The 56,138-nt window shown below is 42.2% G+C and overlaps 2 protein-coding genes across 4 annotated transcripts; one reads left to right on the top strand and one right to left on the bottom strand.

Moving 5' to 3' along the window:
• Positions 1–22,202: 22,202 nt before the first annotated feature.
• On the bottom strand, positions 22,203–34,024 carry EAF2 (ELL associated factor 2). Its single transcript, XM_083491379.1, has 6 exons — positions 33,890–34,024; positions 31,472–31,566; positions 29,702–29,838; positions 28,900–29,048; positions 24,807–25,064; positions 22,203–22,946 (listed from the first exon to the last, which is right to left on the bottom strand). The coding sequence occupies exons 1-6, from the start codon at positions 33,990–33,992 to the stop codon at positions 22,900–22,902; spliced, it is 789 nt and encodes a 262-aa protein (XP_083347505.1). The 5' UTR covers positions 33,993–34,024; the 3' UTR covers positions 22,203–22,899.
• Positions 34,025–34,235: 211 nt separating this feature from the next.
• On the top strand, positions 34,236–54,585 carry IQCB1 (IQ motif containing B1). Of its 3 annotated transcripts, XM_083490174.1 has the most exons (15): positions 35,107–35,363; positions 36,855–38,218; positions 38,701–39,912; positions 41,322–41,484; positions 41,632–41,761; positions 42,476–42,569; positions 42,744–42,843; positions 45,627–45,799; positions 47,593–47,702; positions 49,174–49,283; positions 50,035–50,177; positions 50,955–51,103; positions 51,894–52,022; positions 53,431–53,587; positions 54,206–54,585. In XM_083490174.1, the coding sequence occupies exons 3-15, from the start codon at positions 39,813–39,815 to the stop codon at positions 54,427–54,429; spliced, it is 1,782 nt and encodes a 593-aa protein (XP_083346300.1). In that variant the 5' UTR covers positions 35,107–35,363; positions 36,855–38,218; positions 38,701–39,812; the 3' UTR covers positions 54,430–54,585. The 3 variants fall into 3 exon arrangements, with proteins under 3 accessions (XP_083346299.1, XP_083346298.1, XP_083346300.1); XM_083490173.1 differs by lacking the exons at positions 35,107–35,363; positions 36,855–38,218 and adding an exon at positions 34,236–34,537 and having other exon boundaries at positions 39,799–39,912; XM_083490172.1 differs by lacking the exons at positions 35,107–35,363; positions 36,855–38,218 and adding an exon at positions 34,558–34,749 and having other exon boundaries at positions 39,799–39,912.
• The last annotated feature ends 1,553 nt before the right edge of the window (positions 54,586–56,138 follow it).

Raw genomic sequence — 56,138 nt, 5'->3', positions numbered from 1 at the left:
GAAGGGGCCCCGAGGGTTATCTACTCCAACCCTCTACCATGCAGGAATCCCACTCACAGCCAACCCTGGATGGACTCAAACCACCAACCTTCTGGTTAACAGCCAGGTACCCATTGCGCCACAGGAGGGCCTTGTGCCCCCAACAGAGCTGTAGTCTGAGTACCACAGGGAAAATGCAACGTCCCAGCAAGAGAAGCACCATCTTGACAAAAGAGGTCTGGATCCAAGAAAACAAATGAGTGATGACTGCACATTTATTCATTTGAACAAACACACAAACAAATAATATGGAAAGCACACCCCCCCATATTGACTTTAAATTTTGATAAAGTACCAGCTCATGATTCTCAATAAATAGAAACTGAAGCCGTTTCCCACATTTTTATTCCACTGCTCAGTATCTAAAGGGTGGGAAAGCTGTGATATTGTTGGACTGCAACTCCTAGCATCCCTGATCACTGGCCATGCTGGTGGGAGCTTATGGGAGTTGGAATCTGACAACATCTGGAGGGCTGCAGGTTCCCCATCTCTGATCTTGTTATTCAGAATCATGCCTAAATCTAGCACCAGCACTGCCGGATTAAACCCTATGGAGGACCCAAGGCAGTAAAAATCTGGGGGACCCCCCTCATGTGTGCTCTCTAGCGGGATACCATTGAACTAAGAAAGCTTGATTGTAAGTTTATTTCAAGATCAAATCAATATTCTTTTGATCCGCTGTCACGGGGGTCTCTAAAAGGTATGGGGCTCATAGGCTGGTGCCCGCTCTGCCTATTTGGTAATCTGGCACTGAACACCAGGAAGAGACAATTTAGAGGTCCTTCTGGAACCTGTGGCTTTATGAAATCCTCATCTGCATCTTAGGAAAAGGATAGCATCCCACAGTGGAAATATACTTTGGAAGAACAGGGAAGCAAAATGGCAGAAAGAACAAAGTCCTCTACCATTTGCCGACTTTGATCTGGCATTGGAAATGAAACCCTCTGACCTGATAAGTCGCAAATGTCCACTTACACCAATCTAGTCCGTACATTATGAAGAGATGCAATTTGCTGGAAGATAAAGCACATGAAAGAGACACTGTAAACAACCCAGGAGGTGCCTTTGAAAGTGCTTGGAGCACCCCAAGGAGACTGGCTCATGGGCTGAGCGACGTTACAACAATGTATAGCCCTATTTCCCTATTCACTGGCATGAATGTTGATATTCCAGCAAGGACATAATGAGCCTCTTTTTAAAAATAAAGAATCAAGTTGAAGGTGAAGCTCATTTTAATAATGTAATATATTCTGAGGGATTTATAGAGCGTGAATATCTCAGTAATAATATTCAACACATTAATCAAATGCTGGTCTATCCTCCCAAGGCCATGTACAACATTCAGCCACCAGCAGATCCCTCAGGCTGACATCAGCCACTGCTCTGCCCCAAGCAGGGATGCAACTAGCAAGTTTTGTGTCCGTGGAAAGCTGCCAATTGTGTGCCCACCCATCTCCCACAAACTTGCTTCGCTCGCATTCAGAAATGAGGATAAATTATATAATTTATAGAAATTTAATTATATCTATTAAAAGTGTAGAAATAATATATATACTATAGGTTCAAGAAGATAGAAGTATTTTTTAAATTTGAAAGAAATCATAGGATGCCTCTTTGAGGTCCTGTTGCGTGAGCAGAACTGGATTTCACCCTCAAATTCTACAACACCTCTGAAGTTACTAAGCCAGCAGTAGTGAAAATAAAAATAGCCAGTCCAAGTTAGAAGACATAATTTCACAGCAGAGCAATGAAAAGAGACGCATTTCAGCCCTGTATCAGCCAGATGAAGGACACCTGGAACAGGTAGGTCTTGCAAAAGTAATGGAAAGCTTTCATTAAAATGGAGCAATTAGAATATGCAGCAGTAGAAGATAATTAGAAAGAACCGTGGAAGGGAAGCTGATGAATAAATGTATTGTTTTTTTCCTTGAATAATATGTAAATATTATAATTTATATAAAATTTTTAAAAAACCAAACCAAAGTACTGGAAAGCAATAGCTTTCCAGGTGTCTGATGGTAACGAGTTCCAACGCTGCCACCACCTCAAGCCTGCCAACTTCACTGACCTAAATAGCAGGCAAATGAGGAGGACATTCATTATTGATCTTAATATGCAAGCAGGTTGGTATGGATTCAGTCTTTCAAATAGTTGACACCCAAGCCTCTTAAGCCTTAACAGGTTAAACCCAGCACTTTGAATTGGGCTCAGAATATGTGGGTAGAAATTTTGCAAGGCCCTGAGGCTTTGGCTGCAATGACATATTCAGGGTAGGGGTTTGGCAGGAAATCAGTTAGGGAGGGCATTAAGGCTTCCTCCCTCCATGATCCTGATCCACATCACCCCTCTGGTGCTATTTTAAAATAGGGAGAGGGAATCAGCAGCCCAATCTATGTTATTGGACTCTAACTACCCTTCTCTCCAACTACTGACTAAACTGCCTGTGGTTAGCAGGAGTTTAAGTCCAACAACATATGGGGGGGGCATGTTCTTCATCCCTGTCTATTTGTTCTTAAACATGAGAGACAATTACATGTTTACTGTCTGATTTAGCCTGATGCTGCATCTTTTTGAAACATCGCTGAAAGATAAAGGAATTACTATTTGAAAGGAGCAACCAAGCCTCACTAGCCTAGGCTCTTAAGAGTCTAGTTATCATTTAACTGACAGATCGGGGAGCAGGATTTGACCTGAAAAAATGTAGAACCACCCTATTCTGATCTGTTGCTTGAGAGCTTATTTGTCAGCAATGTAAAAACTGCTGTTTTGAGCCCTCTGAACAGAATCAGCACTGATGTGGGTTGATGGTGGTGTTTTGCTCACGTCCCTTTGATATCGTTTTGCTTCTGAGTGGTTGAAAGAGACAGGGCATATGCAAAAGCGCTGACTGGGCGATATGGAAAACACCTCCGCAGTGGCATTAAAAGCAAAGCTAAAGTCACAGTGCCAACCATAATGAAAGAGTCTCCTTGTTAACTGTAGATCTGTTTGACAGGATGTCCATCCCATGGCAACATGATCAGTCACTTGGAAGATGAGGTTATAATTGTAAATCCTCCCCTCTAGCGGCAATCTCTTTCTCTTCTGAGAACGTATTGGCTTGTTTGGTAGTAATAAATGACTTTCAGTTCTTGGAAAGTTTTGTGGTGAAAAGGAAATGGAAAAGAACAAGGCCTATAGCCAATGTGGTGTAGTGGATTGAGAGCTGGACTAGGACCTGGGAGACCAGACTTTGAATCTCCCACTCAATCATGAAATCACTGAGTGATATGGGGCCAGTCACTGCCTCTCAACCTAATCTACCACACAGGTTTGTTGTGGGGATTAAATGGGGATGTGGAGTGCTCTGTATACCATCTTGAGCTCCTTGCAGAAAGGGGGGGTGGGGATATAATAGGAAGGAAGGAAGGAAGGAAGGAAGGAAGGAAGGAAGGAAGGAAGGAAGGAAGATGCTGAAATGGCCTTGGGTTCCCAAAACAATGGGACACCCAGAAAACACAGGTGTATGAGAATCACCATTTATTAATCCTTTTTACAGCATTATCCATTACATGTTCACAATGAGTTCAAAGGAACTTACTGCCCAATGAATGAGAATAGGATCACATCTACACCATACATTTAATACACTTTTAACACACATTTAAAGTACATCACTTCCCCCCAGAGAATCATGGGAATGGTAGTTAACCCCTCAGAGAGCTACAATTCCCAGCCCCCTTAACAAACGGCTGTTCCCTGGGTTCTTTGTGACCTAGGATTGTAGCCCTAGTTGCATTCAGCCCTTTGTTCAAGGAGTTCAATGCATTAGAGATGGGTATATATCTGATTTTATCTTCACGCCATCTGTACTACTTGACAGAATCCAGTCCTTTGTTTAAAGGGCTGTCAGAGTCCAGTTTAAAGATATGGAACCATAATAAGGACAGCAGGGACTTCAAAGTTTCTCAACTTCAACACCGAGCATTGGGACAGCTGACTGGGGGGAAAATGAGCTATCGTACATTTACCAAACGGCAAAATGCAGGTCTTAATAAATTTGCTGATTAGCTAAGGAGTGACCGTGTATTTTTAACACAAATGGGAGGGGGTGGATTGGGACTTGTGAGAATAATAGTATTCCCTCATTTATTTTAAAAAAAAAGTAAAATATTTTTCTCATGCATAGGTAACACATGAAGGCAAGTATATGCGATTATTACCAGCCTTTTATGATCCAATGACTTTGCCTTAATTTGTCACATAACTGGGAAATATTGAAACAACAGCATTTGCCATTTCTGAAGAGGGGGAAAAAAGAGCAATGTGGAATGTATAAATCATCAAAGTAATAAATTTTCTTCTGAGGATCAGTTTAAATCAAGAACCAAACGTTCAGCTATATCAGCTGGTCCACATTGATTCCATTCCTAGTGAATGATTCTGCATAGCAGAGTGCATCAGTCAGTCTTTTCAATGCCCTTGTTTTTAAAACCCTGCACTAAACATGAACGCCACCTAATGGAACAAGCAAAGCAAGTCACAAATGTACGTTTTAGATTTTACCAGATAGGCTGAGCCAAATCCCAAGTCCTCTTTTTGTTTTGTTTTTCCAAATCACAATCAAATACAAACACACACACACACACACAGAGGCAGACATTGTAAAGTATCCAAAATAAAATTCTGAAACATTTCAAGGACATTTGGGCTAAGTTGCTTCCTGGATGAGTAATGATTGCCCTGAAGTGCAGTTCCCAAAATTGTTGTGTAATCAACATGCAGAAGGCTTTTCAGCCCCTACCAGACGTGATCTATCACTGTTGCATTCAGTGACCCTCAGCTGAAGTGTAGGACAACAACAACAAGCAACAACCCCTGAGTAATTTGGTGTTTGAGTACTTTTCTGGCCAATTGCCATCCTATGAGTATAAGCACTGGTCACAGATATTTCAAGGAAAACAGAGAGAAACATTCTTGGGTGACTTCCACATGAAGGCTTAATACTGCAAATGGGTTGTTTTGATGTCACAAACAGATTGTTGGCAACAGGTTGTTGTTTTTAAACTTATCGGATTTTCCACCGAAAGCATAAATCCTGATTAAATGAGGAAATACAGGATGGTATTTTCAATCCTACGGATGTGGATCCTGCAAAAGGTTTTTTTTAATTATTTATTTATTTCATCAATGAGCAGCAACAAACCCACAATAAACCCCTGTCTGGAAGAACCCTAGACTGGAGTAGCCAACTGGCACTCTGCAAACCAGATCCAGCCCTGAAGATATGTGATGCAGCCTAACCTCATTCTAAATCTAACAGGTGGCAATTACAGTAAAATGTCCCTAGGGAGTATCATACATAAGGAAAACTAACATGAGTATGAGTTATTACAACACATGGATTGTCTGCTGCTTTAGTGTGGCTTAGCTCCTATGACTTTTGTAGGTAATGCCTCAGTTATACCTGAGCACATGCTTTGCATAGCTGTAAAACCCTGGCTGCTAAGTCGTGGCCATTCAGTTGGTGTTTTAAAATACCGCTGCACACTATCCCAATTTCCTTCAGGAACCAGTGTTGCATACCACCCCAATCTCCAAGCAGTGCAAGATTCCACGGGTTCCAGCATTTACCCAGGGTTTGTGCTTCCTTTTGGAATGAGGCACAGTGGGGACTGTGGTGTCTTTATGATATATGGTTTATTTACACATATATACAACCTGAGCCTATGATGGATTCAAACAGAAATCGAATATTTCTCTCCCTCTCCAGCTTGCTGCTTTATCTGATGGGGGGGTTCCCCACCCATCTGGTATATAGCACAATCCCTTTGATCCTTTGTTATTGGTCCATCACCCAGGAGGGTAGCCAGGCTTGATTAGCTTTTAGCACTTGCTGAATCAATAGATTAGTAGTGCCTAGCATCCAGCTTAACATCCCAAGCAGTGATTAAATTCTAACACTGACTGGGTCCAGGAATTTAGGGAGGTTAGCACTCCCAAACTCATAACAATACAGATGTGACAAACTGGAAAGTTCTTTCAGGTAGGAATGGGTGAACTTGTCAAATTCAATTGACAAAGGAATTTCCCCTAACTCAATGAGTTTCTGTATTGTTTTTTGCTAGTATATGCATCTTAACACACACATTACCCTATAGATGCATTGCTTGACTGCAGAACTGCTTTGCAAAAATTGGAGACGTAAATGTTGAAGGTTGGCTGTTTTCCAGGCTGCATATTGTTTCCCTCAGTGTGAATTAGGTAGGTTCATCTTTCAGTGTGCGCTTTCATAATGGGTTGCTACTGCCACCTTCATGATCTCCTAACTATTGACAATGAAGGGCACTCTAAAGCTATAGCACAACAAAAGGGACACACACACACACACACAAATCCCTGGAACATTTGTGACAGAAAAGATATTTTCTTGTGTAACCACCCTCTAAATGTCTTGCAGAGGAGGCACACGGAGAAGGGCCTCAGATGAGAGATAGTCCTTGAGGTATTGTGCTCCCAAGCCGTTTAAGGCTTTGTAAGCTCAAAGGTTTTACGTATAGGATTGAGTGTTTGGATTCCATTAAAACATGTCAGCTTCCCAACCACCGTGGAACAAGCTGACGTGATCTCCAATAAAAATGAAATCTGGATATTACAACAGACAGACAAAGTGTCAGATAGAGTTCTATTTAATACATCCCTTGTGTTTGTAACTTCATTACCAGTCATATCTGTGGTTCAGCAAATGTTGCATTGCTCTTTCTTACACAGCTGCAGTTCTTTGTCTCCATGAGCCCCCCTCAGGCTGCAGTCGTAAGCACCATTACCAGGGAATAAATCCCTAAATAAGCATCATGGAATTCAAACCTGTCTAGAAGGCTCATGCTGCACATCCAAATAAAAAAATAAAAAGCTAGCCAAAGTTTCTCCAACTGTAACTGGTGATCAGCTGAACCTATTGAACCATTTAGCAATGTCAGTACAAAATTTGTATTCCTCCAGATACAGTACATTCTTTTACTGCAGAATATTCCAGAAAATGGAATGTACATTCTGCTCCCACCGCTTGCCAAGTTATCACTCCTGCATTTCAGTGCTGGTGCGCACCTTTCTGCCAAAATTTAAATAATCTTCAACAAGCCATTTCAATTCCCAACTGTTTCTTTCCCCAGCAAGGTTTCTTATACATGGGAACTGGGGTGGGAGGGCTATAGTGACGCCAAAGGATGCCAAAACTTTTATGACACAGTTGTGATGAATGCCACAGTTACTCCAGTCACAAAACAAAGGGCAAGGGCACAGGGCTCATAAATATCAGTATGTGTGTACATCAAACTCACAAGTGCACCTTGTTTGATCTTAACCCTTACAAGGGAAGGTCATGATGGAAATTTTAAAAGCTTTACAAATTTAAAAGGATCTGATTGGAGAGGCATACAAACAAGCTGTCGTGATTGTTGGGTTGCCATATTTCAAAAAGTGAAAATCCGGACACAAAACTTGTTGAGCTTTTTAGGCAAAGTTGTTTTTCCAAACATTTAAGTGATTTCCACCCAGACACTGTTTCTGACGGCCAAATCCTGACCAGGGGCGCGGACTTATAAAAAATATTGGGGGGGCCCGGGAAAGCTCATGAATAATTAATAAGCTCATGAATATGCAGATAAAGTGGCACCGCCTCCTCGTGAGCGAATAGGGGAGAGCATGCTGCGCCTATTAATCAGCTCCGAAGGAAATTGGGTGGAGCTTTTGCTCGGGAGGGAGGGCAGGAGGCATGCAGCCCGACCCTGTGCATTTTGGGCTGGGGGAGGGGCGGCGGTGACGCTCTGCTGGAGGGGTGCCCGAGATTATTGGGGGGGCAGAGCCCCCCCAAACGAATTTTTGAGGGGGCTCGGGCCCCCTCAGGCCCCATGGAGTCGGCGCCTATGATCCTGACAATTCCAGACGCATGACAACCCTATGTAACCTGCCCTTGAGAGTTTCATGTACAATGTGATGTGTATGAACAAATATGTGGACACATATGTCCTATGCTTTGATTCATTATATACATATTTTTAAAAACCTCTTATGGATAAGGCATCACATCAGAACAGGCTAAGGTCAGTATCTGATTGTGCCAGTGTGACCCAGTACAGAATTCATGCCAAACGTTTTCAGCACTAGCACCTGAGACAGATTAGAATTCATGAGAACTATTGGGTATTTAAGGAAGAAGCCAAAATGCAATGATTCAGCCCTACAAGCACCCTGCATTTCGTGCACAATGTGCATGGATTCTTCAGATCTCTACTAGACAATTATTGCGTAACGTTCTATATCTGTACTCAGTCTGGCTTACTTCTGCATATGCAATACAAAATGATGTTTGATTTATTCATTTTAGATATCTGCATGCGGAAAGAGCTTTTGTGGGTTATATTAATGTCTTTGATTCATATTTCATATCATATGCAGTAGCCTTGTATTCTAGAAGAATCATCTGAGGGGTCCTCTGCATTATTTTCCAGTAACCAAGGCTTATTTGCAAATGGGTGGTGTATTGAAGACACCTCTCTAGAGAAGTGTAAGGAATTCAGCAGATTAAGCTGTGCAGAGACATCCAGCAGGTGGCACCATTTTATTATTTTCAGTCCTCTGGTGTGTAGAGTTTGGAAATTAGAATCATAGAATCATAGAATAGTAGAGCTGGAAAGGACCATGAGGGTCACCTAGTCCAACCCCCTGCAATGCAGGAATCTTCCACCCAATGTGGGGCTTGAACCCATGACCCTGAGATGAAGAGTCTCATGCCCTACCAACTGATGGCTGTATTCTAAGTTAAGTATACAATGCATAGGTCAGGGGTAAATGTTTATATACTGCAGCAAACAGACTGCAGACTGTTCACCTTCTGTATAAATGATAACAGGACAGATTGTCTTATGTTAAGTGGCTGCTTAAACAACTGGAAGCATAAGGAAGCAAATATCTAATTAAAGAAATAAGCAGCTAATGTTTCTCAGGGATCATTTAAGGGATTAAAGCTCTCTCCACAAGGCTATTCCCGTCTCCATTTAATAGATGGAAATTAGATAGTGTACCTTTGTCAGTGGAGGGGCAGGGGGAGATGTTATCATGTCATTCGTAAAATGCTTTCAGTGTTCATGCAGAGAACACCTATGAGATGTTGAAGCCAACCCTGTCATTATGAGGAAAGAGGTATTCAAGTATTCCTTTTCCAAGCAATACAGAGAGAGAGAGAGAGAGAGAGAGAGAGAGAGCGCGCGCGCTGGGGGAGCCTAAAGAAGGTTATGTGACAGAGGAGTAAGATTTTGCTGGTGTTAGTATGAGACCATGGTGGAATCTACACACATATAAAAATCATTCTGAAAATGTTTTTAAAAACGTGTTTTTAAAAATACATTGAATTTCCCATTGGCTCACCATCGTCATCTAGTGTCATGTTGTATATTGCACTTAAAACACACTTAAAACATTTTATTTGCAGCTGTATAGCCCAGTCCCACATTTCTTGAACTAGCGGCAAACACACAGGTTTAATAACAGACTTACTGTGGCATACGGTTTCTTGGTGTCACGCATTCATTCACTTCACAGCAAATTATATTTCAAATTATATTAATTATATATACCTTCCTCCCTTGAAAATCAGGAAGCAAAATGAATGCCTACTTTGTACCATCCATTTATGTGCATGGAGGCTGTGGTTTTCAGTTAGTCAACTCAAGCCACACTGACTGCCAACCACGTCAGCCTGTAGTGAGGTGGATGTGCTCATGTCACTGGCTCAGACTGAAGTCAGACCATGTCGGCTTTGGGCACGCCACCAGAAACCCCGTGCTTCTTGAGTGCTTGTGGTGGGCTGCCAAAAAGCTAAATGGCAGTTAACATGGCTATGAAGCCAGTATTGCCAGCTTAAACAGCTGTGTGAACAGGCCCTTAATTTAATTCTTGGCCTGCTACATTTGAAGTAGATTTAGAATCCCCATGCAGGCGGCCTCTTTTGCTTTCCAACCACTGCAGAGGCCCAAACCAAAAACCAACTCCATGTAGCTATTCCACCAACACTACCACAAGACGATCTGTTTGGGTGTCCCTTTAAGAAACAAGGAGGACTGGTTTCACAAGCTTCTGCTGGCCAGTCATCAAACCCAGCTCCTGCCAAGTCAGGTGGCAAGGCCAGATGGCATGAACTAGGCCAACCTCAAGAGAAGCTAGGAAACATTAGCACAGTCCCCTTCTGCTCAGGCAGAGGCAGTGGTTTGCTGGTGCACATTTGGACTAGTAGGGTGGAAGGCAGTAGATGGTGCCAGAGCCAGTGATAGGCACAAGCAAATAATTCTAATTTTGTCCACATCATCCTTCCTGCTGAATTGTACAAGGGCAACACTAAGGAGGAGAAAGCTAACAGGCAGTGGCACTTACTGCACTGGTTGAATGTATGAAGGCAGACAGGTGAGGGCAGGTTGAGGCTGGTAGGACAGCACACCATTTGCCCTAATAGAACAGCCGCCACTGGGCAGAGATCAAGGCTGAACAGGAAGCTTTTATAGTAACACCTAGATCATGGGTAGGCAAACTAAGGCTCGGGTGCTGGATCCGGCCCAATCGCCTTCTAAATCCGGCCTGCAGTCGGTCCGGGAATCAGCGTGTTTTTACATGAGTAGAATGTGTCCTTTTATTTAAACTGCATCTCTGGGTTATTTGTGGGGCCAACCTGGTGTTTTTACATGAGTAGAATGTGTGCTTTTATTTAAAATGCATCTCTGGGTTATTTGTGGGGCATAGGAATTCGTTCATTTTTTCCCTCCAAAATATACTCCGGCCCCCCACAAGGTCTGAGGGACAGTGGCCCGGCCCCCTGCTGAAAAAGTTTGCTGACCCCTGACCTAGATCTTTTCAGCAACAGCTGTTTTATTATAACATATTTTATACTATACTGTACTTTGGTGTCATAGAGATGGGGTGAAATTTGATTCAGTTCATATTTAAAGGGAAACCTTCCTAATCTACACTTTTCGAAACAAATACGAGCTGAAACATGGCCTTCCTTCAAAATTCTCCAAATCTTGCAATGCAGTTCTCCTGTAACGTATTATGTACAAAAATACAAATACTAAGGTAAAGTGTGTATAAAAATGTATATATCAGTGAAAAGAACATGCAAAAATGCATTCTATTGGAGGAAATTGTTTTGCAAAATAGCATACAAAAATGGCACTAAAATGCTGGTGAATTTTCATTACCTTTAAAAAAAATATCAAACTGAAATGAAATGTGGAGAACTGAATGTAACACTGAAACAATGAGAAACTGAGAAAAACCAAAATTGACAGATTCACCCATCCTAAATTGGATGAAAGGTGGTTTAGAAAGCTTTAAAATAACTTTGGGGGGGGGCCTCATGATTTACCACAGGACCTGCCTTCATCCATTATTGTCCAAATAAGTTATCCACATACTGTGCTGTATTTCTGCCAAAGCTTGTTGCCAGCACATAGGCCAAATCTCTGCCTGACAATTCTCCCAGTCCCAGATTCAGAAGCAGCTCCTTACACCAAGTTGCATAATATGTTTTGGTTCAGTTTGCTCACAAAGACCATGGACATGAAGTAAAATGGCTGCCTCTATACAGACAGTTGCTGACTCACCCATTGTATATCCGTTACACGCTTTTCTTTTGAGTGCTAGGTTTTGAGAGGGAAGCATGTGAGCTCCTTGGGTATCTAAAGCTCTTACAGTCAAGCTGAAAGACTCCAGTGTGGTGTGACAATTATTTTTGTGCCTTGCTCAGCTCCTAAACCCTATAAATAGACTGAAAGCCTTATTAAGAAGTTAACAAGTTTCACTCTCGGGGAGTTCAATATTCACCTGTGAGTTGGTGTTTCATCATCACCAGCAAGTGAGTCAAAGGAGAAAAGCCAGCACTCAGGGAATAGAGAAATTCAAAGAGTTCAACAAAGCCTTTGTAGAAAAAACGAAATATTCAAATTCATAGTTTGGGGTGTTTTTTTTAAAAAAAAATCCCAGAAGGTTTATGACATCCTGTCCAGATGGTACTGTCTAAATTGAGAACAGTCTGGTTAGAAACATTCTATAAACATCTCATTTGCTGAAATGAGGAAGCACACCCTTGTCAATACATGATCTCTCAACAAATCACTCATATTTTGCTTGGCTGATTAGAGCAGAAGGCAAACAAAATGCAGCCCAGCGCTGACAGTTGGGAAGGGAAGTTGTCTACCCCTCCAAAGTCCCTGTCCAGATGTGCCCTGGTTATAGAAGTAAAGAAATGAAGGGGACTTTGTAGGGCATCTAGTTCACAGGAAATCCAGAGCTAGAACATCTGCAAGAAATGGCTGTACAATCTCTGTTTGGGATCCCATCAGCCCCCCCCCCCAACATACTTAGGTAATTTATCTCATTGCCCAGCTGCTCTTACCTCTAATAAGTTTCTCCTAAAGTTCAACCAATATCTACCCTCCTGTAACTGAAGAACATTCTATATTCCCCTGCCCCTTAGAGTAGCAGAGAACAAGTATTTGCCTTGTTATGTGTGACAGTTCCTCAGGTACTGATTATTTTGACCACGGTCCCCATTGTCTCTTTTTCAGGCTATGGAAACAACGGCTTTATTCATGCAGTCCAAAATCACACCAGCCTTTTTTGCCGCTGTATCACATCTTGTTCTTCAGCTTATGATCAACAGCAATCCTAAGATCCTTGTCACATGTACTGCTGCCAAACTAGGTATTCCCTACAATACACACGTGCATTTATATTTTACTTTGTCATGCAGAACCTCGCATTTGTCTCTGTTGAATTTCCTTTTTGTGTGTGTATTGAGACCAGAATTACATGGTCATTTTGAGTTTTATTCCTCACTTCATTGTTACTATCCCTGTCAACTATAGATTACCTTCAACCCCTCGTCTAAGTAATTGATCAAAAAGGTTAATGAGTATTGAACAGCACCTGCAGCACACCACTCAAAATTTCCCTCCATTTTAATTATAAACCATTGATGAACACTCTGTGACAATGGTTTTCTAACCAACTCTTAATCCACCTGACTCATTTATTATTATGCCTGCTTTTCACCAGTTTGCTAGCCAAAAACTGTATAACAGGGGACTTTTGTGAAATGGTAAAGTACATCCACAGCAACCCCACAATCCGCTAAACTGGTAACCCAATCACAAAAAGGAATATTATTAATCTGGCAAGTGGCATGGTCAGCCCCATACATTTTGCTACCTGAGGTGAAGGACAATATGGCACCCTCTCCCAGGGGTCACCCATCCCTGCCCTAAGCTGTCCTGCTGCACTCCAGTATGGTGGAGAATCCTGTCAGTGTTTACCTACAGCCTAGGCAGCTTTCAAAGACAGAATGGAAAGTGCCATCTTGTACTTCAACTCAGGTGGCCAAAAGTCTCGGGCCACCTTTGAAGGGCTGTGCTATTGGGAAATGAAGAAGGAAGGCAGGTTTGGGGAGATCCATGCCAACAGGGAGGACCCATGCAGATGGGCATCCTCACATGTGAATTAAGAACTTCCTATTAGCAGCAGGTATGCAGCGCCACAAACTCTCCTGTTCATTTCAACCAGCTGTGAGGTAGCCCTACAGGAAGACCAGTATAACATCATAGCTGAGTTCAGGGAGTCAGAAAGAAGAGTCCAGGACAGCATCAGCAGTGTGGGACTTCAGCAGTTGCCAAATAATGATGCCTTCTGCTACTGGTCAAGAGGGAAACCTGCATTTAAATCCTGATTCAACTATTGGTTTATTTGAATATCTGAGATGGTAGTGGTGGTTGCTGAGTTTTTAAAATTTTGGGTGAGTGTTTTGTTTTTCTTTTTTGCAACGCTAGCTCCTTGGAGGAAGGGTGGAATGCAAAATGTAACAAACAAATCCTTAAGAGGAGAGCAGGTGCGGTTCAGCAGACAGAGTGTTATTACTATACCAGAGAGAGAAGGATTTTAATCACTGCTCAGTTATGGGCTCAGTGGAATTGCCTCTCACAACTCAATGCCCTCCCCCCATTAAAACGGAAGTGATGATGATTTACCTCACAGGGAAAAGAGTGCTGCGACTTGGGACTGAAATGGCATTCCTGTCCGCCATTTCAAGCAGTGCTTAAACCTGTCTGTTTCATATTGCCAACAGAGTTGTGGTGCTATTAACAAGTGCCAATGCCAACTATATCATCCCTGTAAAGCTCACCACAAAATATATTTCTAAAAATGTTTTTGCATCACCTTTTAGTAGAGATTTGCTGTTTGTTATATAGAAAGAGCACTAGAGTAAGGGTAGAACAAAAATGAAAGAATAGCAGTCCCTGCTCAGTGTCTCTCTCCCCTTTTTATGTGTACACACACACACACACACACACACACACACACACACACACGCAGGAGACAGTATGAATGCATTCCAAACAGTGGAGGCTGGTTTCTTAGGGCAAATGGACACTGCGCCTCCAACCTAAGTCTGCTCTCAGCCAACCCCACCTGTCTGCCTACTTTCTTACAACCTGTCTAGGCGGTGGTACTGCCTGTGGCAGCTTCCTCCTCCTTAGTCAGTGTGGTGTAGAGAGCCAGTGTGGTGTAGTGGTTAAGAGTGATAGATTTGTAATCTGGGGAACCGGGTTCGCGTCTCTGCTCCTCCACATGCAGCTGCTGGGTGACCTTGGGCTAGTCACACTTCTCTGAAGTCTCTCAGCCCCACTCACCTCACAGAGTGTTTGTTGGGGGGGAGGAAGGGAAAGGAGATTGTTAGCCGCTTTGAGACTCCTTAGGGTAGTGATAAAGCGGGATATCAAATCCAAACTCCTCTTCTTCTTAGTCTCAATATTGCTCCTTGTTGAACTCACAAAACTAGAATTAGTTGCCTTTGCCTCTCATTGGCTCTTGCCTCTACCTACTGTTTGGGGTCCCTACCTTCCACCTTGCCAATCCCAATGGGCACCAGCCTCCACCGGTTCCTAAGCATCTTAAGAGAATAGAGCGTGACAGAAGTGAAGGGCCATAGCTCAGTGGCACAGCACCTGCTATTTCACAAATATATTCATTTTCATGCATATTTTACCCTTAGTATATGCGTTTCTGTACACATCACTTGGCTGCAGTACTGCCTTGCAAATTTCAGAGAACTGTGAATTTCAAAGGATGGCTGTTTCGATTCATGCACTGTTTTGGAAAGTGGAAATTAGTACCTTTAAATGTGAACTGAATCACATTTCTCCCCCACCCCTAGAAACCTGTGGGCAGTTAACCCACTTACATGAACAGCTTGCTTCCAAATATTCTAGCGTTTAAGAGTGTCTGCGGTATAACAAAATGAAGTTTAAGTCAACAGTCTGGGCCTTCAAGACACAGTTTTGAAACAAGGATATCCTTGAAGGGTGTGGTGAAAATGCAATATAATAATGACTATTCATTTTCTAAACCTCTTTGTGTGCTGAATTCAGCAAGGATCCTGCTCCAGGCTTTGGTCTGCTGAGGATTTCCACTAATTCTAGTGTTCATATATATATGTTTGGTTTGAAAGCATAATATCAGTGCCCAAGTTACAGATAGGTAGCCGTGTTGGTCTGCCATAGTCAAAATAAAAAAATTCCTTCCAGTAGCACCTTAAAGACCTTCCAGTAGCACCTTAAAGTTCTTGGTATGAGCTTTCGTGTGCATGCACACTTCTTCAGATACCTAAATGTGAACTGAATCACATTTCTCCCCCACCCCTAGAAACCTGTGGGCAGTTAACCCACTTACATGAACATGAGAAATGTGATTCAGTATCTGAAGAAGTGTGCATGCACACGAAAGCTCATACCAAGAACTAACTTAGTTGGCCTTTAAGGTGCTACTGGAAGGAATTTTTTTATTTTGATCAGTGCCCAAAAAAGCTTCCTTTGTTTAGGGGCAGAGCATCTGTTTTTCCCCCTAGGGTTTCAATTACCTATAAGCCTATTTACTTTATCTGAACCTGTTTTTCTTCCATATGCTCTGACACTTGCAAAAGAAACTAAATATAACCAGTGTGGTGGAATGGTCAGGGTGTCAGGTTAGTACTGGGAAGCCATGAAGCTCATTGGGTGAGCTAAGGCCAGTCACTTTTCAACCTAACCTACCTCTCAGGGCTGTTTTGAGGGTAACATTGAGGGTGAGGGAGAATCGTGTGTGTTGTTTTGCAGGCCTTTGAGTAAAGGTAGGATATAAATGTAATATATGTTACAAATGTTTTTGAAAATGGATCCATTTTAAAATGCAAGTGTTCCTGAGAGAAAGCAAATTAAACATATTTATGCGCTTAAAAATAACAATCTGCCTGTCACCTGAGCTGGTTTTGTGACACAAGAAAGAATCGGTCTTTCCACAAATGTGGAGAATCGGCTGGTTGCCTATCATTGTTTCAAAAGTAGCTTTCTTTTACTGCTAGGGATGGGGGAAGAAATTGCTCCCCAAATTGACCTAGGGAACACATAGGCAGGGCCAGTCTTGAGGCAGTAAGTAGCACAAAGCATCCATATATTAGCTGTGCTGCCTGCTGCCAAGCGTGTGGTTGTGCAACTGCATTTGGAGGATTTTAAAATCTGGTAGAGCAAGCTACTTGGCATATAAAAGTGAAACCAGAGGTTCATAAGAAGAATATTTGTTCATGGGATTACCTCTCTACAGCGAAGGAAACCAAGGAGACAATAGAGGTTAGAAGAAAATAACAGAAAGATGTCAAGTCTTTTTCCAAATCCCAAATTAAATATTTGAAATAATGGGGCAGGGGCAAGTTAAAACATGAGGCAAACCTCATGTGAAACAGGAGAAAAACAAATATAGGTAGGAAAGGTGGACAGATGCATTTATTACCCTCTGTCCTCCAGACTAAATCAAAATATATGATTCTAGGTAAAAGCTCTCTGATATGATTTATAATCTGCATAATGAAATGAATCTCTCTCTTACACTAAAAAATGACATTGATGTGAGAAATAAACATCACTGAGTGCACCGGGACTCACTCCCAAGCGTGCAGAAGACTGCAGGAGAAACACAATATTTCTATTGAAATAAAGTTACCTTTTTGTGTAGAGAAAGGTTTCATACAGAGAAACTGAATATCTGTCACTCCATCTGCAAGTCTCATGCTCGGGTGTTTGGAAAAAGCTAACAGTGGCAGGAACCACTGTTGTTTTTATTGCTGCATATGCTTTTGATAACTTCATCAGGAGCATGCATGAATTCCCTATATTATACACAGAGAGAAATTGTAAAACAGTGGAGCTAAATGGCAATGCCGTCTGATTTTTCTACACTGCAGCCAGATGTATACAGGATAAATACACTAACCATGTGAAATGGTAGAAATTGGCAATGGGGATTTCGTTTCTCTCTCATGTTCCCAGTAAATGTAACATTAGTATAGCGAAGCTAATAAGATCATCAGTTATCACTGTTGTGGTCAATTACATGGTCATTTGAAGTGACAGTCCATGCGCTTCCAACTATCACTATTCCCAGCTCCCCTCACCCAGACCAGTCTTCTTCTTCTTCTGTCTATGTTAGGTTATTCATCATCCAATCATAATCAATAGAAGCTTTGTTCATGGCTTTGGTAGGAAAATGCATTCCTTTTATTGGCTCAGCTTGCACAGATAGATATGCAAGGCTTCAAGCATCGCTGAGCTCATCAAAAAGACTTTAAAAGCTGTATGGTGACTAGAATTAGAAAGCAATTGCAGCGGTATAAGGATGCAGATGGGCTCTGGCTGGGTGGGGCTATTGCTGAACTCAGTACAGTACTTGCCAGCCAAGAATATTGCAACAGGAGGAGGACATTGATGGCAGTGGGAATCTGGATTATTATTTTCCACTCACTGTGCTTTAATTCACTTATTCTCTTCATTTCAAACCTGTGACCTTGAATTTGGAAAGAACTTTGATGTCCCCTTTGATGTTTCCATGCAGATCACTCTCCTTTTTTTTATAACAAACCAAAACATTGTGATGCTGAGTTTGGAAACATTTTATGAGATGCTTGTTCCTACAGATATCTGTGTATTTCACCCACTTGTTAAGTAATTAAGTGGCCAGCCCCTGTCGCTTCAAATGTATGATCAGAAACAGGGATGGGCAACACAGGACCTAGAAACCGTGAGTCACCTTCCCGTTTTGGCAGGCATGTAGGTGGATGCAAATCCTCAGAGACTTACTTTTCCAGACCTTGCTTCTGTCAGCAGAACCTTAAATCGTACAACAAGCAGAAATAAGGAAGACAAGGAAGTGTGAGACATATTTATTAAGAGAGGGCGGGATAGCTCAGTACTCTTAATCTCAGAGTCAGGGGTTCAAGCACCACATTGGGCAAAAGATTCCTGCATTGCAGTGAGGTGATCCTTGTGATCCATTCCAACTCTACAATTCTGTGATCTGATCTAATCATTTGTGTAAGTATTGTGGGTCTGATTTTTTCCCCTTAAGGCAGAATAAATTACAGAATGGTCCAGCAGCCAGCATTTACTATACTGAACATCCACATATGCAAAACAGTAATGCCAATACACAATTTCCAGGGAGTTTCCAGGGAGGTCTTCAGAAGCTCAGCAGATTATTTGCCAATCTGACATGAATTGCAAGAGAGGAGTAGGATTAAACAAACAATCACTTAGAATACTTCTTGCCAGTTAAGCAATCCTTCAATAACCAGCCTATTGTTTTTCCCCTCCTCCTTTTTAAATATATGCTGTGACTACTGTATTATTCAGAAGCACTAGAGCTAGATGGTGCATTACTAAACAATATTATCTACTACAGTCAAGAAAGTTTCTTTGGGCAGGCCTAAAGTGGGAACCAGAGTATCTAACATGTTATTATCACACACACCCAGAGCAAAAGCTAATGTTTTTCTGACGGATAACAATTACCTTGTATCTTTTAGGAACTTGACTGAGCAGTTCTTCACTCTAAGCAACTATGCTCTCCCTATAAAAACTTTACATCTTCCACTTAATTCATTTGTATAATATTAGCGGTCATGCAAAAACTCACATTTTTATACAGTTCACTTTGTATAAAGACAGAATCCAGCCATATCGATTATAACAAGCAGACTGTAACAAGCACAAGAGACAGGCAGTTTTGAATTAAAGAAGAAACAAGTGTATTAGCATGTTCTTTTAATGTATGCAACTATATATAGGATGCTCTTTATTCCAGTTTATGCTGCATCATCCACTTCTCTCTGTAACATGTTCAAATAGACACAGGTAAAAGCTCATTTCATTCAGACCACCAGTAGGACATATCAGCAGTTTTGTAAACATGACAAAGTACTCCTCTATTCCACCATTCTGGACTTGCTTAGGGAAGATATTCAATTTTATGGTGCTTCCAGTACTGTCAGTATTTTGGGATTCAAGCACATACTAGAACTTTAGGTTCGTGCAATTAAAGCAAACTAAAGTGCTCTGTTGCCCTGGCATAACAAAATCCACTTTTCTAAAAACAAAACAAAACCCAACTTTCTTGCAGTTCTGAAAGTGATGGGGATATTCATGGAAAAGTATGGGATGAATGAATGATTACCAGGAACACATGTAAACACCCCTCAAGCTAATCACGCCAAACGCTCACTGTGGTCTAACCACCCTGCCAACAAATCAGAATAAATGCTCAGTGAAGACTGGAGATGGTCTCACCACCACCTAAGCTGTGCACAAACAAATCAGAGTGGCGGGGCTCTTAGACTACTTCTTATAACCTCAAAAACTGTGGCGATCACACACAGGGCCCCCAGACGTTTGACAGTCTATTGACCCTGTGCCGCCACTGCGATTGCTTTTTCCGCTGCCACCACCCCGTATCTCACGGGGACACACGGAGTCCAGTCAGTTGTTAACATAAACAAATAATCAAGTTTATTTTTAAATGCAGGAACAAGCTTTTGGTTTCAGTTAATTTTTCTCTTGTCAGTTTCTTATTCTTAGTTCCTAACAACTCCAAACTGATTATTCCAACTATCTATCTGACTCCACCTAACAATTCCTCTCACTCTCTCACAATACAACTCTACCAACCCACGCCTAAACCTCCCTCTTCCTTCTTCAACTCCCAAGCCTCAACCCCCAACTCCCAAACCTCAACTAACTTTCAAAACCTCCCACTCTAACTTTTATTCCCCCCTTGCATTCTCACTGGCCAATCACACCACACCTATTTTAACCCTTTCCTTATGACCCATCCTAGGAGGCAAACGCCACACTGTCCATCTACCGACATTTAGTATGCTGTCCTGAACATATCTTATATAATCCAGCTTTTAAACATTTATACAATTCATTTTTCAAAGTAAAAAAAGAATCGTTTTTAATAAGAAGCAGAACTTCCAATGTTAATGCAGCAGTGTGACAACACTCAGAGCATAGGGGAAGGCAAGCTGTTCAGAGACAAGTGCCACATTTTATTTTCTATAGGAAGGCCATTCTGTGGATAGGCAACAGGTGGGGGGCAGTATTGTGCCTGATTGCAGACTCTTTTTTAAGGGAGGAGAAAAAAGGAAGAGGAAAGAGGGCAAGGGACAGTTTCCACATTCTGTCATTCTTGGGCTTTCTGCTCTGTGTTGAAGCTAACTTCTCTTGGGCTTCTATAAACAACTGAGAAGTCTTAGATTGCTATGCCTTCCCATCTATCTGCAGTTGTTCGAGCAGGTAAAAAAGGATTTTTTTCCAGAAAAGTGTCCAATTCCACACCTGCTTTGGCTGTCTCAATCTGCTATGGCTATGCTATCAGAGAAAACAGGCAGGCAGGCAATAAGCAGCATTAAGGCATCCCATGGCTGTTTGCCTTTGAAAGACACCAGTTAAGAAGACAAATGTCTATTAACTGACATACTATAACCAATTCCATTAAAGCAGCTTAGGAGGTTACTCCCCATTGCCAAATAGAAGCAATGCTATACATCAACAATACATTATTTACTTAGGTGCCTTTCTTCGTCCATAGCCACTTTGTGTGATATGATCACAAAGCTGTGGGCTGTGTGTAGATGAAGCAAGCAAATAGGTAGAGTGGATCCAATTTCTCGGGATTTTCATAGGCAATCAACACCTAGTGTGTCAGTGTGTCAATTGTAAGGAACATTCCCAAGCAATGTTCCCTGCTTGTAAGAAATTGCACCACCAATGAAGTAGATTCTACATAGATGGATGTGAAGCAAACTTAAGACCAAAGTGTTCCCACTAATCAGTCTAAAGAGAGAGGCAGCACCTTCAATAATGAGAAATGTGTCAGCTTTTGCTTTAATTTTCCTTATATCATAATGCAACCCTCCGTGTACTGTGCATTCCAAACTCTCCTGCTAACATGCTCAAGAGTTCACAGAAGGCATTTTCTCATTTTGCTCATGGTTTTACTTTAGATCAGGTATGGGATACCTCCAGCCTGTGGTAAAAATTAGGCCTGCCAGCAGTCCTAATTTGGCTCACAAGGCCGTTTTCTCCTAGCCATTTTTTCCTAGGGGTAAACAGAAGATAAAATATAAGCATGTGCAAGATTTACATGTGTCAGCTAAAAAGCCATTGTATACCATGGTTAGCAAGTCTGACTTGGTATGCCTCTACCAGAGGTATGCCGCATCTAGATTTCTTACAATACTCAAATATAGAACAACAGTTTTCTGGGCTTATTTTAATGTTATGTTCGTCAAGGTCCTGGATGGCAAATTTGCCAAAGTTCTCCTGAACAATAGGTGCTGTCCTTGCAACCCACTCAAGAGATTGAAATAATGTCTCATGCATTCTTCTACAGCAGATTTTATCAGGGCATTAGAGACTGTATAATTTATCCTCTTATGAGGCAATCCTGGTCCTTGAAGAAACTAATTATTACCAAACAGATGACAACATTCAGATATTTTGACATATTCCTCAGTCTTGCTATGGTAGATAGTTTCAAGCTTAATAATTGGTTCTATTGAGGCAGTGAATTTTGTACTTTATATTTTTAATGGTTTGCCCATAACAAACCCTTGATTGATTAAATTATTGCATGCACATTATTGTGCTGTCAAAGCTCAAATAGCTCATGGTTTTACTGCAATCAGGTAATCAGAAACCTTAGTGTACACTCTGTTAGGTTATAAAGAGGAAAGATCCATAGAAATGTTTCAAATAAAAAACAGTAATCAAAAATGAAATGATAAATATTTTAATATTTCTTTAATTCCTATCAAAACTAATACATTGATCTTAACAGAATTTTAATGAAACACATTTGTGTTGCACAGCATTCTACATTTAGCTAGCAAGATGCTGAAGCTTTCAGTTAAGCCAAGTTTATTATAAAGGGGGGGGGGAATCTCTAGTGTGAGAGTCTGCAAACTGGGAAACACAAGGAACTTCAAAATGTGTTGCTGTATTGTTCAAAACATTAGATAGTGCCATGTGGCTGTTTGGCAATTTATTTCATAACATTAGCTGTAAGAAATAAAAACATAATGGGTTTCGACTGTTTGCTTTCTCTTACTTGTACGTACACATGCAGACACAGGTTCTCAAATGAAACTTCAATCCAAAATGTATAAGCAAGAACTTCCTCTATGTCTAACTTACACAAAGTAGTTAACTGTCTGAAACTTCTAAGTACAGGAGGTAGTAAAAGCTAAACTCTGGATTCAGCTAAAAAGAATAAGTACCAAACCCAAACATTTGGAAAAGCCATATAAAGTTCTGGCAAAAAGAATGCTGATGAACTTGAACCACAACATCAGAAAAATTAAGTCAACTTTATTATCAAAGTTGGTAACATTCCTCTGTCTATTATCAGTTCATACGTAGTGCAAAACAAATGCATTTTCATCTTCATCCAGGGAAATGATGTCAACTACCTTCAGTCGTCACTGTCACTTCCAGATTCACTCAACTGGAGATCATTCCCTAAAATTTTAAAAAAGTCATGCTATCAACTCCAGATAACATTCTTTTCCATGAAGTAGCGAATATTTCCCAGTACAGTACATTAGTCTCTCTGGTCTAAACATAAAGCTCCCGTCTCTCTGGTCTAAACATAAAGCTCCCGTCTCTCTGGTCTAAACATAAAGCTCCCGTCAAAAGGATGAATTCAGGTGCAAATTAAAAGCCATATTTAGAAGAAAACTATTAAGATGAGGCAAATAGCACATTGGGGGAGGCAGTTTTCACCAGAAAATCCACACCCAATACCATAGTCCCCATCTGGATCCTACTTTCTATACCACCAGCTGCTTATTTTTGAGATATATTTTAAAATGGAGAGGAGATCCAACCATAGATCTCTAATGCCCCATGGTCCAAATTCTTTATGCATCTTCCATGACCTCTGCATTATGCACATGGGCCACATAAATCTCACATAAAGCTGTATTTTATTTTTTTATTGGACGAGTTAGAGCAAAAAAGTTGCAGGAAATTTAACTGAGTGGCAATAGAGATCACAGAAGTTAGGGTGGTTGTATCTAGTAAAGTAGTTCTGTTAGCACAAATATTTCCTTTTGCCACATGGAAACTCCCCTCCCCCTAATCCGCTCCAGGGGGTGGGGTGGGGGAACACCAATAACAGATTTAGGAGGCATTACAGGGTAGAGAGGGAGCAGAAGTTCCACGAAGAGCCAGAAGTCCTTGCACTAACAGAACTTTTTTTTAATACTATCCAATGATACAATGGTAGAAAGAACTGTGTTTCTTCCTCCATCCTTTCCCCCCAGCCACTCTAAACCACCTGCTGCACCCAGTCAACAATCCATGAACATTGGGCATGCCTAGTCCTCAATGGGTTGTTTTAAGATTCCCTAGTAGTTTTGCAAAGCTCAGGGTTCTTCTAAGTCTAATGAAACCATTCCTCCCATGCTTGAGTGGTGCAGCTTTGGCTACATTGAACTAAGATTCAGAGAAAGGAATAAAGGTACATGATTCAGGGTTCACGATTTTAGGCTGTGCTTGGAAGCTAAGCTAGATATTGTGGTAACCTATAACCTTTCTCCATGCAATGTCACAGATAATACTCTGCTTCCCTCCCTAGCTCCAGTGTTAGAACTGGAAAGAGTGGGAGCTTGATGTTTTGGTCCTAGGGTGCTGAGACACTCAGTGCCTTGACAACACTGAAACAAACCCCAAATCCCCAAATGGGAGCAGATGGGGATTGCCATGTGGTTGTGATGACAATCCTTACCTCCTCTGCAACTTCATGCTTTACCAGACAGCAATGGCTCACTTTGTCATGGGGAACAAAGGTGCAGAACCACAAATGAAAGAGGTATGGAATCTGTGGCCCTCCAGAAGTTGCTGGACTTCAACTCCCACCAGCCCAAGCCAGCATGGCCAATGGTTAGGGATGATGAGAGTTGTTAGATACCCCTACTGCACATAACACAGTTTTATTAGTAAATCTGGTCTGGCCCTGCTGATTGGACATTTTATTGCATTGAGAGTTAGGCCATACTGCACTAAACGCTTAAGCAACTCCTTTTGAGATGTCTGAATGTCTCCAGAACAAATTACTGGGTTTTAATCCCACTGTATACAACTCAGTAGCAGTCAGTATCATCTATGACATTGTAAACTGCATGAGCTTTAATTTACCATAATCAGTGGTCAAAACAGCTTTTATCCCAGCTTCTGATCTAAACCTCAGTAGGTCAAACCCTCTCTACCCAGACAGAGCTTAAGTTACATGAGAAAGTTATAAAAGCATGTGGTTTCCTTTTAGATTCCTCAAGTATGAATCTCACAAGCTTCTTTGCTTCATGTACCAGTACTTACGCAGTGTGTTCATCAAGTGGCCAGTGCCCTCTCGACTTCTGTGATATCCAGCATCTACATCTGGGAAGGCTCGCTGTGAGACAGTCATCATCGAAGGCTGTAGGTGTGGCATTGACAGAGGAAGGGGTGGCTTTCTCTCTTCATCTTCTGAATCACTAGAACTATTTTCACTGCTTGATGAAGAGGATGAACTCTTAGATTCAGATGAGCTATCAGAGCTACTCATCTGCTCTATAACTTTAGCTTCTGCTTTTAGCTCTGAAAATAAGATTTAAGTGGAAGGGAAAAGAATTTAAGAACTAAATTCATTACTTACATGATCACAATATTAAATTCTAAGAAAATAAACAAACTCAGAGTAGTATTTGGGAGTGACCTCAAGACAGTGAGCAAAGGAATGGTATTTATCTGTCAGTGTGGTGTAATAGATAGTGTTGGAGCCAGGGTGAAATCCCTACTCAAGAAAGAAGAAGCAGAGAGGTCTCAACTGCAGAAAAAAGGAAGGGAAGAAAATTTCCAGCTGCACAGGAAACATTTATTTGATCTCAGCATGTTTAGAATTTAATTCTTCCTCAGGCGCATTCTTGAACTACAAGTTTAAATCCTAGTCTCCTCTCAGGAGGATTGAAATTGGTTTCAATTGGTTGTTCAACTGAGGAGGTACTCCATTCAAAGCACATTGGGCTCAATAAATAATTGCCTGCACACCTCGAAGTTTCTTTACTTCTTCAACAATCACTTAATGCCTTGATGTCACCATCTCTCAGCCTCACTCCACATAGTAACTTAAACTATAAAATAGGAGCACAATGTATGCCTCCCGGAAAGACAAACAGAACAATCAGTTCTGATAATCAATATTCTACTCCTTAGGTATAAAGGTAACCTTCCCAAACTGGGCAGAGGGTAGGGAGGAGAAGAAGGTGATAAATTTAATTGCCAGGCTTCCCAGACTGCTGTATCACAACATCATTAGACAACAGGTATTATTCTAGCAGCCCTAAAATTTTAATCAAATTAAGGCCACAGCAGCTGCCACTTTTATCTGACACTTTTATCAAGGGTGAGTTGCTTATGTGACAGCTGATTTCTGCCACCAGCCACATGTTGATCCTTAGTCAACTTATCCCACCACCACAACCAGTGTTTTTTCAAGCTGTTACAACAATAGGCAAAAAAACTATTCTAGGCTCAGTGTCTGCTGGGTGGCTTCCATGTAGCTAGCTCATTCCATGGCATCAAATACGAAAGATAGCATAGCCTCAGAAAAAAAGACAGCCAACACAGGCTCACATAGTGGTGGAAAGATATCTAATGTCTCTCAGTATTTGCTTTGTAAAGCCCTTATATTTTTTTTATGGACATAGCTAAATAAGGTGCAATTAGAAATCCTAAAAGAGGGCTTACAAGAATATCAGATTTTAACATACGATATTAATGTTTTTTAAAAATTGCCAACCACTTGGACATTAATTGTTCTCAGAGCAAAATTCAGCACTGCTAATTTATAGAGATGTTGATATTAGAACTTAAAGAAGTAAAGGACCCACGGTAAGACATCATGACAGATCCTGAACCAGTCCCAAATCCAATGTTGTAGTGCTCCTGTACTGTATTATAGACATTCCAAACAGAAGTGCTACAGCTTACTGTTTAGCCAGCATAATTATCATTTGTAAGTGCATTTTTGCACACAAAGCAACTTGCTCAGTAATGCTACTGTTCCCATGCTTCCGTCATGGGCTCTAGCACAAAAGCCAGTTTCTCGATGGGAAACTATCAGGTAACACAATGCTTTATGCATAATGATGCGGCTGCTAGAATGTGGGAAAACAGCTTTGGGATTTTGTGAGTCACTCAGAACAAGTTTTAAACCAAACTAACCAACCCTTCTAGAAGAGTCTCATGTGCCCTTGAACACCCTCCCCTGCAGCACTGGCTACTTTTTAGCAACTGTTCAAGGAAAGAAATGACAGGATTTTCCCATTATAGTTACAAAGAAACACCTGCATGAGAAATTCCATTTTTTGCACTGTGTACTCAAGGATTCAGTCCTAGTTATCAATAAATAGAGCAACCATCTGCCAGCATTAATTCAACATGTAACATCTTCCTTTCCTGCTGCTTGCCCCAACTTTTCAGCAGGAAGTTCAGCTGGCCAAATGAACAGAGTATGAAATTCTACTAAGTTACTTTTAAGCCACCAGAAGCATTTATTTAAAGTGACTGCATGCAGAATAAGGTATTACCCATAATCCTTTCCTCATGGTGCACATTAGAATTTAAGGCAGCCATGTATTGCCAGTTATCTGGCCACCCAAGGCTCTGAAAGGTGTACCTAAGCAACCAGGATAGTTTTTAAATTTGTAAAGTTTTTAGGTTAATGCTCTAAAAGAATCTTGCCCTCAGGGTTATGAAGGAAATCTTATAAATATATGACTAAGCTTGCCTTAAACAACATATAGCAAAATTATGTAATCGGCAAGTACACCTCAGGTAAGGAAATGAGACCATTTCAAGCAATTAAGGGAAGAAGAAGAGGATGGAGACCTAATGATATATGTAAGCTGTCAGCAATCATTAGACTAAGATGGAAGGAAGACCCAAATGATTACTCAACACTAACAGAACAGTACACTGTTGTCATTAGCCTTTTTATGTCATACCATACTACTTTTTCTGGTGGTAGCTGGGATGGTAGAGATAAATAAGGTCAGAGCAGGGGATTTGTAGCCAGTTCTATGTGGAACAAACAATGGCTGAACATTTTCAGTATCTTAGGTCTGAACAGTCCTTCAGCGATAACACAAAACATTAATATTTGCTCTAGTTACCCATCCCACAAGGACTTCTGTAACACTTCTTTCCACTCATATGTCTTTGTTTTTTCAAGGGATGGGCTCTCCATTTATGATTGTGAAACCACTTTTATTTGAATGTATTCGTCCATAAAGAGAGTGAAGCCTTATGTAAGCAAGCCTTGATAGTCGCTAAAATACAAGACTGCAAATGCTTCTGATACCTCTTCACACAATTTCTATTAAGTTTAGTTAACAACTATTGAACTGGAAGCATGTAGTATTAAAACTATTTGTATGCTCTCAATAGATGGCCAGACACTCTATCCAATAGAACCATAGAATTGGAAGGGACCATGAGAGTCATCTAGTCCAACCCCCTTCATTGCAATAATTTTTGTCTGACATGGGGCTTGAACCCACGACCCCGAGGTTAAAAGTCTCATACTTTACTGGCTGAGCTATCCATGATGGTTGCAGAGTAAGTAACCCCCTTTCTTCCCAAGTCAACACAGAAATGAAGCAAGCCGATGAAAGAGGAACAGAGCAATCCATCCTTCACCAGCCCATTGCATTTGGTTGCTGGACACACAGGAGGCAAAACTTCAACCTGGGCATCCATTGACAAACAAGTGGTGAAGAGAAGGAGTAATCCATTTATTTGCTTCCAGCCTGCTGCACTTCTATGTTGGATGTGGGCGAGGTGAAACCCCTTCCTGTGCTTTTTATTCCTAAGAGAAGCTGGAAAGGGGATGGACAGTTCTGACCATCCTCCACCATCTTCTGTGTAAAAAGCAGAAGAGTAAAAACTTTTGAAGGCTACCATATTTAAAGGGCTAATTCAAAAGCTGACCTGTGCCACTTTTGTTGTGAAAGAGACATGGCATTGGCTGGTTGGAGCCTGGTAATCATTACTTCAAGACAATATAGGGTTAGAAAAAATGCAACACAAGCGTATTTCTTGCTAAGGTGGTAAATCTATGTATGGGCTGAACCACTTCAGACTACAAAGGAGCGGCTCCTGTAGTTGAAATCTCTTCCATAGAAAAAAAATGATTCCTTCACATAGAAAACTGGAATGCCAGGGAACAGCTAGGTTAGAACCTTCCCACCATTATGCATTCCTCTACATGCTGGGGCAGGGAGTGAGAGGGAAGCATTCAGTCACGTGAGCTGCAAAGACTAGACAAGCTTACCACATAAATGAAAATTAGGTCATGGGCTCCAACCTCAAAACCTTCAAACTACAGAATAATTTAAGACTCTGAACAACATGAGATTCAATTACAACTTACCTCTTTCAATATCATCCATAGGAGAAGGTGGTGGAGACATCTTCTCTTTTGGTGGAGAACATTTAACACTATTTGGAATCTTATTTGCATTTCGAATTAGCTGTTGCTGTTGCCCAATACGAGACTGGACCTTACTGCTTCCTTCACCTCTGTATGAAAGGGTTGAAAAAGAAAGTTGTATCTGTAAATCCTATAAAGCCATTTATTTTGTTTCCAAGTAGTTTTAGAAGAACTGATTTTTCACCACTTTTGATGGATAATAAGAAAGCTCTTATGTGCAGTACTTAACAAATGCTAAGTCTGTGCAGGTTCCAGTGAAATGTTATCCAAACACCACCCCAAAAATGCAAACAAATTGAACTGGGTGATGATATCCAATGTTAACTTTCTGAGTTGAAATCAATAGGCTTAAGGAACTAGGTCACAAGACAAACCATGAGTAGTAAATCAAGAACCTTGGTTACAGATTCTGGTTTGTCTGGAGTGAGACAAGCCACAAGCCCTAGTTTCAACTTATTGTCAAATCAAACTACGGCTTAACCCCAGGTAGTATGATAGCAACAGGGCAGGGGGAGGAGTGCAGCAGCCGTGATCTTCATTCTGGGAACTCACACATATACATGCTTGTGCAAAGCCATGGTTTGGCTTAGTGTTACATGTGAACTGGGTCATTGCTTCAGTCTCCTTCTTAAAAGAAAGTAGCGGTCAGTTTTTCTTTTTCCTAATTTAGACAAAATTGCTTTTACTATGGAATTTTCATAATGAGTAAGAAAACAAGAGTGTTTCCAATTTTTCCACCCACCTGGTTTTCTTCACAGTGATATTGCTACTAAGTTTCTCTAGTCTACATTCTCCAGTGTCATGGTTAATTATCAAGATGCATTCTTTTTGGTATGGCTTCTTGGAACCTTTGAAAACTGTTACTGGTGGAGTAGAACCCTATTTTAAATCAGAAGAAAATTACTCCTACTACAGGCACTTCTAGAACTGCTTTTTTAAAGAGTCTACTTCATGATTTTAAATCCTGCACTTTTCACAACACACTGTGCTAACAGCATGTATTTCATTATTATAAGAAGGCAGAGAATGAAGCCAGTTTTGCTGCAGTGATTTTGCAGGACTCCAAGATTTATTACAAAATGCGGTCTCAATATGAAAATGGATTGACTTTTCATTGACCAAGTGGCTTTTTTTTTCTTTTTTAGTTCTTTCAAGGTTCCTCTCAAGATGCTGAATTCCATCCAGTTGAAAGCTGACTCATTCTCCTAACCTGTCATATAACCAAATAAAATTTCAACCAACTCCTTTATTAACATAATCTATCAATTATGAAGCGGTAATAAAAAAGCAAGTGCTTGTTGGCACCAGTAACCATCAATCACCACCAACAAAGATCGAACTATACTCCCTTCATCTTTTGTTCTTAAAATCTATACCAGAATATGGGGAAAGGGAAACTATCACAGAACACTGTGCTTATTGTTGTCAGGGTTGCATACAGCCTTTTCACAATCCATTTTGATCACTTTAACACAACCATTTGAGCTTTCTAGCCTGCCAATTATTTACTGAGGGTATTTTTGGCATATTTTAAAAAATGAACATTAAGCTATCTCATCATAAGTTTCACAACATAGCCTCAAAAAAGTCACTCCTATCTGAGAAATGCAAACATCTCTCATGAAACAAAGATTATAAACACCACAAAATTGTTTTTGGCCAAATACTAGTGTGAATAAGAGAAATAATTAATGTAAAATGAAGAACAGGTCAGGGAGGTGACAAGGCTTCTTTTCCACATAAATATGACCATGCAGCTTACAACATAACAGCAAAAATATGTATCAATACATCAGGGGTGGAGAGACTCCAGCCCGCAGAACTAATCAGCCTCTGTATGGGTCCCAATTTGGTCTGTGAGGCTGTTCCTCCCACCTGTCCCATGCTAGGCATCATACTGTCAGAGGCAGTATGCCTCTGAATACCAGTTACTGTATTGGGAATCACAAGTGGGCAGGTATGGATGTGGTTCAAAAGAAACAACAAGGAACTTAAAGTAATCCTCCGATTGTTCCTTTGCAAGCAGGGTTCATTGACAGAGAGCCCCACTGGGATCAGTTGCCCTAGTAAGGTCTCCATCAAGAACTCCCTAGTGCCGTCTGGGAGGCAAAGCATTTGGCAAGAAAGGATGTTATTGTGCCATCAGATAATTGGCAGGTGGATGGCTCTACCCATGTGTCAAAGCTACCCAAAGTGTGTGTGGCAGGGTTGAAGGAGATAAGAATCAATAAAGTGAACAGTACAGATATGCCTTCCTCAATGTTGAACTCTGATTGGCTGTGCCTTCCAAATGTATGACCATTGCATTTTAATGAAATGATGATGATGATTTATACCCCACCCAGGTGGATTTCCCCATCCACCCAGTAAATATGTGAAGTAGAGTACATTGGTTTAACACCGGCACAACCATAGCATATGTTACTGCCACATTCTTCATGTAATTACAAAAGAGTGCCACAGTTTAAGAATCAGCTAGACTCCTCCCCTCAAAGGGAACAGCAAATCTCACCTCAATATTTGGCAGAGTTATTGTCACCTGTTCGCCTTTACCAACTTCAAGATCTCCTTCACAAGATGTATCAATGGAGGCTGGTTTGAAATCATCTAAGTAAAAAAGTTACAGTTACATATATTAGGTCATGTTTTTCACTACAGTGATACCTCTGGTTATGTACTTAATTCGTTCTGGAGGTCCGTTCTTAACCTGAAACTGTTCTTAACCTGAAGCACCACTTTAGCTAATGGGGCCTCCTGCTGCCGCCGCGCCGCCAGAGCACGATTTCTGTTCTCATCCTGAAGCAAAGTTCTTAACCTGAGGTACTATTTATGGATTAGCAGAGTCTGTAACCTGAAGCGTATGTAACCCGAGGTACCACTGTACTCCCTTAAACAGTGATCCTGTCACAAGGCGAAGGTGAGGGTGCTGGATCATTCTGTTCATATCTTTTCTAATGCTAGTTTGTCTGCCACATTAAGTTCCATTATTATCCAAAAGACTGCAAAATGTGCACAGACCAGAAGGTTTTCTTAATACCTATCATAGATTCACCACACGTAGGAGCTGTATAAATTCACCAAGATATGCTGAATGATTTTTAAATAGAGCACTGAAATTCACTTGCACCTAATTTTCAAGAGAAATAATGGAGAACTAAGGTTCACGAACTTTCAGACCTAAAGACAAATATTGCCCAAGTACAAATGAAATTACCCCAAATCCTTGTAACAAATAGAACTCTCAATAGTTATATATAGTGATTTTAATCCTTCTAGTGAAACACAGTAATGCTCTAAAAGATTAAGTTTCAGCTTTATTTTCTATTTTGTAGCCTTCTGCATTCTATTATAGTCCAAAGAAACAGGATCTACCAAGAGTTTCTGACTTACCATAGGCATTAGTAAAATAAAATATTGAATTTGCTGACACCCAGTGAGGTCAGGACAATGTGACACATAACTTTTCTTTGTTTGTTTGCTTGCTTGCTTGCTTTAAAAACATACTGCTTTCTTGAAATATTTCATAATAGTATACTAAAAATACACTTGTTACTGCCAGTTTGGTCTTGATCCTGTTAACTAAGCCTGTTAATTATTGACACTGTAACAAAGTGTTTAAGTTTTAAATAAATAGATCTCAAACTTCCACATGGCTAGGAACTAGCTTCAACTCCAAATTAACAGGTCTTTTTTAAAGCCAATTCAAACCCATACACTACTATTTGAATTTCCAAGGGAGTAAACACCATCACCTTTTGGCTTACTTCCAAATAAGCATGTAAAAGATTGCAGTGTAAATGCAGCTATGTTTTAATGAGTTGCTAAGATCTCCTTTTAGCATTGTGTTTGTTATATAATAGGTTGCATGTATTACCCTGAGCTCCATTGGAAGAGTGATACTTAAATTCATTAAAAGCCACAAATGCACGAAATATTTAGATATTTGAAAACTAAATGTTGCCTACATCTAGTGAGCATGGAAGCCATGATTTCAGAGAGTGAGTGCCTGGCTTTTGCTCCTCTGTGAACTTAGAAGAGTTCATGAGCATGAGATACAAATATACATCATCTACAAAAAGAAGTGCATGGCTTTGTTTTATATTCCCTAGCTGCAACACCTTAAACAGTCTCTTGCCTTATTTTTTTTTAAAAAATCAAACTCACAATAACCTATAGTTATGCTCATCTTTATATCATTGTTGTGGTAGAGACTGTCGTTGGGCAATATCTAGACACTCTACTCGTCCCCTATGCCTCCTCTCTCCAAACACACCAAAATACCTCAGATCTCCCCATTTCCATGCAGACCTTCCAATTAGATTTGACAGGTCACCTTTGGTTTTCTTCATCCCTTTTAAAAACACAATGGGTTCTTAAAGTTCACTGGATGTCACTGAATGCTGAATTTAATATTTCTGATAGGTTTCAAAGTATGGAGCTTTTTCATATAGAGCAAATAAAGGTATTTTTTTAAAGCCTTATTCCTTTTCTTGAACTCTTACAATGGTAAACCCAGTGACAGCTTCTTTCCCTCCATTTGTTCGTGGTATTTGCGAAAACAATCCCCCCCCAAAAAAAATCCCGCAGCAAGTCCAAAGTGCCCGTCGCTTCCAAAATTTCTGACTTAGCTCTAGATGAAGCAGTTTGGTTCCTTTCCAAACAGATGCCAACCTTCCTGCTTCCAACATAATAGCAATGATGACGACGGCGATTAGCAAGTTACCACCCATCGTTATTACATAGACACCAGCTATGAAGTTGTCGGGCGTTCACTTACGAGGGAGCCATCTCTCCTCACCCAAACTCTTCCCCACCTCGCGACGCCAACCTGGACGGGCTCGAGGCGCCCGCCTGCCTCCCTCCCTCTCTGCCTGCCTGGCAGCCCCTGCTGCTTCCCAACCGGTGGCTCCACTCCACTCTCCTCACTCACAGCGCACGGTGTGGAAGGCGCAGCGCGGCTGCCTCTCGAAGCTCTCGCCCAGCAGCAGGGCGCGCTCCTTGCAGTCGAAGATCGGCGGGGCCGCCCCGTTCATCCCCGAGCCGCCCGCTCCTGCCTCTCTCTTCTCGCTCTCTCTCACCGACCAGCGCGCAACGGAGCCGCTCCACTTCTGCCGCTGCCAGGCTAAACCACCCCTCTTCGCCCTGCCGAGGCGAGGGGGCGGAGTCACCCCGCGCTCTCCTCCCAGAGGCCGCGCCCCCTTTTCCGCGCCCCGCCTCCTCCTCAGTGGCTGATCGAGTTTGGTAGCACCAACCTCCACCACCCCGCGCGTTCTTTCCTCAGAGGGAAGCGGCGACGCGGAGGGAGCTTTAACGCCTCTCTATTGGCTGCAGCTTCGCACCTTAGTCACGCCCACCGTAAGCGTCCGTCACTAGTGACAGTGGGGTGAGGGGATGCTGCCCTCCTGTTGCCGCGCCTCCTGGAGTTCGAGCGAGGCGTTAGGGAGGGAACGTATGCAAATAAGGGCGGAGGGACGGTTGGCGAAGCGCGTGCCGGCGGGACACTTGCCGCTTCCTCGCGCCCAGGTTCGCGTTCCTATTGGGCAGGAGCCCTCGTGACCTCAGCCGTGAAACTGGCCGTGTGAGTAAGAGAACCGCATTAGTCCTTCCGGTTGTGGAAGGAGGCGCTTGGATCAGGGGGCTGGTAATGGTCGGGGTGTCCGCGGGGGCGTGAAGTTTGAGGGTAATGGGCGGAGGGTGAAGCTATTCATTGTGAACAATCTGGTAAAGGGCGCAGTGTCTGAGAGGCCTTCTTAACAACCCGTGAAAGGTTTCTGGAGGATCAAACCTCAGGTTTGTGCTTGGGACTCAGGACGGTGCCCTGAACATGCACACTGACTTCTCTTCTGCCATGTGAATCATCCAGGGTGATGCATCTTTACAAGGCCGGTAGCTGAACTATGGCATCTACTACCGCGTCACATAGTGATAGTTGCCAACTCGGACAAGCTACAAAAGGGAATTAGACAAATGCATGGAGGATAAGGCGCTCAGTGGCTGCTGGTCATGACAGCTGTCCACTCGGAGGTGGTATGTCTGAATTATAGTTGCTGAGGAACATGGGTGTAGCCAGTATTGGAGGGGGGGCCAGGACTGATCTGTTTGGTCAGTTAATTAAGTATTTCTATTGGTTTACTTGATCTGAGGGGGGCAGTTGCTCCCCCCCCCCCGCCCCTGCTTGGCTACACCCATGCTGGGGAACATGAATAGGAGTATGTTCCTAACCTGCTTGGGCTTCTCAGAGGTAACCAACTTCAGGCGCAGAGGCTGTCAGCGGCAAGGGAGACAGCAGTTGGACACCTTCGTCTTGCTTCAGCTGACAGTTCTCTCTCTCTGAAGCTGCCCATGGCTGTCTTCGAAGCTAAGACAAGGAGAAGCGGGATTCTCTCCATTGTGCTTAGATCAGTGTTTCCCAACCTTTTTTGGGCAAAGGCACACTTGTTTCATGAAAAAAATCTCGAGGCACACCACCATGCCAGATGGGGAAAGGTCACTTTTTACTTATGTAAAAAAAAATAAAAAAATAGTAACAGCATAGAAGGTAATGGTTATCTCTTTGATGTCTGATGGGAGGGCATTCCACAGGGCGGGCGCCACTACCGAGAAGGCCCTCTGCCTGGTTCCCTGTAACCTCACTTTTCACAGTGAGGGAATTGCCAGAAGGCCCTTGGCACTGGATCTCAGTGTCTGGGCTGAACGATGGTGGCGGAGACGCTACTTCAGGTATACTGGACCGAAACCGCTTAGGGCTTTAAAGGTCAGCACCAACACTTTGAATTGTGCTCGGAAAGGTACTGGGAGCCAATGTAGGTCTTTCAAGACTGTCGTTACGTGGTCTCGGTGGCAGGTAGCAGCGCTCACAGCTTACGGACTGCACCGTGTAACAGGTGTCTGGCCCAGCAGCCTAAGGCGGACAAGCCACTGAAACAGGCATTCAGAATCCATTCATTTCATAAAACCTGCAGGGCTCAATCTCTGTGTTTGTGTATGTGTGTGTTTCTGTTTTGCCCAAGGGTCTGGGGGTGGGAGAGAGCTCTTTAGCATGATGCTTTTAAAACAGTTATCAACAAACAAACCTGATGATACGAATAGCAACGTCAGGTGCTACCGGGGGGGGGGGAGAGAAGGGGGCCTACTCGGAAGTAAATACTGCGTCCAGGCGCAATTAGCACTGATTTAAGGTGCACCAAGACTGCCTAAAAACCTCACCAAAGATATGCAACAAAGCGCTTCGTTGCAGAGGGGAGAGTTTGTGCACCGTGGAGGCTGGAGGGCTTCTATTCTACATGTGGGGGTTGGGGGGGCGAGGAAAATGTGCTCCGTGGGGGGGCGGGGAAGGCAAGAAAAGGAGCTGAGCTCTAACTATAGGCTCCCACGCTTGAGCAGGCCCGACTCAGTGGGGTGGACCACCCTCTCTCCTGGAGGAGGAGGAGGAAGAGGAGGAGGAGATTCCCATCCACGGCGTGGCCTCCCGCGCTCCTGAACGGGAAATCTATGCAGCCCAAGACTCTCCGCGAGGCAGCTCCTCCCTTCCTGCCTTGAGCCGCCGCCAGCCGCGCCCCCCTCCCCAGTTATCTGCTGCCTGCCAAGCCCCGCCCCTCTTCATTGTCCTCCCCTTCTGTTTATTCCCCTTCCTCCATCCCTCGCTTTTTCCCCTCTCTTTCCTTTTTTTAAAAAAATATTTTCTCTTCCCCTTCTTTTTTTCCACCCTTTCTTTTTTCTCTTTCTCCCCCTCCCCACCCTCCTGCCTTCCTGGGTTAAAGGATTTGAGCAATGGGTCTGGAGGTGGAGCTCGTCGGAGGATTAGCCCGCCTCCCTCCCACGGCACACTAGGCAACGTCCGGCGGCACACTAGTGTGCCGCGGAACACCGGTTGGGAAACACTGGCTTAGATCAAGCTTCATGGCCTTGATTATTGCTTGCTGTAGTGCAGATATGAAGGGCTTTGGATAACAGAAAGACAAAAGGGGAGGGCTGTTCAACATACAGAATCATTACATTCTTCAAACAAATTCTAGTGGACTGAGACATTGGGATATCCAAGAAGGCAGGTGAAAGGAACAAGGGTGAGCGAAGGTGTAAGGGCTGGGAACTACTTTGGTGAATAGGCACAGAGGTGGATTAGAAAAGGAAAGCGCATTGGGGGCCTGACTTGGAAGCATTATGAGTGGATTGCTCTGTGTCTTCCTGTGTTGCAAGGGGTTGGACTAGCTGACCCTTTGGTCCCTTCTAGCTCTACAGTTCCGATTCTGTAGATCATTTGGAAGCATAATGTACCTACTATGCATATGAGATTATCCTTTGTAAGACCCCTTAGAAGGATGCATTATTTATCTTAAATAAATCTGGTTAGCCACTTTAGGAACAGATGGGCCATTGGTTTTATCCAGCAGCTTCTTCTTAAGTTGTATTTACATGCATAAATTTTCAGGTTCAATCCTGACTCATTTCAAAAAAACCATCAACCCTGAAGGGTTTTTGTCATCAGTATACAGTGCTGAGCTAAATGCAGTCTGATGCTGAGCTACGGATCTGGCTGCATAAAGCAGCTTCCTACATTTGCCCATTCTTCCCTTTTGGAAATGTGGGGCGGAGGCTGAGCTGAACTTTGTGCTTGAAACAGCAGCAAGCTGTGAATGTGTACATCAATTTTCATTATGATCCGTCAGTCTTTCTGTATCACGGTGTTTTGTTTCCCTTGACACTTGTGTCCTGTTTGTGTGTTCATTCATGTGATTTATGGTCATGTGCAATGGGACTGTTCCTGCACCCGTTCTCACTCCACTGCTGCTCATGCATAGAAGGGAGAGTGCTCTATGTGTCAAATAAGTTCCCCTGTGATGTGGGTTTCTCATTGCACAGGGTTCCATATCATAGGAGAAGCCTATGTGTACAGATCTCGCTCTTCTGTACAGCACTGTTCCCTAGCATGTGGGCTTGGGAACTATCACTGTACTTTTGATCATTAATCATTTGAGGAGGGAAATGCACAAATGTGGAGGGAGGTGACATCAAACTGGGGTTTGTAGGAAAACTAGACTTCACACTAGAACCAGTGTGGCATAATGGTTTGAGTGCTGGAGTATGACCTGGGAGACAAGGATTCAAATCCCCACTGAGAAATGAAGCCCAGTGGGTGAACTTGGGCCAATCACTGCTTCTTAGCCTAACCTACCTCACAGGACTGTTGTAAAGATGAAATGGGGCGAAGGAGAACCATGTACAGCACCTTGAGCTCACTGGAAGAAAAAGTTACAGATAGGTAGCCGTGTTGGTCTGCCATAGTCAAAATAAAAAAATTCCTTCCAGTAGCACCATAAAGACCAACTAAGTTAGTTCTTGGTATGAGCTTTCGTGTGCATGCACACTTCTTCAGATACACTGAAACAGAAGTTGCCAGATCCTTCTATATAGTGAGAAGGTGGGGAGGGGTATTACTCAGAAGGGTGGTGGGAATGGGAGATTGGCAGATAGCTGAGATGAGCCTGTTGACGACTCTTAACGACTGTAATAGGTCTTACAGGAAAAGGCAAGGGGTGAGAAGGTGAGAAATGGCTTAGTCATGTATAATGAGATAAGAATCCAATGTCTTTGTTCAGACCAGGTCTCTCCATGGTTTTAAGTTTGGTAATGAGTTGCAATTCAGCAGCTTCTTTTTCCAGTCTATTTCTGAAATTCCTTGATTTTTTTTATGGTGCTACTGGAAGGAATTTTTTTATTTTTTATTTTGGAAGAAAAAGGTAGTATATAAATGTAATAAATGTAATAAATGTTTAGTGTGTATTGAAAATGCATGCCAGTTGCCAATGCAGTGCCTCAGTACGTTGTGTTGCATTTTTCATTTTCTTTTCCCTTTGAAACAGGTGTGGGAGTTAAGCTGGTACTGAAAGAAGAAACAGAGAGTTGTCCCATGGGCAATATATACTATGTTTCATTTTGATACCTTGGTGTTCAACAGTGTTACTGCACTGCAAACAAATTTTCATAAAGAATACTCAACCAGCTAGTAGTTGTTAAATGAAAGTCTCACTTCAGTCATCTATGGCCGGAGTAGCAAATACTCAAGTGTCCTAGATATTTTCTCTGCTCACAGATATTTATACCCAGTTGTTTCCCAAGCTATGATTCTCCCCTCTACCAACTCTGGATAGCCATAAAATCATGAAGTCGCTTTTTTATTTATTTTTTACTTTGTGGGCTTTTTGTTTGCTTTCTTCTGTTTAATAATTTCCAGCTATAGCCCGTTTGGAATCAGTCAATGGGACCAACCAAGCTGGTATTTGTAAAGTGAGTAGTTTGCCACCTTCCAGTTTGTCCCAGTTTTGACAAGCACTGCAGTCACCTACTAATAACAGCTCCATATGATGGCTTCATAAAGGTATGAGGAACTGGCTCCTACAGTCGGACCAATGATCCATCTAGGCCAGGTCTGTTTACTGTTATTGGCAACAGCTCTGCAGGGTATCAGGCAAAAGTGTTTCACACAGATTTATTTGAAATCAACTAACTGGCAGCGCCAGGGAGTGGGCCTGGGGCTTTGGGCTAAGATGTCAATTATTAAACTATGTTTTCTAGCTTAGCTGTGGAAAAACACGTGATGTCATTTAGAGTAGAAGAGGCATATTCTATGAATCTGCTATTAAAATTGGTTTGTCTTTGGAACACATCCTTCTATGGTTATCCAGTGTGGATTTTATCATACATCATCTTTATTAGATGCATCTGTTTTGTTGAACTGTTTTTTATTTATCTGTTCTCTTCCTATAAAACATCAGTGCTCTCTTCCATAGCTGAAGTCAAATGTTTTGTCTCTTTTCTTCTTTCTTTCATTTTAAAATATAGTTGGCTTGGATGAAATGAAGCCATTATCAGTGGATTCCAGAATATTGTCTCTGGCTTCCCAGGCTACTGAAAGCCCTGATCAGGATGTCCCTGTGCTGCTGCTGAAGTTAAAAGGTAAATAGGTTGAGTTCTTTCAGACCTGTAATGAAATAGTTTCAAGTGTTGAGATTCTTATACTAAAAATGAAATTGTTTTTCACTACTCGTTAAACTCTATCTGAACTATTGAGATTCACTATTCTACAAAGTCTATATGTGCATATTTTATATTTTCTGCAAGTCTTTCCAAATATAATTATTGATTTGAGGCCAACAGAGGAAAAAGAACTCATCTATAGGAGATGGTTAGCTTCTTTTCTGTCCTTTTTCAATACGGCAGCTATATAAATGATATTGCTGTTTGACAGGGGTCATGGACTTCCTCAAGATCTTGTTATAGGGTGATGTAACAGAGTATATGTGTTTATAGAAACAATCTCCCTCTCTATGAATATATAAACTCTTCTCTCCCCGCCTTCCACTGCCTGTCATTGGAAATGTGTGTACCCAGCGCATAAGAGACTATATGCAAACTAAGCCAATTTTAACAAGTATATCTAATTTGCATTATTTTTTTTAACAGTATGCAAGGAATAGAATGTTGAAAGGCAAAAGTAGGGAAATAGAAACAAAGAGGTGCTGTGCCACAAGAACTAGGATTAAGGATGAAGGGAAGAACTGGGAGCTGTATGTATGTTTGTTATGTTTGAGCTAGAATGGGACTTCTGTGCAGGCTTGCGTAGAGCTTGCCTGAGGCCCGGGGTGGGAGTCTTGTTAGAATAAAGGTTTTGGCATGACATTGTAAGTCCAGCAGGCCTCTAGCAGGGTCCCCTGACACCTTGGCCCTCTGAGGCCTGGGACAATTGTACCTGGTTACACCTCCCCCCCCCCCCCCCGCATGGGCCTATTTCTGTGTTCTTAAAATCTCTATGGTAAGAGTTGCTCCTACTTATAAGCAAGTCTTATATACATTCTGGAGAGAGACTGCTGATGAACTGCAGCAGCATTATAGCTAGAGGAACTGTCAGTTGCTAGAGGGCTACTTTCTAGTACAGGAAGTCTTTGTGGCCAGAGTCTAGTAATTCTAGTAGTGCAAAACAAGGAAGTCTTCTATAAGCCACCTTATTTTTCATCATACTTGCATCTCCACCGTTTCTTAATTCTCCTTTGCACCATCTCACTGACTTCTTTGCCCATCTTTTTCTATCCATCTATAATGTATTCTGTAAGCATTCTACGCATGAATCGTCTGGTTTGTTTGTTCTATAGATTTCCTAGCTGGCAATTGCTTCTGTATCAGTGTTGCAGTAATGACAAGATGGTAGTTGGGGTTCCACATTGTCTCATGCTCACTTAATCTTTCTTGATATTATACTCTCTTTCAGAGTATAAGGGTACTTGAGTGTCACATGCTATAATTGACAAAGTATAATTTTGTCACCCAAGCTCCTGGTCCATCTGTTTCGGTTTATTTTTCTTCCCTAGATATTTTAAATAGTGCACCGCCTGGCAGCAAAGAATTAAAAAAAAATAAACAAGACTTGTACTACTACAATCTGGTTCAATACTGCACATTAGTCCTTAAGCAAGATTATACAAGAGTGCGTGGAGGCTGGACTACTGCTGCCCAGATAGCAGAGATACTAAGGTAAACTCTTCCTTGGTTACACAGCTTTCATTCCTGAATTGCCGCTAGCCCACCCTTCTTGAAATCATTGTGTGACTGTATATTAGCCTGGGTGTATTACAGCATTACCTGCAAACTGCTAAAATGTATGTGTGTTTATTTTCTCAGCCAGTGTTGTGTGGGCCTTGAGGTAAAAGAAGAACCAGAGGAGTTTTACAATAAGCTACTTCCTTCTGTAGCAGACAATCTCCTCTTCTTGGGAAGGCGCCTGCAAGCACGATTCATCCGAGCGATCAAGGTATTCAGGCTGAATGGCTTAAGGTTGTGTAGTGGAACTGTTTTGTAACTTCTTGACATGTTAACATGCTGAATAGTTGATTTATTCAGGCAGTCTTCCCCTGCCCTGCCCCCCAACTCCAGGCGCCTTGCATACCAAATACCAAGGGTATATCTTCTGTGGAATCAGGACTCAGAACAAGTATATTACAGCAGGAAGCTTTGGCCTATTATGATATTGTTTGATGCCATGGTTGACAGCAAGGGATACTGAAATTTTGGATCAGCACCAGTAAAAGTTAAATCACTAATAGTTTATTGAACATTTAAAAAAATGCAAGCAGAATTATGACATGCCTCCAGGACAAATATTGTGGTGTAGATGCTTTCTTCTTAAAGCAGCATTTCAACAAAAGTTGAACTAAATGTTGAAAGTTTTAATTCACAGCATTCCAAAAAGGTTGGTAGATTTCATGAATCAGATTACAGTAGTAGCATTACTGACCCATGGAACCAGCTGGTTTTCCAGTAGAAAAAGTGTTTTAAGTTTTTAAAAGCTGCATCTGTCCACCAATGGTGATTGGCAAAGGAGTTCCCAGACCTCAGACTGAGGAAGTTTGGATGGAGGGAGTTTCAGAATTAACTATCCTGCTCAGCAAGTATATAACTTCAGAATAAGTTGCTTTCAAAGTAATGTTTCAGGAATTATAATCTTAATTTTTGCTTTTTTGTGAAGGATGAAGAGAGGAATGAATTTTTACACTGTTTCAGAACAGTAACTGATGCCATCTGCTGGCTGTGTGGCGGATTCATTCAGCTAACAGCAAATGGTAAGGGAAGAAAGATCTGAAAGATCATTACTATAGCTGCATAGCGGTTTCTGATGAAATATTTCCCCCTTTTGTGATCTGCTTGTAGATAACTGTTGTGTTTTTCCTTGGTAAAACTACAAATTCATGGATATTGCTTCATGGCTTGAGTTTTCTTCCTGTTTTTCACCCTAGTGCTTCAGAATAGACACTTCCAGCAACTGCTGATGACGGACGATGTTGAAACTTCAACCATAATGATGTCTGTGTTGCAGAATATTTTAAGAGTCAATAGGTAACTGATATACCTTAATTTAAACATTTCCCTTAATATATCTTAAAGTTTATCATACAGTGCTAATCACTTCTCTGAATTTATTTACATGAGCAAGAGATACTGCCAGGAGGAGAGAGTTAAAGGCACAGTAAAAGCTTCAGAAGAATGACAGGTGGTTTCCTGGTGACTGTTTTAGTTCAAGATAGCCACATAAATATTATCCGTAGAACTTCATGATCGTTCATAGGAAGCATCCAGGATTCTGAAAGCAAAGGCCTTTTTGAGCAGTTTATTGTGCATTAATTACCCTTTGATGGCAGAGTGTTCTCACATCATCTTCAGGATTATGCTTTTATTATGGGAGTTTTCCATTTCTTTCCCATTCAAGTCAGTCAATCTATTATTCCCTCTAGCTAGCAGGTGACATTGCTGTGCTGAATGCAGGTGTGTGCCAAGGCCCCCTACTGGGTGTTTTTGTAATATGTTAGTGATAAGTGACAAACTCTTTCATTCCATTGACTGCTGCACATGTTGCATGACCTCCTGCTATAACAGTATCATTTTTTGACTTAAGTAGAGATACCATATAGATTCATACACCTTGAGGGGTCCTTTCTGTCTGCACCAAATGGTTACGATTCCAAATTTAGAAGGAATGTTTTACAATGCATTACCTCAAGAGGCAGGCGACTTAATATTGTCTAACCCAGTGTTTCCCAACCACTGTTCCGCGGCACACTAGTGTGCCGCGAGATGTTGCCTGGTGTGCCGCGGGAAAAATTAAAAAAATCGAAAGATTTTTTTTTTAAGTCAAATTTTCGATTGGGGCGCCGTCACTAGATGACCCCTGGGGTTCCCTCCCTCCCTCCCGCTCTGCGCCTCCCTCCTCCTCCGGGGAGGCCCTTCCTGGCTCTCGGCCAAGGCTTGGCGGCTGCCACTCACTCACTCGCTCGCCCACCCGTCCCTCCATGCCTGCACCCGGCCTCTCCCCCTCCGTCCCCGGCGCGGGGGCTGCCGGGATCCGTAGTCCCCTCGCCCTTGGGCTCTGCTCCCGCGCGGGGTGCGTGAACTACGTTTCCCAGCGTGGCCTGGCGGGCCGGGCGTTTTGTTTGAAGCGCTCTTCTCCCGGCCATGGAATGAGCGCGGCGGCGGCCGGGCGGGCAGGGGCTCTTCCACGCAGACCCCGCGCAGCCTGCCTGCGCCCCCGCGGAGATCGGGCGGCAGGATGGAGCCCGGGGATCCCCGCGGGGGTGGAGCGGCGGAGGCGGAGGCTGCCCCCCAGGTAGGGCTGCGTCGGGGGGGGTTTATTTTTGCAATGCTGCATCCGCGCTGGAGGGGACGCATCGGACCGCGGGGAGACCCCTTGGCGGGCGTGCAAGGCAATGCATGCATGCAGGCGTTGCATGGAGTGCAGTGCAATGCAATGGCAACGTGGCGCCCTGCATGCATGCATGCAACTTCCACCGCGCTCCGGACTTGGCAGGTGAGGGGGGTCCCCAGTGGGCGGCAGAGAGAGCCGGGAGGGCGAAGGGGAGCCGGGGGGAGCAGCCCTGCTCCCCGAGCCAAGCCCGGGGGGAAACTTCGGTGTCGTTGCGCCGGGTGTTGGAAGCGGAGGCTGGCGGGGGGCCCTCACCTGCAAAACCTGGTCGCCTCTCATATATTTCGTGCATTGCATTCATCGCCCGCTTTCTCCTCCAAGGAGCTCCCGGGGGCGCGCGTGGTTCTCCCCGTGTTATCCTCACAACAACAGCCCTGCGAGGTGGGTCAGGCGAGTGGCCCAAGGGAGCACCCAGGGATTGTCCTGGCCAGGTGGGGTGATTTGAACCCTGCTCTCTGCCCGGTCTTCGTCCTCATTTAGCCCCCACATGTGCATGACTGTGCATGACTGAGGTTTTCCCCCCTCGTCTTGGCTATGGTGTGAGTCTGTGCTGTTAATTAATGGGGTTCTGCCTTCGGAGAAGATGAGCCAGCCCTCAAGGAGGTGATTATGTAATTTGCTAGCAATTCATGTCCCTCCCGGCGTGACGCTGCGCGCTGACGTCACGGGGCTGTAATGGTGGTGTGCCTCGAGATTTTTTTCATGAAACAAGTGTGCCTTTGCCCAAAAAAGGTTGGGAAACACTGGTCTAACCAACAGCCATATCCTCTTCTCTCTGGAGGACCATCTATCAGTTAAGCTTGTATTTATTAATTTTATTGTGTGCATTTATTTATTAAATATTGTATCCTGCCTTTCTTGTACAGAGAACCTCTCAGAGTGGTCCACTCAGAGCAGTTTAGAACACTTGAATAAGCAGTGGTATCTTGGTTGTCAAACTTAATCCGTTCCAGAAGTCCGTCCAACTCCCGAAACGTTTGAAAACCAAGGCACGGCTTCTGCTTGGCTGCAGGAGTTTCCTGCACTCAAGCGGAAGCCACGTCAGACGTTTGCCTTCCGAAAAACGTTTGAAAACTGGAACACCTCAGGTTTTCAGCATTCGGGAGCCAATTTGTTCATCAACTAAGCCGTTCGAGAACCAAGGTTCCACTGTAGTACCTTATAATCTCAATATAATGAAAGCCAGTACAACCAGAGTCAACCCAAGCAAAACTACTTCTGTGGGATCCATTTTCATTACTTGTCAATACTATTAAGAGAAATCCCTTTTACAACCTTTAAGCAGCACTACAGTTGCATTTTAAAGTTACGAAAGGGTTTGGTGCAATACTTGCTAGCTACTGTAATCTGCTTACCTTCCCCTCCCCTCTGGCACCATTGAATAGACTCCAGTATCATTCCATCTTTTTTCTTGTTATGTCAGTGCTGTGTTACTTCAAGTTGCTGAAAAGTCCCTGCACTGCATTTTAGATGAGCTTGTTTACAAGCTTTCGTCTTCCATCAATCCTGTCATAGGAAATGCAGCTATAAAGCTGTTACTCTTGATTGCACAGTCTGATGCCCAACTTGTGACAACATTCGCTACCCGCTACAAAGGTTTGTTACTCTGTTTCTCAGACTTGGGAAGAATTTTGTAGTAATGCTGGCACTGATTAGCCCTTCAGGGTCAAGGCCCACTATAATTCCAAAAGCAAAGGTATACTTTGTACAGCCTAGAACTTGTGTATCAATTCTAAAAGGTATTGAATGTGAAAACTTAAAGTTCCATACATGGATGTCAGTGGGACTTGCTCTCAGATAAGCATAAATCCTATTGGTTGGATCCAGAATTGAATGGGACCTAGGTTCAAGTAACATAATGTGGATCCAACTCTATACTTGGTACAAAGCTTTTCACAAAATACCTGCATCTGATGTTGCACTACTTTTACTGCACAGGAAAGGCAATAGGCACATTTGCCAATAATGCTAAGCCATACATTGTATGATGTAATATTATAAGCATGAGCCTCCACACGGCCGAGTAAAGGCTTCAGTTCAACTAGTCTTCCCCTCCCACCTTCTGTAAGGCTAGAAGAATAAAACAGAATTTGGTTTCACTTAATGGCTTGTCATTAACACAAAAACCAGAAGTCCATGTTTAAAATAAACTCTTAAGTTGTTAACAAGCCTGCTTTGTAACTCATGGTTTTAAGTCAGCTTCTTTTACATTGACTAGAGTTTATTTAACACCATGATTCCTGGTTTGCACATAAGGACAAGCCAGGAATTGGCTAAAGTGAAACTTAATCTTCATTTATTCCTCCTCCCAGCCATTTAGGGGGATGGTCTAGTGCTTGAGTCTAATGCTTCATGTTGGCTCCTTTATGCTCAGGTATATAGTGCTAAACCAACAGTGGGGAAGCTGGAGTCCAACATCATCTGGATGGCCACAATGCCCATCATTTTTTACTGTTAATCCTGCTGGCTGAAATAGATGAGTGTTGGAACCAAACAACGTCTGGAGGGCTTCAGTCTCCCCGTCCCTGTGCTAAACTGATTTAATGATACATGTAAACACTTTCAGTGTCTTCTATAAAGTTAAGCCAACCTGAAATTGATTAGCCAAGCTAGCCCATGAAACTGACAAGCAACAAAATAAGTTTTTATTCTGCATTGCCATTCGATTGAGCTGGTACCTGGGCTCCTTAAAATTACAGCATGTATAGATTCATTCCAGGTGCTTCTTGTGACATCTGAGAGCAACTGCTTCTTGGTAAACATAGTGCACTCCCTCCAAATTTTTCAAAAGTGAATGCCAAAAGCTGCCATTCCACCACCGATTACCAATGCCAAGTTTGTTCAGTCAATACAATTGTCTTGGTAGGTTCTATATTAAACCAGGACAGCATACTTGAGCTGTCATTATATATGAAATTGGTCTTTTCCTGCATGGTACTAATCGCATTGAGTATTTTGCCATTTTTAATATGATTTTTCTTCAAAATAAATGGCCTAGAAAGTTGTAGCACTATTGCAACCATTTCAATGTTGCATTTTATGGCATGTCTGTACATGTTTTATGTGTACATTTGAAAATACTCTATACCATTGGGACAAATGCATTTGCCAGTGTGCATTACACTAGTTCATACACCAAAAGGCCCATGGTTAGCTTGTTTTCCAGCTGGAGGAAAATCTGTCTTTCCCCTCACTTTGCAGGTGTAAACACCTTTAGTTGTATCAACACTTGTTCATTCTTTTCACCATTCATGTTTTTGTGAGAAAAATTCATGCTACTGTCTGCTTTGGCATGTACAACTATAATTTTCCAGTGTCTGCAGGATAAGCAAACTAACTGTGCTTCTTATAAAGCAGCATATTTATCTTGATGTGTCTCACTGATTAAGGACTACAAAGCCTTCTAAGCAAGCAGTGGACTGGCAAAGGATTTGACAGGAACCTCAATCAGCTTTTGGACTTGCTGTGCTCAGAAAATTACAAGGCTGTCCAAACACAGGTGTGGTGGAAATCTTACTGAGTTCTCTATGTGGTGGAAGTAGCTTGTACTTAAAGTATCATCAGTATATTACTGTATATTTCAGTGCCTCCAACCAACATCTATTCACTAGATGTTATAGGTACAATAGATCAGTTAACACAGAAACACCTCTAAGAGTTTATAAATCTCATACACACGCTCCCCCTCTTTTATTGCAGCTTTCAAATACAAAAATACATTGTCAATTAAATCATTAAAACAGTGCATGAAAGGGCATAAGCAGTCACTTTAAAGACACATCACCATATAAGTAGGTATGATTAAAAGCACAGTGGAATAAGAGTCTTTGCTACCATTGTTAAACTTGGGAGAAAGGGAGCCAACAGACATCTATCAGAAATGAGTTCACAGTCCAGGTGCCAGCACTGAGAGGGTCCACTCTGTGTTCCCCACCTCAGAAGCTGGTAATGCACTACTGAAGGTGGGAGAAGATGAAATAGGGCCTCCCATGTTGAACACAGTGCACAGGTAACTTCATATGGGAGGAAGCACTACTCCAGATAACCTAGTCCTAAGCTGTTTAGCCCTTTAGAGGTAATAAGCAACATTTTGAATTGTGCTCTCAAATGAATTTGAAGCCAGTGCAAATGGACAAGAGCTGGTGTAATAAGTTCTGAAAAGCAAGCACTAGAAACCACTTGGCTGCTGAATTTTGTTCCTATCAGTGTCTAAACACTCTTCCCCACAACCCCTGCAGCAATGCAGTCTTGATGTGAGCAGGGCATGAGTGACACTGGCCTGATCAGCATGGCCCAGGAAAAGGTGCAGCTGGCACACAAGCTAAAGCTAAGCAAATGGATCTTTTCCCAATTCATCAGTGACTATTAAGGTGCAGGGGGATTTTCAGTTTGTCACTTGACAACTCTGAGAATGGGAAATGGACACCGGTGGTTGAGGAGGGGATCAAACCTTTCTCAAAGGACTTGAACTGTGGTTTTTGTGGTTTTTAAAGCAGTTGTTAGCTGTTTAAATTATATGTTGCCTTGAGATGATTGTGTGGATCGTTCCGTTGGGCAGGCTGATAATGCTTGCATATTCAGAACATTTCTAATGGTTGTTAAAAAATGAATTCTTGTTTTGGATCATGTAAAGTTGAGGTATTGTATTACCTGGAAAGAGGCAGATCAGTTTGAATTCATGCAGGAATTGTTCTGGCAAATAATAGTATGACATTGTCCACCCGACCACCAAAGAATAGTTTAAATTGACATGGGGCAAGGGGGAGATGCAAAGCATTAAAGTTGTATTAATATTGTCACTGTGCTCAATGGGGAAATGAGCATAATCCTCTGACCCAGTGCTTTTTGTCAGGGAGTACTCAACGGTACGCAGTACCAGCTTCTTTTTGTTGTTGTTAAAAAGTGTGGTACTTACTATAACAACTCCATGGTCCTAGATAAAAAGCACTGCTCTGACTTGTTTATTTCAGAGACTACATCAAGCAGCTTGCTTAATCCAAGCAGCATGGAGAGGATTTCAAACGCGAAAAAGATTAAAGCAGCTTCCAAAAGCAGTAACAATCTTGCAGAGAAATTTCAGGTAAAGCAAGACCTTTGGTTTATTACAAACCTGTGGATGCAAACAGATGGTTATGTGATGGTGCCCTTCTTCCTCCCACTCCCTTGTCCGTTCTCCATTCCTTTCCCTTTTCTTTCCTTATAGAAGAAAAAAGAAAGTGGTGGTGAGGTGGTTGCAAAGGCAGATCATGGGGCAGCTTTCTCTTCTGGTCTCACCGAGCGCCTGCATGTGGCCTCTACAGGACACTGTGACCCTCATCCCTTTGTGCAGTTTCTCCAATAACATGCTTGCTGCTCTGTGTAACTTCTCTACCTGTGCTAGAGATTAGGTTTTTGAAGTTCCCCAATACTTACATTCTTTCCCTCTCATAATATTGTGTTGGCCAGAAATGTTGCTGTGAGAATATATTAAGCAGCATGCAAATTTCTTGGTGCTACATTAGCTAATTGATTGCAGAAGTATAGAGGGGTTTGCTCTATAATAAAATGAATTTTAAAAAGGTATCTTAATGGGCACGTGTTTGGAAAATCCAGTAGAGGGCAGACTTCGCATGTAATGGGTTTCCAGATTTCGGCGCAATCTTTTGTTCCAATGAGAATTTCAGGCTTCACCGCTAAGCATCCAGGCCATGATTTAAAGTATGTTTGTGCATACCACTACATGTGCATCTTGAGACTATTGGGGTACATGTTCCCATCTGCATGATAAATGCAGACCTGTTTAAATGTAGAATACTCTGCCCCCTGTAATTTCTAAAACTTTGTTGTTGTAGAGCTAAAAGAAAACAGGAGTTGCAAGGTTTAAAAAAGCAGAAAGAAGAGGAGGAACTCCGCCAACAATTGCAGCTTCGGAGACAGAGAGCCATGAGGCTGTTCCATGAACGACAGCTTACACTACTGGAAATAGTTCATCCAGGTATGGTTATTATAGTAGCATGAAGGGCGTTTTCCATGCAGAAACATGGAACATTTCCCATATTCTTTCTTGTTAGTTGAAAACTTCTATTCATACTCTGTTCCCTAAGACTTAGTATTTGAGGCACAAGATGCCATTTCCTTAAATGGCCAAGTATTTTTTCAAGGATGTATCAGCATCTTTCCCTTGGGCCCCTTTAGGACTTATGGGGAGATAGTGATAATGTATACTTAGAACAAGTTGATGGGAGAAATGAATGTAATTCGATTCTCATTCAGTAAATGTGTGAATCATTTCTTTGCCTTAGGTTTATGTGCTTTCTCCCCCACTCATTCTCTGTTTCCTTCATTTTGGAAGGTAACAACTGTACTGGAACATCCTTAATATCAAAGCCTGGGGCAGGATAGCCATCCACTTCGTTTCCCTGCGCAATTTCTTCTATCTATTTCTTTCAGTATTGACTATTGCGGCCCCTTGTCAGGAATGCAATTCTACGCTTGGATCTGAACTGCTCATTGAATGTGAATAGTTTAATTTCCCCAGAGGAACTCTATGTGAATAATTTCCTCTTGGACTTTGGTACAGGGTCTCATCTGTGTAGCAGCTGGACCACAAATCTCCATCCTTACCAAAATGTCCTCAAACATATCTGGATTTTGGTTTAGAAAAAGGTCTGCTTCTGCTGTTTGAGCTGAATTTTTTTGAAACCAGCTGGCTTGTGTTGAGTCTCCCATGAAACCCAAGCATATTCAGAAATTTGCCTCCTTTATCTCCTAGGTCAGGTAGATAAGCATATGCATGAAATGGAGGAGAAGTCAGCCATAACTATCCAAAGATACTGGAGAGCATTTAGGGAAAGGAGAAATTTTCATCATCAAAAGAAGTCTCTTAAGCAGTATAAAGCAGCTGTCCTCATTCAGAGAGCGGTGAGTATGCAACCAAGTGCTGCCATGGCATAAAATTTACCCAAACAGTTAACATTCATGTTTTAATTCAAAGCTTCCAGTATAGTCTACTATAAGCAGCTGCTTTAAAAATTAAGCTGGAGCATTAGTCTTCAGAATCTTCATAGCCAAAATTTGCAAAAATCCGAACAACCCTTTTAAAAACCTGTTACAAGAAGCTGTCAAAGACTTGAGACCATAGTGCTGAATATTACCCTAGAAAACCATTTCTAGCTTCATCATCCCCCCCCCCCCCCGCCGCCGCCGCCCCCTGGCCAATCCTTCCTACCAATTTATAAAATTATTCTTTAATTTGATGACATTGTGGAGGCCAAGTTCTTATTTGAAGCTGCACTTGCAGAACCACATTCTCCAGCTAAATTGAGCCTTGCCGAGTTGTATCTGCCTGGAAAAAAAATCAAATGGAGAAACATGCATATTTCTCAGTGGTTTAGCTTTCATCGTAACTCAGCAGAAAGGAGGGTGCTGGACTAGATACTCAAGTAACAGGTCTGAGCTTAAAGGTTTGTATTCATTTCCATGTTGACAGAGCACTGAATTAAGAGTCACTCTTGTTTTATTGTTTTTTTATAGCAAGAATACTGTAATAATGTTTTAGTTTAAATGGAATACAAGATACTATTTGTTCATGAATTATCGTGTGTGTGTGTGGATTCCCAAGCTAACTAGAAGGACATCAAGAAACTATCCTGCTGTAAAAATTCTGACTGTATAAATGCATTGTGTTACTTGAATACTTTTGTTTCCACAGGTGCTTAAGTTCTTGGAAAAGCAAAGGAAAAGGAAAGCTTATTCTCTCTTGAAACAGTCCAAGCACCTCTCTGATGAACAGAGGCTATCATTGCAACAAAAAGTGAATGACTACATCAAACTGCACCCGGTACATCATCATTCCTCCTTTGGCCAAGGCACCTTTTCACATTCGTTTGTTGGCCAAGGAATGCTTACAGACATGCTGGGAAACCCTGCATGTTGCCGGGGAGTCTAGGCACACTTTCAGTTTACACATGGCATGGTCACACATGACATTATTTTAGCCTTGACCATGCGCAAAGCTCTCATTGGAGCTGTGCATGACAGAAGAAGACAGGTAATGGTGAAGACAGGTAAAAGCTGCCTTTTAGGGAAGCATCAGTGCCACATCTCTGTCTCCTCACTGAAGGACCCTGTAACTTCCAAGGAACCTGGGTAACCTAGGATCACAGTTTGAAGACCACATCCATAGAACAACAGGAATGTTTTGCCCCTAATCACTACTTTGACAGGAGCCACAATACAGCATTGGCAGTTAGATAACTGCAGTAACTCACTGGGGTGGGGGAAATCTGTTGCCTCCTATCCTAATTGCAACTGCTTTTTTAATTCCACACAAACTCATGAACTAGTGAGTCTGTTTCGTTTCCATAAATGACAGAACATTTTTCACTTATCAAATGGTTGCATGGGTGCTCATACATATATGCACACATCCTTTATGGTACTAATATTAAAGTGTTTAAGGAAAGCTTTAAAAAGTAGGTGTTCCTGATTAGAGAAATATTACCTTCATAGGAGAACCTTAATTGGGGGGCCCTGAGGAAGATAGTTGTCAACAGGAATGCAGTTGGGCTTTTTATTGTTTCACAAGGACTGCCAGTATGTTTACAGATTTGTTTTTTTTAGTATTTTGCTTCTATTGCTTTCATATGTTGCTGGTCAATGGTACTGCTGCTGCAAGCAACTGCAGCCAGGAGGTGCCTATGAGACCTGTGTGCATACCTGTTGCAGCAGTATCAGTTTTGCTGTTAGCTTCCCCCCCAAACCATTTTTTTTAAAGTCTACGAAACTACTTTGACAAGAGGCCCTGACTGTAGAGAGAGAAATTGATGGGTAGTAGAGGTAATGATGGCTCTACAATATCACTTGCCAAATCTTGAAAAGTTAATATCAGTACACAGCCTTTACCTAGAGTTCCATGCTGTTTACTTAACATAAACTCTGAATATATCAGAAATATACTGGTCCCTCTTTATTTGGTCTGTGAAACAAGGTATTGGGTGTTGCTTGGTGCTTTCCCCCCTCCCTTTCCCCCATTAATATAATAATAGGAATTTGCTTCTTCCTGAATCCTAATTAGGAAACTAAATTTATTCAGTGATAGATCGATGGCTTCAGGGAGGAAACACAGGAAGAAGCACGGTTATTAGATTTACAAGTACCCAAGAAATGCAAATGTTGTGCTGTAGACATCCACAAAGGTTTGAAGCTGATAACCGCTAACAGTGACAGGCACTATCATTTTTCTCCAGGCTTCTGAAATGTCACAAGAAATGAGCAGGGAACTTCATCATCAAGCTCAGGAAAAGCTGGCCCAGTATTTGTTGAAAAGAAGCCAGGATCGCAAAGCAGAGCAGCACAGAGAGGCATTGCTAGCCCAAGTCCACACTGATGTGGACCAGCTAATGAGTATGTGTCTAACTCATCATCACCATTATTTTAGCCTGGCTCTGATTTTCTTCCCATATTGTGGTAAATGTTGATGAAAGTGAGTGTCAGGACTGATTCATGCTAATAGTAGACACCACAGCACTCATCCAGAGATAATATTTGGTTGTGTGACTCATGAGCCATGTAGCCTGTTGATTCCATGGCAATTTTGGTCTTGTTCCCCATTAAGATGTTAATGCTGAGAGTATTTGTGTAAAGGTGTTTTGGGAAACTTTACAGAAATCTTCTGCTTGCTGTGTGGGCAGTAACCCTCTTACTGTATCAAAAAACAAAACAAAATGAAGTTTAGTATGCTGGGGTTCTTCTTTTATTTCCCTTTGCCATTGTGAGCTATATGTGGCATGTACTTTCCCAGCATGTTTGAGATTTGGTTTTTAATTGTGGTGTCCAGAAGATTGATCCACTGAATTATAAATAGAAGAATCGGGTTACAAAAATGAAAGGGATAAACCCACTGGATCTGACCCATGAAAGGACTCAAAATAATGGAAAATGGAAGAAATATAGCCCAAAGATGATCAACCTTGTATTTTAAGAAAAAAAGTAATTGTGATTCTTTTGCTCCTTTTGTCACAGGTGCTCCAAGTCTAACAGAATCCACTACGAAAGATCTGAATATTTTTATGAGTAGATCAGTTCCTGTGGTAGCCAAAGCCAAACAATCCCACAGCACCATGTTGAAATATACACGGTGGCCATGGTGGAAGAAGCTGGAAGAAGACTTCTTGGAGGAAGAGGCTGTCTCAGAAGATCTGAGTGCTGAAGTGGGAACTTTGTTCATTGGTGGCAGCAAAACATAATCTGGAATGAACAAGGTTATAGTCTGGACTATGTCTTCTGTGAAAAAAGAAAGTATTCCAAGATGGTCTGGCAAGCAGTCCATCCAATGCTGTCCAAATTATTTGATTTTTTCAAAATATTTAGTTAATAAACTGAGTTTGTACTTATGCAATATATATATATATGTCTGTTATCAAGTTCCTGTTTTACAGATTTTGACCTCTAACCACAATATGTAAATTTTACCATTCAGATGACTTGGAAATCATTACAGTTCACATTTTAAATATTTGTGAAATTCAGATGGATTGTTAAAAAAAAGTGGGATTTTGAATTTAATTTCGTGGGGAGTTAGCTGTGTGTATGTATAGGCTAGGAAATAGAACCTTGGAGCTCTGGGAGGAAGCAAGGGTCAACAGAGAGAATCTCCAGTCCCCTTATGACTTAGAGCATTTTTTTCAACTTGAGGTCCATATTCCTTTTCTAGGTAGCCTTCCAAGGGTCAGATGCCAATGGTGTGTGGAACCAGATGCAAAAGTGTGTGAGGCGACCAGTGCCAGCTTTAGCACTGCACAGTAAGCTAGCTTTTGCACACATTCAAGCACATAGGCGCCGACTCCATGGGGCTTGAGGGGGCCCGAGCCCCCTCAAAAATTCGTTTGGGGGGCTCTGCCCCCCCAATAATCTCCGGCGCCCCTCCAGCAGAGCGCCATCGCCGCCCCTCCCCCAGCCCAAAATGCATAGGGAGGGTCGGGCTGCATGCCTCCTGCTCTCCCTCCCGAGCAAAAGCTCCACCCAATTTCCTTTGGAGCTGATTAATAGGCGCAGCACGCTCTCCCCTATTCGCTCACGAGGAGGCGGCCCCACTTTATTTGCATATTCATGAGCTTATTTATTATTCATGAGCTTTCCCGCCCGCCCCCCCCCCAATATTTTTTATAAGTCCGCGTCCCTGTTCAAGCACCCATCTCTATCTTGCATCTAGACAAGCAAGAGCAGTCATCAGAGTTCAAGAGGTCATTCCAGCCAGGCAAAAGCATTCAGGTGCAAAGCAGGGCCAGTGTGGGGGGTGTGGCCTGCAGAGAAGGGGGTGGAGCCTAGGGAGAGTGCAAAGAGCCCAGCAGAGAGCTGCATTTGGCTTGCCCCCTGACTGAGGTTCCCCACGCTTGACTTAAAATATCATCCCAAACCCATTCTGCTTTGAGTCTTCTGATTAACCAATTTGTACATGTTTTATCTTCTTTAGATGTGCTATTAAATTTACTTTTCTGTTTTAATGAATCAGCATTATTATTAGGTTAGTTTGTCTGAGAGAAGCGGTATTAAATAGTTTGAGAAACTAATGGAGGAATCCTTATGAGATCCTGCCTGTGATTGCATTTTAAATTATAGGCCTAGATTCTCGTGACCAGAAGCATTTCTCAAGCATTACAAAGACAGCCAGACTTTCAACTCCCAGCCATTTTGCATGGCATAAACTATATTCTCTTCCCTCATTTAGAACTTTTCTAGGGCTAGCTGATCTACTGAATCTTATTGATAGGTTCCATGTGCTGTTGCTTTATGCAGTACTCAACATGCTCAGAGTAGACCCAATACTTACTTGAGTAATCGTAGTCTATTGATTTTAGGAGGTCTGTTCTCTGTATTGTATAGTTGGGTAGTTACCCCTGTTGACCTACAGTCTCTCTGGTGCCACTGTAGAATCTTTAAGGAATTTACAGAATAA

Source organism: Podarcis liolepis (genome assembly GCF_965112155.1).
Source record: "Podarcis liolepis genome assembly, chromosome: 1".
Taxonomy (NCBI): domain Eukaryota; kingdom Metazoa; phylum Chordata; class Lepidosauria; order Squamata; family Lacertidae; genus Podarcis; species Podarcis liolepis.
Note: the sequence above shows the minus strand (reverse complement) of the source record. Positions and strands in the feature narration are given on the sequence as shown.

Coding starts and splice junctions, on each gene's coding strand:
- EAF2 (XM_083491379.1), bottom strand. CDS start 33,992: ATGAACGGGGCGGCCCCGCCGATCTTCGACTGCAAGGAGCGCGCCCTG. Junction 29,839..31,471: donor TAACTCTGCCAAATATTGAG/GTGAGATTTGCT, acceptor GATTTAAAATAG/GGTTCTACTCCACCAGTAAC. Junction 25,065..28,899: donor TATGGATGATATTGAAAGAG/GTAAGTTGTAAT, acceptor TCTTATTTTCAG/AGCTAAAAGCAGAAGCTAAA.
- IQCB1 (XM_083490173.1), top strand. CDS start 39,813: ATGAAGCCATTATCAGTGGATTCCAGAATATTGTCTCTGGCTTCCCAG. Junction 41,762..42,475: donor GATTCATCCGAGCGATCAAG/GTATTCAGGCTG, acceptor TTTTTTGTGAAG/GATGAAGAGAGGAATGAATT. Junction 47,703..49,173: donor ACAAGGCTGTCCAAACACAG/GTGTGGTGGAAA, acceptor TGTTTATTTCAG/AGACTACATCAAGCAGCTTG.